Source organism: Heterodontus francisci, unplaced genomic scaffold (genome assembly GCF_036365525.1).
Source record: "Heterodontus francisci isolate sHetFra1 unplaced genomic scaffold, sHetFra1.hap1 HAP1_SCAFFOLD_188, whole genome shotgun sequence".
NCBI lineage: Eukaryota > Metazoa > Chordata > Chondrichthyes > Heterodontiformes > Heterodontidae > Heterodontus > Heterodontus francisci.
Window position 1 is genome coordinate 2,932,344 of NW_027140635.1, and position 72,089 is coordinate 3,004,432.

Below are 72,089 nucleotides of genomic sequence, written 5' to 3' on the forward strand. Positions count from 1 at the left end.
AATATCCAGCTCTCCCTCACCACCACCTCTCTCAACCCTTGCAATGTCTCTAAATTATCCGAGTGCTTATTTGACATCCAGTACTGGATGAACATAAATGTCTTTCTTTTAAGCACTCGGAAGACTAAAGCTATGGTTTTCAATACCTGCTTCAAACTCCATTCCCTAGTTACTGACTATATACCCTTCCACAATAACTGTCTGAGGCAGGAACACATCGCTCACATTCTTGTTGTAATAGTTAACCCTGTAATGAGCTACCAGCTACATATTAATACCGTCACAGAAGCCAACTAGCTTACATCTGTTACATTGCCTGAATTTGCCCCTGTCTCTGCCAATCTGCTCCTGAAAAACTCATCAATGCGTTTGTTATCTCTAGAGTGGTCTGTTGCAACACTTTCTTGGCCAGTCTCTGACATTCCACTTACTGTAAACCTGAGGTCATCTAACACTCTGTATCCCATGTCTTAACTCACACCAAGCTCTGCTCAAACATCACCGCTATGTTCACTGACTTACATTGATATGCATCAAATAATGACTTGATATTAAAAATCTCATGTTTATTTTCAATCCCTCAATAACCTTGTCTGTACCTATCTGTATGCTCTTCCCCAGCCCCACAACCCACCAAGATTTCTGCACTCCTCTAATTCATTAAATGTCAGAACAGGATTAAGGGGCTTCATGGCCTTCTCCTGTTCCTATGTCCTATCATAAATATCCTTATTTCATTGTCAGTCTCTCAGTCACCCTTTCGATCTGTGTATCTCTCTTTCTGCCCCTTTCATTCCGTCTCCTTTCTTTCTTCTCTCTCAGAACATCTGTAAAATTCCACAAACATCAGCCATCCATTTGACGTTTGTTCATGGTGACAATATTTTGCTACCATAGCAATGGGACATTTATTAAAGACCGACTACCCACTACGTGGAGTATTGTACATCTTCAATGAGCCCACAAAGAGGGAGAGTAAACGAGAAGGGGAAATGAAGAGAGGCAATGGGGGAATAATGGGGAGGGGTAATAGGTTTGTAGTAATCGGAAAGGGGACTCTTTTAATGAAAATGGGAGAGTTGAAATTTGGATTGGGAATGAGGTCGGGCACTGGGGAGGGTAAATGATGGGGTGGGGAAATGGTGGAGTGGTAATGAGACGGTGGCTGCTGTTACTCTCCTGTTTAATAGGGGACACTGTGGCGCTTCTCGTGCCCCTTAATGTCCACTCCTCCACAAGTCGCCTCTTGTCCAGGGCCCACTGTATTTTGACGTGTGCGACATGTCATGCCAGTGTACTTCTGGTCCTCAAGCTGTCTGTCACCTCTTGCCTGCTGCTCACAGTTCTTTTGCATGTTTTGCTACTTCTGCCTCAGTCCTTCAGATCATCCAGTGGTCACCTCTTATCTCTTACCCGCTGGATCATACTCCTCTGCCAATCGGAAATAGCGCCCCCTCCCCCTGCAGCAATTCCTGATCTCATTTGGTTGATGAACGTATGATGAAATATTACATTCTTGGATGGAAACACTACTACCCTCCCCTGGGCTGCTCTCAATTGTTTTGTTTATACTTTAATTGAATAATTGATATAACTGGATACTGCACCGCTCTCTTGACCTGCTCTCTAAATTTGGACTGTGTCGCCCCATAAATAAATGTGTTAGTACAGCAACTTAAATTCATTAGCATAATTCCAACTTGTTGAGCGATAAATTCAGAATCATTGTAATCCCCAGGACTTTTTCCTGCAATGCTATAATACAAGAAATTTATAACAAGTAGCAACCACAGAAGTATGAAGCTGGTGGATATGGTGAGTAGTAAAATCATAGACTTTCTTCTGCTCGCCAACTCTCGGTCACTGCAATTTTCTCCCTTGCTGGGAGCCTTCAGTCCCTTACGGACTCGACTGACGACTAAAATGTGTCTCACTGTCAGAACATTGAACAACAGTATTAAAGCGAATGGGAGCAATGGGGTTATTACAGTATCAAACCAGTCAAATCCCACCCATCCGGGCTCAGTATAGTAGCTTAATTTTGGATAACAGCCCCATGGTACATTGTCAATTATCTGTACAGGTTCATATGGAAAGTAGAAGGGGACACTTTTTAAGCAGAGCAGAACGCAGGTTGTTGCTAGAACCACAGCCGCAGTTTTCTCGGTGCAATATTTCGTTTTCAGCTTTGAGCAACAAATGGCCACATATCTATCAAAGGAAAAAGTGATGGTGAACCAGACAGAACAGTTTTTGGATGCACGACTCACAACAGCAGTAACACGACACACGGGGGTGATGTCCAGGAATGATCCTGGGAAATAATAATAACTGATACGATACAGTATGACATCAGTTACAATGACCAGTAAATCTGCCATTGCCATGGCTACCAGGTAGCGAGTGGTGCAGGTGGAGAGTCCACACTTGTCCCGAGACAGAATCACAATCGCCACTAAATTAACTGCAGGAGAGAAAAGAGAAAATGAACTGGATATTACTGATCAAACATTTTTCATGTATGACAGAGACTGTGAGGTCAGGAAATTAACAGCAAAAGAACAATCTGCTTACAACCACCCACATCCAGCTTAACGGAGTTGGGACAGGGGGCAGGCAGACAATGACTCCCAGAGGCTGGTTGGTAACTTGAATATTCTAATTTGGCTGGAATTCTCCAATTAAATCTGTTTTCCAGGTTTAGCTCCGGCCATCTGTGTTTCCGCATGAACCCCACTACTCAAACAACGACACCCAGGGTTGGAGATCGGGCCCGTATGATCAGACGTCCTCGTACTGGGCTTAGACACTGCCTGGGATCATACAAAGCCCATTAGGATTTGGAACGTTTGGGGATGAAACCCCATGATCAGCCTCTCCCCAAAGATAATGTTCTCCCAGGGATGAGACCCTCCCGGGATCAGAAACTCCTTCTGAATGGACTACCTGCCTGCATCAAACGCCCAGAGATCCGTTCCCCTATCCTGTATTGTATTAGACAGACCCAATCCTCTTCCATTCAGCTGCCTTGGACCACGCTCCAGGATAGAAGATCCATCCAAACGTTTGGGGACCAGAACTATCCCACCCCCTCCCCATACCATCCTCCAACACGGTATATGCTCTAGGATAGGAGACCACTTTCCAGAGTTAAGAATCTGACACCCTCCCATCCCCCTCCTCCTTTTCCTCCTCCCCTCTCTTGAACTGCACTCCAGGCTAAGAGACCTATCACTGGGGTTACGGATCAGCAGCATAGATATCAGAGATGTCACCACTATCTCTGTCTAAGGATCTGGGGATTTTACACCATGGTATCAGACAGCAGTCCATACTTCGTGCTCTTGGGATCTGCTCCACAGTTCTCTTTTCCCAACTGGAAGCTGAGCCTCTGAGTCAGGCTGACTTCAGGCGGGATCCAATCAAAGATAAATAGGAAGTGTATGGAGTTAAAATACCAAAACACCGCCGCCCGCCTGTGCCACTCGTCACTTTTAATACCCACAACTAACCTGCAGATCAAAAACAAAATACTGATAACTGCTGAAAATCTAATAAAGTAGGAGAATGTTGAAAACACTCAGTGGGCTATGTAGCACCTGTGGAGAGACACAGGATTAATATTCCAGGTTTATAGCCTTTCATCAGACCGGGCAGATATTAGTGATTAACAGTTTTAAAGCATTAACAGAACCAGTAAAAAGCGGGAAATAAGGGAACAAAAGAACAAAGGCTGTGATAGGGAGGAGGGAAGGAGCAATTCAATGACAAAAGGGATGATGGTGCAAGATGAATGGGACAATTTAAGGAACAGAGGATTTATCCAGAGATTGTAAATTGTTATAGCAGAATAACAGAGGGTGCGGTGAGCACGGAAATTCTGGCAAAAAGGGGTTTCCAGTGGCCCAGAAAACTGATAGCTGTGAACCAAATTGTGAATCCCCACCCATGCACCATCCCACACCCCCTTCACTCCCAGTGACCCTGGTGTATCAGTCCTCCATTGCCAGCACAAGTTATCCGGGAAAATGGGAGCAAAGATTAGAATATTTTAACCTCAGTGTTGAGACTAACGGAGAATAAAATGCCGAATTGAAGCATGCAGTGCTGTTCCCTAATGGAGCTTCAGTGGAAAAGTGTAGGAGGTCGAAGATAGAGATGGCAGAGTTGGAATGAGATGTAGAACTAAAGTGACAAGGTAACAGAGGCTTGCGGTCACACTGCAGACTGAATGGATAACTTCAGCAAAGCAATCAACCAACCTGTATTTGCTCCTCTCCACCATACAAGAGACTCCTTCATGTGCAGCGAATACTGTTAAGAAATTATTTGAAGTACAAGCAAATCGATGTTTCACCCGGGAACAGTTTTTGGGGCCTTGGACAGTGGGAAGCGAAGAAGTAATTGAGAAAGTGCTACATCTACTGCACTTGCACGGAAAGATGCTCTGTTGAATGAAGCGAATGTTGGGGGTAATTGAGGAGTGGACCAGGGTTTCGAAATGAACAAGGTTCGGGAGGGGAGCAGAATGTATAATTGGTGTTGGACCTAGCTGGATGTGGCAGAAATGTTGGAGGATGTTGCATTGAATACAATATAGCTGGGATGGTGAGGACAAGGGGTATATTATCGTAGCTCTTGCAGGGAGGCGAGTAGATGAAAGTGGCAATGGACGTAATTAGATGGATGCTCGAGGCTCTGTTAACCACAGTGGAGGAAAATCCTTGGCTGAGGAATAATGACAGCATTTTCAGAAGGGCTGGTATGGAAGGTAGCATCATTGGGACAGATGCAACCGAGTTGGAAACACTGGAAGAATGAAACATAACCTATCCAGGAATCGGGGTGGGACGAAGTATAATCAAGGTAGCTGTGGGAGTCGGTGGGATTATAGCAGATATTGGTGGGCAGCCAATCCCCTGAAATGGAGGTAACGAAGCCAAGGAAGTGAAGTACCAAAGACGGACCATGTGAAGATGAGAGAGGGCGGAAAGTACAAGCAATGTTAATAACATTTTCCTGTTCAAGGCAAAATAAGGAAATGGCCCCAGTCAACAAAGAACTAGATAAATGTAGAAAGGAGGGGAACCTGAATTTGATTGGAAAAAATATTGATCCAAGTATCTGTAAGATCTCACATTGCAGATCTGCTATTGTAAATCAATGGAAGAAACAAACGGCTTTACCTCTGGATGGCGACTGTAAAACAGAACATTTTAATGGAGCGTCCTCTAAGTGCACACTGTGCATGCTACACCAAGCGTGTATGTTCAGCTCAAATAAACAATACACTACAAATCAAATGGACAATACACAACAGTATCCAACACGAAGACAACTTAGCTGGGACTCAGACAGCCTCTCAGAGCCATACAATCTGAGTGTGGTATATCCCATCGCTTCCACCAGAGATCCATACAGCTGTACTTTACAAGAGGATCCCTGCACATGGGTCTAGATAAAGAAATAGCGAATATTTGCATTCTAAATACGGGCGGCACAGTGGCGCAGTGGTTAGCACCGCAGCCTCACAGCTCCAGTGATCCGGGTTCAATTCTGGGTACTGCCTGTGTGGAGTTTGCAAGTTCTCCCTGTGTCTGCGTGGGTTTTCTCCGGGTGCTCCGGTTTCCTCCCACATGCCAAAGACTTGCAGGTTGACAGGTAAATTGGCCGTTATAAATTGTCACTAGTATAGGTAGGTGGTAGGGAAATATAGGGACAGGTGGGGATGTGGTAGGAATATGGAATTTGTGTCGGATTAGTATAAATGGGTGGTTGATGGTCTTCACAGATTCGGTGGGCCGAAGGGCCTGTTTCAGTGCTGTATCACTAAACTAAACTAAAGCAGAACCAACGAGGAAGGGAAGAGTTCCGGCAGAATGGAGAGTGAATGAAACAAAATAAATCAATTCCAAAAGGGGCCCTTGGAATGCATCAGCAGGAGATGGTGGAGGAAAACTGTCCGGCCTACAACCTCCTGGTATCTGTCAGGCGAGATCCCATCCAATGTGAGTCTATGGACAACTCTGGATTATTGAATGTTGGAGCACATTGGGGAAGACTGACATGGAAAGAAATGTAAATGAGCTTCTGGAGCACCGCTCAGAGAAGGAATTGCGTCTCGTATGTTGTGGGATAGTTGCGGCAAAACGAACCAATGGAGGAGTATTCAGAATCTGAAGAAGGGAGAAAAATCTTTGAGTGTTGGGGCAGGGGTTTGGCTGTGGTTGTTACTAAACTATCAAATAAACGTCAACGAAAAACTTCGCAGCATTTAAGGTGGAAATGGGGGGGGGGAATATTTAATAAAATAATCAGAGAGAGAGTCAACTCTTTTGTTTCGATGGATTGTATCCACACATACTAAAAAAGATAGGGAAGAGATCGCAGAGGCACAATTATCAATTCATTAATTATCATCAGAGTGAGGAATACTGCAGAGGTCTGTCGGACAGCGAATGTGTTTCTTGTATTTAAAACAGAAGTTGATGAAGACCAACGATCTACAGCCCAGTTAGTATAACGTCAGTGTTAGAAAGGATAATGCAATACGTTTTCAAAGCTAGAATAGAAAATCATGTAGAAACACAAAATATATAGTCATAGAGTCATAGAGAGATACAGCACTGAAACATGCCCTTCGGCCCACCGAGTCTGTGCCGACCAACAACGACCCATTTATACTAATCCTACATTAATCCCATATTCCCTACCACATCCCCACCATTCTCCTGCCACCTACCTATACTAGGGGCAATTTATAATGGCCAATTTACCTATCAACCTGCAAGTCTTTGGCTGTGGGAGGAAACCAGAGTACCAGGTGGAAACCCACGCGGTCACAGGGAGGACTTGCAAACTCCGCACAGGCAGTACCCAGAATCAAACCCGGGTCGCTGGAGCTGTGAGGCTCCGTATAATAGCGTATTCCTCTCATATTTCAAAAGGGAAGCCATTTTGACCAGACTAACTGAATTATTTGAAAAACAAAATAAGGAAGACTAGATAGGACTGATGCAGTAGGTGCAATATACTTTAATTATTTGAAGGCCTTTGACAAAGCAGCAGACAACAACCCCATCTCAGAGCAAGTAAAGTGAATGGACAAGTAGAAAGATGGTCAGCAAGCTGGCTACAAAAACTGAAAACAGGAAGTCGTGGATAGAGATATTTATTCAGATGTATAAATCAGAGGTGGAAAATGGTATTCCAAAGGGATCAGCATAGGTAAAACTGTCGCTCACCATTTCATTAAATTATATGGAATCTGGAAGCAGAAACAAAATTTCAAAATTTGCTGACTAATCCAAATTCAGAGCACAGATAATATAGGGGAGTAATTCAACAAATTAGCAAAGATAATAATAATAATTACACTGCACATTATGAATTTCAGTTGCAAATTAAGTTGAAGAGACCTAAGTGTGAGGTGATGCATTTTGATCAGATGAATAAAGTTTCCCTACACTCATTCGAAATATAAGTATCTGAATTGGGTCGAGGATGGAAAATAGGATTCGTGGGTATAGATTCAAAAATCATTTCAAAAGTAGCAACACAGGTTTATGGAGGAAAGTAGCGCTGATATTTGTTTCTGGAGGAATGGAATTGAAAAGAAAACAAAGAGTTGATATTAAACTAAAAGAGAACCTACGTGATACAACACTTAGCATACTGTGTAGAGCTCTCCTCTCCATATCACAAAGATAGTAATGCACTAGAGCAGGCGCAATGATATTAACCAGGATGATTCCAGAACTGAAGGTCGTGCCCTATTTATTTCATCATTAGGAGTTTGCTCGTGTTATTACAGACTGCACCGTACTGATCTCTTTATTATGAAAACACAATAGATATTTTCCTCAGCTATTCGTGTCCCTCTTCATAGGAACACACATCATTGTACCAAGGAAGAGATTAATCGAGGTTACATATGTACAGACTCCGAGTGATAGATAACAGCTGATCTGTTAAACCTTAATCAGTTGCACAACTGGAAGATTCAATATCAACAGCCGAACATCCATCCAGTGTGATATCAAGATAATGAAATTCAGCAATTAAAGACCCACAGATTCACAGGACAGTGATGGAGCAGAGGAAGCAGTTGCAGTACTTGGAAGCTACAACACAGGCATCGTACCGACAATGTGAAAATTTGCCCTGGTATGTCCGATCCATGAAAAGCAGGGTAAATGCAATAGTACCAATTACCGCTGCATCAGTTCATTGGTAGATGCGGGCACGATGGCCTCTTTTAAGATGTTTCTGGACAGATACATGAATGGGCAGGAAGAAAAGAGAAGCAGACCCTTAGAATATAGGCGACATGTTTAGATAGAGGATCTGGATCGGCGCAGGCTTGGAGGGCCGAAGGGCCTGTTCCTGTGCTGTAATTTTCTTTGTTCTTTGTTCTTTGTTCACTTTCGGTAATTATCAAAGTCACTTGAAGAGCCGCTGCCAATGCTATTAAGCGCCACTTAAACAACAACAACACTGATGTCCAATTTGAATTCCAAATGGACCAGACCTCATTACAAAAATGGACAAAAGAGCTTGACTCAAGAGGTGAGGTGGGAGTGACTGCCTTCGATATCAAGGCAATATTTGACCAAATTAAAGTCAATGGGAATCAAAGGGAAATCTCCACTTTTTGCATTCATACCTAGCACACAAAAAAAGTTCAGATTATTAGAGGTCAATCATCTCAGTACCAGAAAATTAATTCAGGAAATCTTTACGGTAGAGTCCTAGGCTCAACCATCTTCAGCTGCTTCATCAATGGCCTTGCCTCCATCAGAAGATCAAAAGTAGGGATGTTCGCTGATTATTGCACGATGTTTAGTACCATTCACAACTCCTCATATACTGAAACAGTCGGTGTCCAGTTGCAGCAACACGCAGACAACCATCGGCCTTGGGCTAATAAGTGGCAAGTAACATTCGCACCATGCAACTGTCCAACAATGACCATCTCCAACAAAACTGGGCTAATGGGAAGATTCTTGGTAGTGTAGATGAGCAGAGAGATCTTGGTGTCCAGGTACATAAATCCCTTAAAGTTGCCACCCAGGTTAATAGGGCTGTTAAGAAGGCATATGGTGTGTTAGCTTTTATTCGTAGGGGGATCGAGTTTCGGAGCCACGAGGTCATGCTGCAGCTGTACAAAACTCTGGTGCGGCCTCACCTGGAGTATTGCGTGCAGTTCTGGTCACCGCATTATAGGAAGGATGTGGAAGCTTTGGAAAGGGTGCCGAGGAGATTTACTAGGATGTTGCCTGGTATGGAGGGAAGGTCTTAAGAGGAAAGGCTGAGGGACTTGAGGTTGTTTTCGTTAGAGAGAAGGAGGGGGAGAGGTGACTTAATAGAGACATATAAGATAATCAGAGGGTTAGATAGGGTGGCTAGTGAGAGTCCTTTTCCTTGGATGGTGATGGCAAACACGAGGGGACATAGCTTTAAGTTGAGGGGTGATAGATATAGGACAGATGTCAGAGGTAATTTCTTTACTCAGAGAGCAGCAGGGGCGTGGAACGCCCTGCCTGCAACAGTAGTAGACTCGCCAACTTTAAGGGCATTTAGGTGGCCATTGGATAGACATATGGATGAAAATGGAATAGTGTAGGTCAGATGGTTTCACAGGTCGGCGCAAGATCGAGGGCCTGTACTGCGCTGTAATGTTCTATGTTCTATGTAACAGAGAAACTAGCCATCTCTCCTTGACATTAATGCCATTCCCTTCACTGAATCCCCCAATATAAGTAGCCTGGATTTGCCATTTACCAGAAACTGAATTGCAGCAGCCAAATAAATGCTTTAGCCACAGCAATGAGTCAGAGGCTGGGAGTTCTGCGGTGTGTACCCCACCTTCTGACCCCAATTCTGGCCTCCAGCTGCAAGGCACAAGTCAGGAGTTTCGTGGAATACCTTCCACTTGCCTGGATGAGTGCAGCATCAACAAATCTAAGGAAACCCGAGACCATCCAAACTAGAGCAGCTAGATTAATTGGCATCGCATCCACCACCTTAAACATTCACTTCTTCCACTACTGGCACACAGTAGCAGCAGTGTTTTCCGTTTGCAAAATACACTGCATTAACTCAAAGAACAAAGAACAAAGAACAAAGAACAGTACAGCACAGGAACAGGCCATTCGGCCCTCCAATCCTGCGCCGATCTTGATGCCTGCCGAAACTAACACCTTCTGCACTTCCGGGGCCCATATCCCTCCATTCCCTTCCTATTCATATATTTGTCAAGATGTCTCTTAAACATCTCTATGGTACCTGCTTCCACCACCTCCCCTGGCAGCACGTTCCAGGCACTCATCACCCTCTGTGTAAAAACCTTGCCTCGCACTTCCCCTCTAAACTTTGCCTCTCGCACCTTAAACCTATGTCCCCTAGTAACTGACTCTTCCACCTTGGGAAAAAGCTTCTGACTATCCACTATGTCCATGCTGCTCATAACTTTGTAAACCACTATCATGTCACCCCTCCACCTCCGTCTTTCCAGTGAAAACAATCCGGGTTTTTCCAACCTCTCCTCATAGCTAATGCCCTCCAGACCAGGCAACATCCTGGTAAACCTCCTCTGTACCCTCTCCAAAGCCTCCACGTCCTTCTGGGAGTGCGGCGACCAGAATTGTACACAATATTCTAAGTGTGGCCTAACTAAGGTTCTGTACAGCTGCAACATGACTTGCCAATTCTTATACTCTATGCCCCGACCAATGAAGGGAAGCATGCCTCGCTAATGTTCATTCAACAGCACTTTCCAAACCCTCACACACTTGCATCTAGCAGGTCGAGAGCGTGGAAACACAGAAGCTGTAACTTAACCTCCAAGCCACTCACCATCCTGACTTAGAAATATATTGCCATTGCCATATTTTGCCACTAAATTAGATTCCTGGCACTCCATCCCTTCCAGCACTCTCGGCCTACCCGCTCCACGTAGACTGCAGCGGTTCAGGAAGACAGATGAGCACCACCTTCTCAATAGATGGGCAAGAAATTCTGTCCTTTCCAGAGATGCCCACATCACATGAAACCGATAAAAAGGAAATTACACGTTGGTGTGTGACCCACACTCGGTGCAACTCTACAGTGACAGATACTTCATGCAATAAATGGACACTGGGATCAGCGTTCTACTGTGGTTAGTGACTAACTTTCATTGCAGTTCCTCCGTGATAGATAATTCCAGTAAGACATTCACTCAGAGAGCAGTTTTCACTGAGGTCTGATTCAGCATTACACAATATTCCACGAAAAGCAATAACAATTCAGTGAGGTTGTGCATTACAACCGGCGCTGTATTGCAGTTTAATCAAAAGAATAAACCCATAGAGATAACTCAACATATTTGACTTAACAGAATGATATCACTTATTAGCTGTCTGTCCAGTGGTGACCTCTAAATCAGCATGTAATATTATCAGCCAAAAAGTAATACCAGAGACCTGCTGGCACACAGACTTCCACAACTTCAATTATTATAGTATCTTACCAGGAACACCAATGATGGCAAGGATCAGGTAATATATTTTCTCAATACCGAATAAGGTTTGATACATCTTCTATATAAATGGATGTGTCCCTCCGTGCTGCAGGCACTCTGTCTGTATTGAACTGTGAGTTGATGCATTCCGAGATCCTTTAAATTATACCCTGTGGTTTCGCCACAGGGAAATTGAAGTTGCAACATCGTTCACATTGTTTTTTTTTAAAGTCGAGCAACAGATTACGACATTGTGTTAATGAGAGAACATATTTAGTTCTGAGATTGTCTTGGAAAACGCCAAAGACTGGACAATTCTTTTCAAATTAATTAACTAATGGATATTAGAAGTCGTATTCTCCCAGCAAGACTCTTTCAAACGCCATTGTTCTAAACACCAGATCTCCTATTGTCTCAGTTATACCCTTATCTCGATTGTGACTATTCAATACTTAAACTCCAAATGTCAGTTTCTGTCTAAGGGCTGCTGTTCTGTCCTCTGGGACGTGGATGCCCTCTTTATCTGTGGACATTCTGTTAAATAGTTAAATTGGGTTATTTGTGGCTATGCATTGCAGAATTCAAGTAATACAGCGTCTGAAACTATTTCAAGACCATAAACTAATAGAGCATTTCAAATCAATACAGCAGCTCAAACTAATAAAAGTTTTGAATCAGTTGACTTTAAGTCCAACTCAAGTAATAAAGACCCTTCAATGCACACAGACAATTCAACAGTTACAGACGCTCCAACCATTACAGACTCTCAACCAATTCAGTCCCGACAATCGGTACAGCCCCTGCAACCGATGCAGCTCCTGCACCAGAGGCATTGTAAACAACCATTCAAAACTAAACAGCACATTCAACAGATACAGACCCTCCAAACGATGTAGCCCCTCCATCCAATACAGGCCTCAAACCGAAACAACACCTCCAACCCATTCAGATTCTCCAAATAGTACAACGCATGCAATCAACACAGCCCATCCAACTGATAGAATCATTAAAACAGATGCAGCCCTTCTTACCGAATCAACATCTTAAATTATTGTAACTCAATATAATAGGTTATTGGGAACTGATACAGTCCTCAGACTAGCCACCAAATTAATAGAGCCCCTCACACGAAGAAAGTATCTCAAACTAATGCCAACCTCAAGCTCATGTATCACTTCCAGTTAAAACCGTTTCTCAAGCAAATAACTCAAAGTAATACAATTCATCAAACTAATACAGGACACCCAACTAATGCAGCAGTGAATTATGGAACCATTGAAATGTAGTGCACAGAAAGAGGCCCAGCAAAAATGTAGCTACTTAACCTCATCCCGCTTTCCAGCTCTTGGTCCATTGTCCTGAAGTTTCTGGCACCTCAAGTGCATATTAAAGAGTTTTTTTTAATGTGATGACGTTTCTCCATCTGTCAGGCTTTTAGCCAGTGAGGTCCAGACCCCACCATCCTCTGCGTGAATATATTTCTCCTGAACTCCCCTCTCATCTTTCCACCAATATCTTTAAATCCATGTCTCCACGTTATTGACCTCTCTGTTCAAGGTAATACATCCTTCTTATCCAATCTATCTAGATCTTCATAATTTTTAACACATCAATTAAGTCTACCCTTAACCCGCTCTATTCCAAAGTGATATGCACTTGAGGTGCCATAACCTGCAGGATCATGGACCAAGAGCTAGAAAGCAGGATGAAGTTAAGTAACTTCTTTTATGGTTGGTACAAGAATGATAGGTCGTATAGCTTCATTCTGCGCCATAAATGTCAGTGATCCCGTAAATCAATGCTGCATTAGTTTAGTGTACTGTATTAGTCTATTCCATCACTAAATGTTTCAGCCCCAGGTCACTGGGATATGGAAGCTTGTCAGGTTGGAAGGGGTTGCAGAGAGATGGGGATTGCAAGAGATGGAGGAGGATACAGAGATAGATAATATTCTAATGGCTGAAGGAGGGTAGAGGAATATGGAGAATTGTAAGGCTAAAGGACCTGACAGACGCAGGGAGGGTTATGGCAGCCGGAGTAAATTTTCAATATACGAAGGTTTGTAGGGATAGAAGAGTCTGCAGAAATGGGAAGGGTTGTAGATCTGGAGTAGATTGAAATAATAGGAGGCTTGTAGGGGCTGAGGACGATACACAGTTAAGGAGTGTTGTATAGTCTGGAGGAACATACTTAGAAAGGAAGGGTTTTGGGGCCCAGAGTATGTTCCCAAGGTAGAGAGGAACATAACCATGCGAAGACAAGGAGCATAAGTTTTCAATTGAAGAGCATTATGAATACAGATGTTTTCCATGACTGGACCATCAAACGGAGGAGGGGAGTGATCATTGCATCAAATTCTTGTGCACTCTTCTGTGCATGCCAGGGTATGGCAACTTTATCTCTGATGCCCAAAGGTGAAGAGCTCACACAAGCATGATTGCCATTCCATCACCACTGCCCGCCAAAGATCATTAGAGTTACGGTTCCCTGGCTAATGCTGGAAGGTTCAGTCCTGATAGTGAGTTTCCCCACTTCCACCATTGTTGGCTTTGTAAGATTATGCTAGTTAGGAGCAGGTGGAGGCCATTCAGGCCCTCGAGCCTGCTCCAAAATTTAATCAGATCATGGCTGATCTTCACTTTCCTGCCCTTCCTCATGCCCCTTGATTTCTTCAGGGCCAAAACTCAATCCATCTCCTTCTTAATTTTGCCTAACGACTGAGCATCCACAGCTCTCTTGGACGGAGAATTCCAAAGGTTCACAAACTTCTGAGTGAAGAAATTCTCCTTATCTCACTCCGCAATGGCTGACTCTATATCCTGAGACTGTTACACTGTTTTCTCGACACTCCTACCTGTGCAACAGCCTCCCAGCAGCTCCCATGTCAAGCCGTATACATCTATATAGTTCAATGCGATCACCTCTCATTCTCCGAAACGTCAGAGAGTATCGACTACAAGCGATCGAAGGAATTGACAACGTTGGTTGTTTGCTGTTTTATTGATACATGACAAGTAAGTTCAATGCAATTTCTTGAGCAATAAAGCGAGGAATAACCAAAAATGCCAGGAGCCATTCCTGTTGGTAGAATCCAAACTCTCTGCCCCTTCCTGAACTTCAATTCCCTACCAGGAGTTTTACCCAGTTGCTATCCTGTCTACCTTCCTGCCAATTCCTCTGTTCACCATGGGCGGGGTGGGGTGGGGTGGAATGGATGTGCCTGATATCACCGAGCCCATAATTAGACCTTTCCTCTCATATTTATCATACATTACACAGTAACCTCACTTAATTAATGTGCAAAAAAGTCATTTTGATCACGTGAAAGTCACGATGTGTCCCAATTTAAATTCATCAATAGAGCCCACACTCATTTCGATGGCTCACAGTTCAAATACTTGAAGGGTTTTGATAGAGAAAATAAGGAGAAATTTTCCAGTGACATGACGGCCTGTAACCAGGGGACAAAGAATTAAAATAACCATTAAGAGATCCAGATGGGGAATAAGGTGAAACGTTTTTTTCCCAAGTGAGCTGTTCTGATATAAATGTGCTGTGTGAAAGGATGGTAGAAGCAGATTCAGTAGTACCTTTTAAAAGGGGAATTCGGTAAATACTTGAAAAGGAAAATTTTGCAACTCTGCTAGGGAAAGAGCAGGGGGAATGTGTGACTAACTGCATAGCTATTTTCAAACTCAGCATCGGCACAATAGGCCCTTTTGTGCTGTATCATGCAACGAGTCTGTGAAATGCTTCTCTTAAGAAGACTTTGCAAATCACTTCACATTATTCCTTTTCCCGGAGGTAACTCACCCCATCTTAGCTCCAAGCATTCTTTATAAAGGAAGGTTGAACCATGTACGGAGCTTGCTTCAAGACTGCAGTAGGCCAAAACCTCCACCTCGATGTCCTCACTTCTGCCTCTGTGTTTCTCACAGCTACACTGTCAAACAAGTTAGGGTTACATGATCTCACTAACCTATCTTCAATCGAAAGCTTCACACCAGCTGATGGTTTCACTGTAACATCTCCACTCGAGAGGCTCATGACATCTGTTGGTTCCACTGCCCCATTCCTCTCGACAGCATAACACCAGCTGATAATTCCGACTCTGCTTTCGTAAAACCATATTGTCTTGATCTGATCATGCTCCCATTTCCTAAATACATCGTTAAGACGTCTTTAAGAACAGACCTCAGCATATTCCCAATGTTGATGACAGAATAACTCTCACTCCCTCCTTTCTTGAATGGTGCTGTCACATTTGCTAGCTTCCAATCCATGGGACCTTTCTCGAATCCGGTGAATTTTGAAAAAAATCATTAGCAACGCATTCACTCCATCAGCAGCTACTTTCTTTTAGAACCCCAACATGTAGACCATCAGGCAGTGGTTATCTATCTGATTTTAGTCCCATAAATTTATCCATAACGTTTCTATCTCCACTTAAGATAATTTCCTTTTGTTTACTGCTCTTGTTAGTTCCTTGGTTAGCCTCTCTTTTTGGTGTGCAGCTTGTGCTTTCTACTGTGAGGACAAGTACAAAATATTTCTTCAATATCTCTGCCATTTCCTCATTGTCCGTGATAATTTCTCCTGATTCTGCCTCTAAGGGAACAATGTTTACTTTAGCTACTCTGTATCTTTTTATATATTCGCAAAACTCTTAAAAACTGTTTTATATCCATGGCTATTTTACACTCATTTTGTTTTATCCCTTTTTATCAAGCATTCCGACTTGGCTTTTGCCCTGTTGGGCTACTCTCCCCTGTCATTGAGGATGACTATTTTTGGAGTCTTCACCTCTGTTAAGCTATTTAATTGCCCAGTATCATTCACGACTAGAAGTGTCAGGACTATATAGCTTTGACCTGATTCGTTGGTTGTGAGATCACTTAACTCTGTCAATAGCATGCTTCGTCCACTACTTAGCATTTATCTAATCATGTTTTGTAGCTTCACCAGTTTGTCAACTCATTTTTAGGTGTCCTGGTACTAAAACTGACATGCCCCGTTCCACCCTTCAATGAACCATGGTGGGATTGATGGCAGTGGTAGAATGTGGGAAAAGCCTACCTTGCAGTTAAACATTGTGATTTAATAGAATTCTGTTGCTCACGATGGCCCACAATGCTTCATTTTGTTTTGAGCTGACAGATCTTTCCTGAATCTATCCGATTTAGTACCGTGGTAGAGCCTCATAATACGATGGAAGATATCCACAGTGTGAAGACAGAACTTTGTCTCCAGAATGACTGTGTGGTAGTCACTTCTATCAAGACTGTCGTGCACTGATGTATCTGCAACCGCTAGATTGATGAGAGCAAGGTCAAGTAGCCTCTTATTGGTTCTAACAACAACTATTGCTGGACCAGTCTGGCAGATCTATACTCCAGGAATCAGTCATCTCGGTCAGAATTCATGCTACCGAGACTCTCATGGTGATGGACATTCACGTCGCCCATCCATGGTGCCATTGTTACCATCTGCTTCTTACTAGTTGTGTTCAATGTGCATGAGCACTGATTCATCAGGTGAGGGAGAGCCAAAGGTTTCTTCGCCCATGTTTGTCCTGATGCAACGAAACTTTATGTGATCTGGAGTGAACGTTGAGAAATCCCAGAACAACATCCTCACGAATATACACAATTGTGCCACCACCACTGTTGCCGATGAATCAGGACATACTCATGGATGGTGATGGATGAGTATGGGCCTGTCAGGCATGATTGGTGTGTTTGACTGTTGCTTGCCCAGACTGGGGGTTAGATCTTCGATTTTTGACATCAGTACCCAGTTTTGCATGAATAGAACTCACTGGAACGCAGTGCCTTTGTTGCTTCCTCTGCACAGGCTGATGTCGGTCCACCTGCTTTATCCTTATTCGACTTTTCTGTAGCATTTGGATGCAATTCTGTGTCTTGCTAGGCCATTTCAGAGGTTTTTAGGAGCCAGCCGCATTGCTAGGGGTCTCGAGTCACATGCAGGCCAGACCAGGTAACGACAGCAGATTTCCTTCCATGCAGCGCATTAGGGAACCAGATGGGTGGTTACTACAATCTGGTAGTTTCATGATCATCACTACTAAGACTTGATTTCTGTTTGATTTACTTCATATTCCATTAGCTGCCGTGGTGGAATTTGACTCTGGTCTCCAGATCTGGGCCTCAGGCTGACTAGTCCAGTGTGCTAAACTTCAGGTTCATTATTAAATCTGATCGGATCTGCACTTTGCAAGGGAAGTTTTGCCGTTAATTATTCAGTTCCATGTTTGAAAGACTCAAACTGCTAAAATTGGTAGACTATTTAATTGCTTGTGATAAGGAATCCGTGGGGATATTTTTTTTTGGAGTCATTAAGCAATGCATCCTTTAAACGAGTTTTCAATTAATTAGAAAATAGAAAATTTTAGGAGAAACAAAAGGGAAGATGTCACTGTTAATTAAACTTGAAATAGTAAATACTAGAATGTTGAATAAAGTTAGAGTTAATCATTACATTGGCATTGATAGAGTACCCGTGGGCAAATGCGACATTTAATTGTTAAATTGGTGTTGATAACCGCTACACAGGGGAAATAAGGTCACAGTTAATTGTTTAGTTCGACATGATAACCAATGTATAAAGGTGGAAAGGTACAGTTAATTGTCAAGTTGGAAGTAATAACTAATGCAAAGTGTATAGGGTTGAAGTTAATTGTTCATTGATAAACAATACACAGGGAATAAAATTGCAGTAAATTGTTCTTTTTCTTAGGCCTCCTTCTCTCGAGAGACAATGGGTAAGCGCCTGAATGGGGTCAGTGGTTTGTGGAGCAGCGCCTGGAGTGGCTATAAAGGCCAATTCTTGAGTGACAGACTCTTCCACAGGTGCTGCAGAAACATTTGTTTGTCGGGGCTGTTACACAGTTGGCTCTCCCCTTGCCCTTCTGTCTTTTTTCCTGCCAACTGTTAAGTCTCTTCGACTCGCCACACTTTAGCCCCGCCTTCATGGCTGCCCGCCAGCTCTGGCGATCGCTGGCAACTGACTCCCACAACATGTGATCAATGTCACAGGGCTTCATGTCGCGTTTGCAGACGTCTTTAAAGCGGAGACATGGACGGCCAATGTGTCTGATACTAGTGGCGAGCTCGCTGTACAATGTGTCCTTGGGGATCCTGCCATCTTCCATGCGACTCACATGGCCAAGCTATCTCAATCGCCGCTGACTCAGTAGTTTAGTTTAGTTTAGAGATACAGCACTGAAACAGGCCCTTCGGCCCACCGAATCTATGCCGACCATCAACCACCCATTTATACTAATCCTACACTAATCCCATATTCCTATCACATCCCCACCTGTCCCTATATATTTCCCTACCACCTACCTATACTAGGGGCAATTTATAATGGCCAATTAACCTTTCAACCTGCAAGTCTTTGGCATGTGGGAGGAAACCGGAGCACCCGGAGGAAACCTACGCAGACACAGGGAGAACTTGCAAACTCCGCACAGGCAGTACCCAGAATCGAACCCGGGTCGCTGGAGCTGTGAGGCTGCGGTGCAAACCACTGCGCCACTGTGTATAAGCCGGGGATGTTGGCCACCTCGAGGACTTCTGTGTTGGAGATATGGTCCTGCCGCCTGATGCCAAGGGTTCTCCGGAGGCAGCAAAGATGGAATCAATTGAGACGTCGCTCTTATCTGACATACGTTGTCCAGGCCTCGCTGCCAGAGAGCAAGGTACTGAGGACACAGGCTTGATACACTCGGACTTTTGTGTTCCGTGTCAGTGCGCCATTTTCCCACACTCTCTTTGCCAGTCTGAAAATAGCAGTGGAAGCCGTTCCCATGCGCTTGTTGATTTCTGCATCTAGAGAAAGGTTACTGGTGATAGTTGAGCCTAGGTAGGTGAACTCTTGAACCACTTCCAGAAAGTGGTCGCCAATATTGATGGATGGAGCATTTCTGACGTCCTGCCCCATGATGTTCGTTTTCTTGAGGCTGATGGTTAGGCCAAATTCATTGCAGACAGCCGCAAACCTGTCGATGAGACACTGCAGGCACTTTTCAGTGTGAGATGTTAAAGCAGCATCGTCAGCAAAGAGGAGTTCCCTGATGAGGATTTTCCGTACTTTGGACTTCGCTCTTAGACGGACAAGGTTGAACAACCTGCACCCTGATCTTGTGTGGACGAAAATTCTTTCTTCACAGGACTTGAACGCATGTGAAAGCAGCAGGGAGAAGAAAATCCCAAAAAGTGTGGGTGCGAGAACACAGCCCTGTTTCACGCCATTCAGGATAGGAAAGGGCTCTGATGAGGAGCAACCATGTTGAATTGTGCCTTTCATATTGTCATGGAATGAGGTGATGATACTTAGTAGCTTTGGTGGGCATCCAATCTTTTCTAGTAGTCTGAAGAGACCACGTCTGCTGACGAGGTCAAAGGCTTTGGTGAGATCAATGAAAGCAATGTAGATGGGTATCTGTTGTTCACGGCATTTCTCCTGTATCTGATGAAGGGAGGACAGCAAGTCAACGGTCGATCTCTCTGCACGAAAGCCGCACTGTGCCTCAGGGTAGACGCGCTCGGCCAGCTTCTGGAGCCTGTTTAATGTGACTCGAGCAAAGACTTTCCCCATTATGCTGAGCAGGGCGATTCCACGGTAGTTGTTGCAGTCACCGTGGTCACCTTTGTTTTTATCGAGGGTGATGATATTGGCATCGCGCATGTCCTGTGGTACTGCTCCCTCGTCCCAGCACAGGCATAGCAGTTCATGTCGCGCTGAGAGTATAGTAGGCTTGACACTCTTGATTATTTCAGGGGTAATGCTGTCCTTCCCAGGGGCTTTTGCGCTGGCCAGAAAATCAATGGCATCACTGTGTTCCGATTTTGTTGGCCGTATGTCCAGCTCATCCATGACTGGTGGAGGCTGGGCTGCATTGAGGGCAGTCTCAGTGACAACATTCTTCCTGGAGTACAGTTCTAGGTAGTGCTCAACCCAGCGCTCCATTTGTTTGCGTTGGTCAGTGATTATGTCCCCTGATTTAGATTTGAGGGGGCGATCTTCTTGATGGTTGGCCCAAGAGCTCTCTTAATGCCATCATACATTCCTTTGATGTTTCCGGTGACTGAGGCCAGCTGAATTTGACTGCATAGGTGTTGCCAGTAGCCGTTTGCTCAGCGCCTGGCTGTTCTTTGTGCAGTGCTTCTGGCCGCGTTAAGTGCTGCGGATGTTAAATCGCTGGGGGCTTTCTTGTCGTTCAACAGTACAATGCGGTTAGCGGCTATGACAGGTTCCAGCTCTTCATTATGAGATTGAAACCAGTCTGCATTTCTCTTCGCACTTTTGCCGTAGGTGGTCAAATCTGACTCACAGATGGCGTCTCTGATGTGGGCCCACTTGGTCCCAGCATCCCCTGTGGGGGTGTTTTGAAGGGCTGTTACAAGAGAATTGAGAAATTTTTGTAACAGCTGTGGGTGAGAAATTCTGCTCCTGTTGATGCGTGGGTGGCCCTTCTGCTTGGAATGATGCAACTTCTTTGGTCTGAGTCTAACATTGCTGCACACCAGGGAGTGGTCGGTGTCGCAGTGCGCACTGTGGAAGCTGCGTGTGATTTGAACATTGTTTAAGGAGGCTCGCCTTGTGACAATGAGGTCTAGCTGGTGCCAACGACGCGATCTTGGGTGCCTCCATGAAACCTGGTGACAGGGTTTAGTGTGAAAGAACGAGTTGGTGATGCAGAGGTCATGATAGGTACACAACTCAAGCAGTCTCTGCCCGTTCTCATTCATCCTTCCAACGCCATAGCCCCCAAGGCAGGAGGGCCATGAGTCATGGTCGACCCCAATCCTAGCATTAAAGTCACCCAGCAGGAATAGGTGTTCGGTGTTGGACATGCTGCTAATGATGTTATGGAGTTCCTCGAAGAACTGATCTTTAGCTTCAGGTGGGGAGCAGAATGTTGGAACATCGATGCTGAGTAGATGTACTGGAACAGAGCTGGTGAGCTGTCGGATGGACTGTATGCATTCCGAGCCATTTGAGGGATGCTCTATCATGCTGAGCAAGGAGTTTCTGATGGCGAAGCCCAGTCCATGCTGTCTTGGTTCTTCAGGATCCCTGCCCTGCCAGAAGAAAGTGTAGTCTTGCTCTGCTAGAGATCCACTCGCGGGGAAGCGAGCCTCCTGAAGTGCTGCAATATCTACATTGAGTCTATTGAGCTCGTCCGAGAATCGTTGATCTGTATAAGGCCTTCCGACAGGCCAGGACACATAGTTCTGACGTTACAGCTTGCAAAGCGAAGGGCTGGTGCCTTCTTTCCTTTTTTCGTGTTGTTTGGTGCGGTCTATCAGTCCACCTTTAGGGCAATGCCCCTGAGCTCCAAGCACCCATTGAAGCAAGTAGACTGTGGCGGGGCAGAACCTTATTAACCGGGGGCTGCCCGGTTTGAGGCGGGCGGTAGCTGTCCAGTGAGGTGCAATGACCTCTCCCATCGACAAAGGCAACCCGTGGCGCCCAGTTTCTAAGCCAATTTATCTGTACTTAGAACTCGTAACTGCTGCCTTCCGTGTTGTTTCAGTCGCTGTGAGGCAACTATACAGTGACCTCTCCATGGCGCATGCCTGGGCGAATTTATGGAGGTTGATAGTTGCCCAGTCGTCAAAACCCCCCTCTCGGCCTTTCTGGTGGGGTCCAAAGGAGTGCAGAGCACGACGTTTGGCACCAGTATGGCTGCAGGAACTGCCGGAAACACGCCAAAGGTGACACATGACCGCCTCCGGGGTTCCGCTCCGGATTATCTTTTCGGGTTTACTCCCTTAGCCTTGGTCTCTCCCGAGACGCCCACAAGGCAGTGGGGCTGTTAGGGCCCCGACACAGTTGTAGGATGATGCCGGTGGGAGGAGGGGATGCGAGGGGGTGGGGTGGAGGGAGGGGGGACGAGGGGGACCTGGGAAGGGGGCTGTAAGGGGGTGGGGGTTGCAGGAGAAGGGGGTGCCGGGGGAAGATGGTGCGAGGGGAGCCTGAGATGGGTTTGTGAGGGGTTGAGCTGAGAGGGTGGTGCAGGTAAGGGGACGGGGTGTGGTGAAAGTGGTGGAAAGGAGAGGGGAAGGGAGGAAAAGTGGGGGGAAAGGGGGAAGCGGGGGCAGGTAATAAGTCATTTCCTCAGTGCCCTCCATCGTCGTCCAGATAGCTCACCCACGTCCTCCGGGAGGTGAAGCATCTTCTGGCAGACTTACAGAGGTGATTACATTCGCTAAGGATTTTTTGATGTGTTTTATATAAAGGCATACAGCATTGCCGACAATGCGCTCCAGATGCTGTCCGAGCCATCTCCCACGGGCCCTTTGCGGTTGCGGCCGAGGAGCCGTTCGTGGATTTTTTGTGTGTTCGGGGCACCTTTTCTCAAGACTTCCCTCGAGTCTCGCTGCTCCGTCTTCACCTCAATGGACTTACCACACGCCGTGGCTGCAGACACTGTGGACATTGAAGACAGCAGGATCGGAGATTAAAGTATCGACAGCTGTGCTCGTCAGTTTTGTCCGGATCAATTTCATTGAGAATACAAAGAGCAGGTGTGGCTGGGGGAGGGCAGTGGGACAAGGTAAAATACACTAAACTAACTGTTAGCTTTTAGTTAGGGCTAAAATGAACTGATTTAAAGAGCCAGGGGAGCTTAAACTGTTTTAGAGGGTAGATTGGGGGAGAAAACACTTGGAATGGGAGCAGATGGCCATGGATAGAGTTGAACAGCAAGGGAGCTTCCGAGGAAGCTGACAGCCCAGGAGCCATCTTGGGTTTTATAATTGGCCATTATAAATTGTCCCTAGTATAAGTAGGTGGTAGGGACAGGTGGGGATGTAGTAGGAATGTGGAGTTAATGTAGGATTAGTATAAATGTGTGGTTGATGGTCGGCACAGACTCGGTGGGCCGAAGGGCCTGTTTCAGTGCTGTATCTCTAAAACTAAAAACTAAAACTAAATGGAGCAGAGGCTGCCGAGAGGGGAAGCTCTGTCAAGAGGGAGGAAGATGGGGCTCTGCCTTACCTACCCCGGATTTTCCAAGCGCACCCATCCTTTTTCCACCTCAGTAACATCGCCCGACTTCAACTCTGTCTCAGCCCATCTGCTGCTGAAACCTCATTCCTGCCTTCGCCACCTCTAGATGTGATTACTCCAACTCACCCCTCTGATCTCTCACATTCTGCTCTCTGTAACCTTGAGGTCATCAAACCTCTGTTGCCCATGTCTTAGTTCACACCAAGTCCCGTTCATCTAACACTGACCGACATTGGCTCCCAGTCAAGCAATGTCTTGATTTTAAAATTCTCATCCTTGTTTTCAGATTATGTTCACAACACCATGTTCTCACCCCTACCTATCTCTGTAATCTCCTACAGTCCCACAACCCACCGAGGTATCTGTGCTCCTCTAATTCTGGCCTCTTGTGCATCCTTGATTTTATTCACTGCACCGCTGGCGGCCGTGCCTTCAGCTGCCGGTGCCCCTCAACTCTGTAATATCCTCCCTACACCTCTCCACCTTGCTTTCCTCCTTTAAGACACTCCTTGACATCTAGCACGTTGACCAAACTGTTGGTTATCTGACCGAATACCTCCAGTTGTGTCTCATTGTCATACTTTGCTTCATAATACTCCTGTGAAGCACCTTGGGGTGTTTTGTAGCGTTAAAGGCACTATATAAATATAAATTGTTGTTGTTGTTGCAGTTTGCCAGTCATCATTTGTCATTAGCATATCCAAATTGCTAAGTAGTTACTATCCTCTGTTTCTCTCAGCAACAAATATTTTTTTCTCCTCGTAATTTCCCCAGTCGTGACACTCGTCTGACTGATCAATAATTACAGGGTCTCTCCTTTTTTAAACAGGGTGCAACATTTATAATTCTCCAGTCCTCTGTCATCACACCCACATTCAAGGAGGATTGGAAAATTCTGGCCAGTGTGTCTGCTACTTCTACCATCCCTTCCTTCAGAAACCCCCATCCTGACTGGGTAACATTTCCAGTTTATTGCAGCACAATAAGTGTTGGACTGGAAGGGGTTAACTGAACCTGTTTGTTCAGTGACTAATTAATGCCAGTCTCCATGGACCCTAATTGTGTCACTGGAGCGTTTCCCTCTTCTATTAATAAGGGACTCCTTTCAATGTGTTATTCGATAGTGTCAGCGGGAGCATCACGCCAGGCAATAGCAGGGATCAGCAGCTCCAGAGAGAGGGAGGGGATAGATCAGAATCTGAGAACAATGAGTCAGCATCTGAGAAGAATAGATTGGAATGTTACAGCAATGGACAGGAGTTTATCCTCGGATCTTCACGATCTTTCTGCATATTACGATTGGTTCTCGTTGGACTATCGCATCTATCTCGCACTTCTGATTGCTCAATACATTTATTATCCCATCCTCGCTCTTATTGGTGTTCCTGGTAAGTATCTGTTTACAGCTATTTATTAAACAAACCATGTTTAACTGCATTACTGCTCCTGTAACTTACTCTGCCCTCCTTGCTGCTGTTGTTATTCCTGGTGAATATCTCCAACAATTACCTTGATAAACCATGTTTAAATGCATGACGGTTCCTTTCTTTTACTCTACTCTCCTTGCTGCTGTTGTTATTCCTGGTGAATATCTCCAGCTATTAGCTCTATAAACCATTGCTAATGGTATTGCTGTTCTTGTCATTTACTCTCTCATCTTTGCTGCTGGTAATGTCTCGATTTCCAGCTAGGAGATCAGTAAACCCTCTTTCACTGAAATACTGTTCTGTAATGTAAATTGTGGGAAGAGTGAAGCCAGAGACGTTTGTCATTGGTCTCCATCACAAACTCCATCATCTATCACAAAAACACATGCCCCACCTTGGCCAATATCTGAGTCTGAACCAGTTAGTTTACAACCTCTGTGTTCTATTTAAACCTGCGCTGGGTTCATATCCATATTCTCACCATTACTAACCCTGCCTACTATCACCAAAGTAATATCACCCGTCTCCGCCTCTGCCTCAACCCATCTACTGCACAAATCCTCATCTGTGCCTTTGTTAAATCAACACTTGACTATTCCACTCAGCAGGTCTGGCAGCATCTGTGGAAAGAGAAGCAGAGTTAACGTTTCGGGTCAGTGACCCTTCTTCGGAACTATAAATGTTCAGCATAACTTCCCTGCTTTTGTACTCAGTGTCTCTGTTTTAAAGCCAAATCCCATATGCTTTGCTGACCATTCTCAATATGTCTTGGTACCTTCACAGATCAATCCACCCGCAGGTTTCTCTGCTCCTGCACACACTTTACAGCACGTGGTGAGTCACAGTATCCAAGGATTGTTACAACACAGAAGGAGGCCATTCGCCCCTTTATGTCCATGCTGGATCTCTGTGAATGTCATTCAGCTTGTCCCACTCCCCTGCCTTTTCCCACAGACCTGATTTTTTTTTATCTTCAGATAATTATCCAATTCCCTTTTGAAAATTACGATTGAATTTGCCTCCATCACACTCTCAGGCAATTCATTCCAGATTCCAACCGCTCACTGTGTTTATCCTAATGTGGCCTTTAGTTTTTTTACCAATCAATTTAAAATAGTGTCTTCTGGTCTTCATCCATCCGCCAATAGGAACAGTTTCTCCCTGTCCATCCTGTCCAGATTCCTCATAATTTTGAACAATTTTTCAAACCTCTTCTTCACCCTTTCTTCAAGAACAGTCGTAGCTTCTCCAATCTATCTATATAATAGAATTCCTCATCCCTGGATCCATTCCCATAAACCTTTGCTGCACTCTCTCTAATGCCTTCACAACCTTCCTGAACTGTGGTGCCCAGGACTGGACACAATACTCCAGTTGAGACGGAGGCAGTGTTTTATAAAGCTTCATCATAACGTCCTTGCAATTGAACTCTCTCTCTCTCTTTATAAAACCCAGAATTGTGCATGCCTTACTAACTGCTTTCTCAACTTGCCCTGCCACCTCCAACAATATGATCACATACCCCTCCCCCCCAACCCCCCCAAGTCTCTATGCTCCTCTATACCCTTTTGAATTGTATCCTTTATTTTCTATTGCTTCTTCGCGGTCTCGCTACCAAATGAATTATTTCACACGTGTCCATATTAAATTTCATCTGCCACGTGTCCACCCATTCCATCTGCCTGTCTCTGTCCTCTCTACGTCTATCACTATCCTCCTCTCTGTTCACAAAAATGCCAAGTTTTCTGTCATCTCCAAAAACCCTGTCGACCAAAGTACAGGTCATTAATATAGATCAAGAAAAACAGTGGCCCTATCACTGACCCCTGGGGAACCCCACTATAAACCTTCCTACAATCTGAGAAATAACTGTTCACCACTACTCTCTGTTCCCTGTTACTTTGGCTGTTACTCTTACTCAGTTTAGTTAGAAAAGGAAAGACTGCTCCTATTAAAAAATGATACAAAGATTCGGGGACACAAATTGAAGGTTTTGGTCAGAAGATGAAGGGGGGATATGAGGAAGAACTTTTTTACACAGTTGGTATTAATGACCTGAAACTCGCTGCCCACGAGGATGGTGGAAGAGGAAACAAAAACAAATAACTTCAAGAGGAGATTGATTGACCACCTGAGATATATGGATTTGCAGAGCTACGTGGATTGGCGGGGGCTGTGGAACCCACTGGACACCAACATGAAAAGCCAGCATGGATACGATGTGCCGAATGGCCTCCTTCCGTGCTCTAAATGACTTTCTGACTTTATGACTCTATGATTGTCTGCAGCTTGTCCATCATTCCAAACAGCTGGATGAGGGGGAGGTAGGAGTAAGAAGGGACATAAGGCAGGAACATAGCATTCTCTTGAATGCTCTCGGTGATGTGGAATGCTACAGGCTTTGTCATAGCCATTCCCATGATCTGGAGAACAATCCTCTCCCTCAGGCTCAGGGGATGAAGGTATGTCTGGTCCCCGACGGTTCACTGCTGCTCACTGTGATGATGGGCTACGGTGTCCGATAAGAGAGAGGACATAATATCAGTGGTTGTGTTGCACTGTGTTTGGCTGATGCCCCTGCCATAGTTGGATAGCTGGAGGTATGTGGAGGCAGTGAGATGTGGGTGTGAGGCTGGTATCAGTGGACGGTATGTGAAGGTGAGGTGAAGTATATGAATGTTCAGTGTGAAGTCCTGAATGTTAGGGACGGCTGATGGGTAAGTGATGGGGATGTGGTACATTGAACAGTGTGAGATGTTGGTGATGTTGGGGGTAGGAGATGCCATGTAGAGATGGATTCACTGACATTGACCACCCGTGTCAGCTCACTAAACGTCTTCTGGCTCTGCTGCCAGGTCCTCGGGGCCAGACTTCTTGCGATGACCTCCCTGGCTACCTGCTCCCATTCCCTTCAGAGGGCGTTTCTTGAGGGTCTCCACCACGTAAACATGGCGTCTCTCCTCCTGTCAACCTCATGACTAAGGCCTCCAGCACCACATCTGTGAACAGCAGAGCCCTCTCCCTGTCCTAGTACTCCATTTACTATGTCGCCAATTGCAAAATTCGCAGCCAGGAGCAGCAGCCTCCTCTGACTCAGTGCTGCTTCCCTTGAAGAGGGATAGACTCCCTTTAAGAGCTGAATCCTGGCTGAAACACGAGACAGAGTCTCACACAGTTCGGCCCCTGTTAAGCGTGCAGACAGACAGCAGCACGAGTCGCCTGGGATGTACGTAGAAATGATGAAAATGAGCAGGCAGCAGGAGGTTTGTGTCGCCTACCTCAACAGGAATGGGTTCGGGCAGAACATGACTCCTCTTCCCAAAAAGGAATTAAAACCTGCTTTTCTCCCTCTTTCTATTGACCTTTCGCTGTATCACGCCGTCACTCTCTCTCTCTCTCTCTCTCTCTCTCTCTCTCTCTCTTTCCCCCTCTCTTCACTCTATGTCTCTTGCTCATAGAATCAGAGATTGGTGCAGCACAGAAGGAGCCTTTTCGGCCCATTGTGTCAGTGCTTTCTCTTTCAATGTGCTTTCTAATTTGTACCTGTCTACTCCACGTTCCCGAGATTCCTACAATTCATTTCCCCCTTTCAAGTATTTGTTAATTGTCCTTTTTGAAAGATATCATTGAATTTGCTTCCACTATGTTTTCAGGCAGTGAATTCCAGATCCCAATAACTCACTGTGTACGAAGGTTCTCCCCATTTCACCTCTGGTTCTTTGTCAATTGCCAACAATCTGTTTCTTCTTAATACTGAACTTTATATCACTGGAAACAGTTTCACATTAATTACCCCATCAAAACCCTTCAAGATTTTGAATTCTATATTAAATCTCCCCTTACCCTTCACTGCTCTAAAGATAACAATCCCAGCTTTTCCAATATCTCCACGTAACTGAATTCCCAGATCCCTGGTACCATTCTAGTAAATCACCTCCGTATCTTCACTAAGTCCTTGACATCCTTACCAAAGTGTGGTGTTCAGAATTGGACACAATTCTCCATCTGGGACCTAACCAATGATGTATACAAATCAGCTTCTCTCTCTCGTCTCTAACACCAAGGACACGACATGTTACCTTCAAAGATCTATGTGTGTACACCCCCGGTCTCTCTAATCCTGCACCCACTTTATAATGACACCATTTAGTTTACATTGTTTCTCCACATAATTCCTACCCAAATATCTCACTTCACACTTCATTGTGTTAAATTGCATCTGCCATGTTCCTGCCCATTTCACCAGCCAGTCTCTGTCCTCCTGAAGTCTGTTACTATCCTTCTCACTGTTTATTAACATTTCTGAGTTTCCTACCAACATAAAAAATTGACATTATCCCCTCTGTACACAAGCCCATTGCATCAACATACAGCAACAGTGATCCCAACAATGACACTGGGGAACCCCGCAGTGCACTTCCCTCCAGACTGAACAATAACCATTCTCCACTACTCTCTGCTTTCTGTCCCATATCTCTGTCGGATCTCGGTTATATTTCCCTGCGCTAAAGAGAACAATCTCAGCTACATAACTGTAATCCCTCATCCCTGGAAAAGTTCCAGTAAAACTCTTCTGTCCCCTATACGATGTTTTCATGTACTTTCTTAAGTGTAGTTTTCCAGGTGGAGCCGAACTAGTCTTCTATTGGTGTAACGCAACATCCTGTTTATTATACTCTGCGTATTTAGAACTAAAGCCTAGGAATGGAAGTGCTTTGTTAACTGTGTGTGAACATGTCCAGCTAACTTCAAAAGTGCACACAAAAATCCTAGGTCTCTCTGCTATTCTCACCATCTTGAAAGTTGTGCCATTTAGCTTGTATTATCTCTCTTTCATCCACATGCAGCTCACCGTCACCTTCTCAAGGGCAATTCGGAATGGGCAATACATGCTGGCCTAGCCAGCGACACACACATCACATGAACACACATCGCAGAATTATCAGTGAGTAGGGGACAAACATTTCAAGTGAATGGTAGAAAGATCAGAGGGGATATGAGGAAAAACTTGTTCACCCTGAAATACAAAATTTGCTCCGTGGCAGGAAACAAAGGGTAGTTGTTGACGGGTGTTTTAGTGACTGGAGGACTGTTTCCAGTGACGTTCCAGAGGGCTCAATACTGGTTCCCCTGATTTTCGTGATGGTCTGGAAGTCACTGCCAGAAATGATGGTTGAGGGAGGAATCCTCTACTCATTCAAAAGGAGTCTGCATGTGCACCTCAAGTTCCATAATCTGCAGGGCAATGGATCAAATGCTGGAAGGTGGTTTTAGAATAGGTAGATAATTTTTCGGCTGGCACAGACACGATGGGCCAAGTGGCCTCTTTCTGTGCCTTAAACATTGTACGAGTTTATGATTCTATCACACGAAAGACGCTATCCTCATTAACACTCACAGTTATGTCACAAACTCTGTCAAGATTATCAGAAATGATTTCACTTTAACCTATCCGTGCTGCTTATCATTTATTAAGACACGATTTTACAAGCAAGATACACTTTTGTGCTGGGTTCTGGCCTCCAGAATTTTCCAAGCACCAACATTAGACTGACAGTTACATGGTTTGTCCCACTTCCCCTTTTGTGAACAGGGTGTAACATTGATAGCCCTCCAGTCCTCTGGTATCAATTTTTTTATTCATTCATGGGATGTGGACATAAATGCTAGGCCAGCATTTATTGCCCATCCCTAGTTGCCCTTGACAAGGCGGTGGTGAGCTGCCTTCTTCAACCTCTGCAGTCCACTTGGGGTCGGTACACCGACAGTGCTTTTAGGAGGGGAGTTCTGGTATTTTGACCCAGCAACAGTGAAGGAACGGCAAGATAGTTTCAAATCAGCATGGTGTGGGGCTGGGAGGGAAACTTGCAGGTGGTGGTGTTTCCTTCTATGTGGTAGAGGTCGTGGGATTGGAAGGCGCTGTCTAAGGAGCCTTGGTGCGTTGCTGCAGTGCATCTTGGACATTCAATGGCATTACCATCGCTGATTCCCCCACTATCAACATCTTGGGGTTTTGCTAATGATCAGCAACTGAACTGGAGTACCCATATAAATACCGTGGACACAAGAGCAGGTCAGATCCCAGGAATCCTGTGGCGAATAACTCACCTCCTGACTCCCCAAAGCCAGTCCACCATCTGCGAGGCACAAGTCAGGAGTGTGATTGAATACTCTCCACTTGCCTGGATGGGTGCAGCTCAAACAACACTCAGGAAGCTCAACTACATCCAGGACAAAGCAGCCCGCTTGATTGGCACACCATCCACAAACATTCACCACCGGTGCACAGTGGCAGCACTGTCATGGGGAGGTCGTTATATTCTATCTTGTCGGAGATATTCATTGCCTGGCAGTAATGCAGTGCAAATGATACTTGCCAATTATCTTTCCAAGCCTGGATGTTGTCCAGCTCTTGTTGCATTTCTGCACAGACTGCTTCAGTACCTGAGGAGTTGCGAATGGTGCTGAACATTGTGCAATCATCAGCGAACATCCCCAATTCTGACCTTATGATTGAAGGAAGGTCATTGATAAAGCAGCTGAAGGTGGTTGGGCCGAGGACACTACATTGATGAACTCCTGCAGTGATGTCCTGGAGATCAGATGATTGACCTCCAACAACCACAACCATCTTCCTTTGCAATTGGTGTGACTCCAGCCTGCTGAAGGTATTCCCCCAATTCCCATTGACCTCAGATTTACTAGGGCTCCTTGATGCCATACACGGTCAAATGCTGCCATGATGTCAAGGGCAGTCACTCTCACTTCACCTCTTGAGTTCAGCTCTTTTGTCCATGTTTGAACCAAGGCTGTAATGAGGTCAGGAGCTGAGTGGCCCCTGGCGGAACCCAAACTGAACGTCACTGAGCAGTTTTTTGCTGAGCAATTGCTGCTTGATAGCACTGTCGATGACACCTTCCATCACTGTACTGATGAATGAGAGCGGTAATGGGGCGGTAATTAGCCGGGTTGGACTTGTCCTGCTTTTTGTGTACAGGACATACCTGGGCAATTTTCCACATTGCAGGGTAGATGTCAGTGTTGTAGCTGCACCAGAACAGATTGGCTAGGAGCACGGCAAGGTCTGGAGCAGCAGTCTTCAGTACTATTGCTGGAATATTGTCAGGGCCCATAGCCTTTGCAGTATCCAGTGCCTTCAGTCGTTTCTTGATAGCACGCAGAGGGCATTGAACCCTGAGAAACGGCACTGCATACTCCCCACCACTCCAGTCTGAACAATGACTGTTCACCACTTCACTCTGCTTTCTGTCCCTGAGTCACTCTCATATCCACAGCATCACTGTTACATTAATCCATGTCTTCCATTTTTCATAACAAGTCTATGACATGTCGTTTGATCTCAGGCCTTTTGAAAGTCCATATACATAAGTGGATATACATGAGTAGGCACGGAAGATGTTGGTATGGTTCTTAATGAATACTTTGCGTCTGTCTTAACAAAAGAGGTGGACGATGCAGATATAGTGGGTAAGGAGGAGGAGTGTAAATTATTGGATGGGATATACATAGGGAGAGAGGAAGTAATAATTTGATTAGCATCCTTGAAAGTTGATACATCACCAGGGCCAGTTGAAATGTATCCTAGGTTGTCAAAAGAGATGAGAGAGGAAATAGCAGAGGGTCTGACCATCATTTTCCAGTCCTCACTGGATACAGATGCAGTGCCAGAGGATTGGGGTACTGTTAACATTGTACCTCTTTAAAAAGGGAGCAAGGGATAGACCGAATAATTACAGACCAGTCCTTCTAACCTCAGTAGTGGACAAATTATTGGAATCTATTCTGAGAGACAGGATAAAGTGTCATTTAGAAAGGCACAGTTTAATCAAGGATAGTCAGCATGGATTTGATAGGGAAGACATTGCTTAATTAACTTGATAGAATTTTACGAAGAAGTAGCAAGGATGATAGATGAGGGGAGTGCAATTGATATTTAAGAGCCGTGAGGTGATGATGCAGCTGTACAGGACCTTGGTAAGGCCTCATTTGGAGTACTGTGTGCAGTTCTGGTCGCCTCATTTTAGGAAGGATGTGGAAGCCTTGGAGAGGGTGCAGAGGAGATTTACCAGGATGTTGCCTGGAATGGAGAATAAGTCTTACGAGGAAAGGCTGAACATTCTAGGCCTCTTCTCGTTAGAACGGAGAAGGATGAGGGGTGACATGATAGAGGTTTATAAGATGATCAGGGGAATAGATAGGGTAGACAGTCAGAAACTTTTTCCCCGGGTGGAGCAAAGCGTTACAAGGGGTCATAAATTTAAGGTGAAGGGTGGGAGATATAGGGGGGATGTCAGGGGAAGGTTCTTTACCCAGAGAGTGGTCGGGGCATGGAATGCCTTGCCTGGGGAAGTTGTTGAGTCAGAAACTTTAGGGACTTTCAAACGGCTTTTAGATAGGTATATGGATAAAGGAGAATGATGGGGTATAGATTAAATTGTCCTTGACAGAGGACAAAGGATCGGCACAACATCGTGGGCCGAAGGGCCTGTTCTGTGCTGTATTTTCTATGTTCTATGTTCTATGATATGGTCTACATGGATTTGGCAAGGCTTTTGTCACGGTTCCATGTGGCATACTGGTTAAACAAAATCCCATGGAATCCAGGGAAATGCAGCAAGGTGGATACAAAATTGGCTCAGTGGCAGGAAACAAAGGGTGACTGTTGACTGTTGTTTTTCTGACTTGAGGTCTATTTCCAGTGGCGTTCCACAGGGCTCAGCACTGGGTACCCTGCTTTTTGTAGTATATATTAACGATTTGAACGTAAATGTAGGGGGGCATGATGTAGGGCGGCACCGTGGCTGTGGTTAGTACCGCAGCTTCACAGCTCTAGCGACCCGGGTTCAATTCTGGGTAATGCCTGTGTGGAGTTGACAAGTTCGTTCCTGTGTTGGCGTGGGTTTTCGCCGGGTGCTTCGGTTTCCTCCCACAGCCAAAAACCTGCAGGTTGATAGGAAAATTGGCCGTTATAAATTGCCCCGAGTATATGTAGGTGGTCGGGGAATACAGGGACTGGTGGGGATGTGGTAGGGATATGGGATTATTGTAGGGTGAGTATAAGTGGGTGGTTGATGGTCGGCACAGAATTGGTGGGCCGAAGGGCCTGTTTCAGTGCTGCATCTCTAAAAAAAATGTGTGCAGATGGTACACAGATTAGCTGTGCGGCAGATAGCGAGGATAGCTGTCGGCTGCAGGAAAATATTGATGGCAGGAAAATGGCAAATGGAATTCAACCTGGTTAATTATGAGACGGTGCAATTGAATAGGTCAAACCAGGCAAAGGGATAGACGATTAATAGGAAAATAGTGAGACGTGTAGAGGAAGTGAAGGATCTTGGAGTCAAAGTCCACTGATCTCTGAAGGTGGTTCGGAAGGCATATGGAATCCTTTCCTTTATTAGCTGAGGTACAGAATACAAGAGCAGGGAGGTCATGTTGGAACTGTATACATCATTGGTTAGACCACAACCTGAGTACTATGTGCAGTTCTGGTCACCTCTTTACACGGAGGATGTAATTGCACGAGAGAGGGTACAGAGGAGATTTACAAGGATGTCGCCAGGACTGGAAAAATGCAGCTATGAGGAAAGATTGGATCGGCTGGGGTTGTTCTACCTGGAACAGAGATCTGATCTGTGTGGAGATCTGATTGAAATGGACATAATTTTGAAGGGCTTGGATAGAGTGGAGGTGAAGAGTCTATTCAACCTAACAAAGAGATCAGTGACGAGGGGGCAGTGCTTGGTTGAAGAATTAGCGGGGAGTTGAGGAGAAACTTGTTAACCTAAAAATACAAAATTGGCTCAGCGACAAGGAACAAAGGGTAATTGTTGCAATAAAAGCAAAATACTGCCGATGCTGGAAATCTGAAGTAAAAACATGAAATGCTGGAAATACTCAGCAGGTCTGGCAGCATCTGTGGAGAGAGAAGCAGAGTTAAGGTTTCAGGTCAGTGAAGAATGGTCACTGACCTGAAATGTTACTTTTGCTTCTCTCTCCACTGATGCTCTCAGACCTGCTGAGTATTTCCAGCATTTCTTGTTTTTATTAAGGGGTAGTTGTTGATGGGTACTTTAGTGACTGGAGGACTGTTTCCACTGGCGTTCCACATGGTTTAGTACTGGGTCCCTTGTTTTTAGTGAGGTTGTAGAACTTACTGCCTGAAAGGATAGTTGAGGCAGAATCCCTCCACTCATTCAAAAGGAGTCTGGATGTTCACCTCAAGTGCCATAATCTGCAGGGCTGGAAGGTGGGATTAGTATAGGTGTATCATTTTTCGGCCAGCACAGACACAATGTGCCAAGCGGCCTCTTCCTGTGTCTGAAGTTTCCAACCACCAATATTTAACTGATAGTTACAGGATTTATCCAACCTCCTTTTTTTAAAGCAGGATGTAACATTTACAGTCCTCCAGTCCTCTAACATCACTGTCATATCCAAGGAGGATTGAAACATTCTGTCCAGTGCCCTTGTTATTTCCACCATTACTTCCCTCAGTCACCCTCATATATCCCATCCAGACCGGGTAAATGTTCTGCATTATTGTGGTACAAAAGGGGTTGAATTGAAAGGTGTTAACTGAATCTGTTTGTTCAGTGACTGTAATTAATGTCAGTCTCCATGGACCCTAATTGTGTCACTGGAGGGTTTTTCACTTCTATTAATACAGGACTCCTTTCAATGTGTTATCCTATAGTGTCAGCGGGAACATCAACCCCGGCACTAACAGGGATCCATGTGGCTTTAGAGAGAGGGAGAGGATAGATCAGAATCTGAGAACAATAGATTGGAATGTAACAACAATGGACAGGAGTTTATCTGATTGTTTTGACCGTCGTACTGCAGATTATAATTGTATAACATTAGAATGGCGAACTATTATGCTCTGAAGATGATTCAACTTATTTACTATCCCATCCTCGCTATTATTGTTGTCCCTGGTAAGTCTCTGTATCCAACTTTAAGATTCATAAACCATATTTCACTGATTTAGTGTTCTTGTCATTTAAATCGTGAGTAGACTGAAACCTTTGTCTTCAGTTTCTGTCACACACTCCATTCCCTGTCCATGATCTGCATCCCCCTCGCTGGCCATTGTCTGATGATGAACCAGGAAGTTTACAACCTCTGCTATCTATTTAATGCTGAGCTGAGTTCCTCCCCATATTCTCTCCATCCCCAACCCAGCCAATTGTTATGGCAATGTGAGGAGGGATCACAGTTGCTCCTCTTTATTTGACTGCAACAGTGTTTGTTGTTTCTAAACAGTGAATATGCTTAACGTCTCAGTAAATGTTTTACATCTTACCTTTGGTGTGATGGTGAAGGAACCGATTGGACAGGCTGTCTTGAGATTAAACACAAAAGAGGTAAGTTTATTATACTTAACAATATAAACCCTATCTAAATAAAATTACAAAAAAACAGAACGCACAGTTACGCACACACTCACACGAGAATCACACACACACAAATCGATTGCAGAGTGAGAAGTAAATCTGTGTTTCGATTGGAGTCGAGAATAAATTTTTAAAAAAGCTCATTCTGTGATGTTGGACGATTCAATGGTCTTCTGGCTGAGGTTGTATTCCTGAAGGCTTTTTCTGGCCAAAGTGCAGTTTGTGGCTGTTCCACATGGCTCAAGGTTTTCTTTGAGGCAGACTTGTAGGTGGCTTTCTTCCCCTGGTGTCTCGTTCTGTAACAATCTGTCGGCTTGCGGGGCGCACAGTTGCATGTGTTTTTCAAACTTGTGATGTCATCTGGCGAGAGAGACGGAGGGAGTTAAGGACGGGGACACAGCCGTTCTACTTCTGCAGAGTTTGAATCCCAGCTTTCACAGAGATGAGCAGACAGTCTCCTGGCTACTTCAGTGTATTCGATGGACTCTTCTAATCAGATTCAAGGTTAGGAACTTCCAACTCCCCAGGGCTCAGGATCCCATTATTTACACTTGAAGAAAAAAAAAAGTTGGAGGAGTTTGCTCTTTCAAAGTCAATGTGTCAGGATGGCCTTTTATGCCGTGTTAATGAATATAATCTTAGTTAGTTCATTCACAAGAGCAAGCCAATGATTTGGGTCCAGGATCATCAGACATGTGTCTCCTATTGTAGGCCTTGCAATGTGAAAAGGTGTTTCAGAAGCAAATTGCGGTGGCCATCATGGCTGCCCGTTTTTTCAAGTTTAACTGTCGGAATTTTTCAATTAAAAGTTTATTGTAAGTTTGCAAGCGATGCATTAAATTTCCTCATTTGGCATATGGTGTTATCTTGACACTGGCGCAGCACTTGAGGAAAGAAATGTCGTAATAGGAACATTTCATTTCCGAATTGTGGGCGTAAAACGAAGGAAGCACAGATTCGTTCTCAATAATCACTTCTCAAATTCACACATTAATCTTAGAATTGTCTGTTACAGTTGTGCTGATTTAATTTTTTTGGAGTTTTGTCTGGGATGGTTATGTGTTGGGTGCGACCCTGAACGATGCATCAGCGATTACATTGTTTTTTTGTTTCTTCTTTCTCTCCTGCAATGAAGCTTTAAACATTCAGGTTCCTGCACCTTGATAATCTTTCCCCCTAAACCGACAGTGTGCAATAAACTTTTTTTTAGCCCCGATGAGGTGTCTGAGATTTCCTCTGGGCCTTTGTTCTTGCTGAGTTCTGCTTTGAAATTGTTGGGTTTGATTAGCTTTGGATTTGGGACCTGATCATTGGGTTCCTCAGTGGGTAGATCCACACTGGCCTTACTTTTAGCTTTCTGGTGAGGGACACAAGTGCTATTTACTTTAGGGTATTTTACCTTCCCTTTTTCCTTTACTTAGGGAGGATCTTTTTTTGTGATCTGCCCTATGTTCTCTGGGATATTAGCGAACGCAGGTGTCTGTCCAGCTTTCAGTGCACGCTCCTGCGGCATTTCGACAAGGTGAGGCATCTCCCTCGCCAGCGGCTTAACTTTTTGGCAACTTTCCTTGTCCTTGCAGCTTTCTGCAAATGCTGTTATCAGCATTTTTAGGGTGCCTCTTTGGCCTGAATTTAAGGAGGAGAATATATGGTCTAATTTATCAAACATTTCAGGCTTGGCTAATTGGAGAGTAGGAGGTTCCAGTTGAGAATCCTCATGGCCCTCCTCTAACCTGTCCTCACTGTCCTTTTCAATTCTTCCCTCCTGAATGTCTGATAGATATGTGCTTGTCTGCCCCTTCCACAACATTTAACTTTTTCCTTTGGTCTGGATGTCTAGTAAATAATTTACCTCACTATTCCTTTTGCCACTGGATATGGACCACTGAACCGCCTTTAAGGGGTTAACGCTGCATTTGGAGTAGTAACAATACATGGTCTCTGGGCCGAAATATCCTGGCCTTGGCATTTTTGTCTGCTTGCCTTTGTATAGCTGCGTGGGAGGTCTTTAGGTGTTCCTGAGCCACTGCACAGGCTCTCGTGAGCCGCTCACAGAGCATGGAAATATTGTCTAACATGGAAGACTCATCCATGTGTCCCAAAACATCTCCTTGATTAGTTTAAGAGGACTCTCACCTCGTATCCATAAACTAATTCAAAGAGACTAAAGCCAGTGTAATCATTGGATAAATCCCTGGTAACCAACAGGAGAAATTCCAGCCTTTTGTCCCAGTCATGGGGTTACTCATAGCAGTATGGACTGATCATTGTCTTTAGGGTCTGATGGCACCGCTCCAAAGCCCCTTGTGACTGTGTGAGGTCGGCTGAGGACTTCCGTTGGGTTATGTCCAGATTACCCATGACCTTTTTAAAAATACTGGACATACTATGTGTGCCCTGGTCCATCCGGATCTCAGCAGTCAGCCCATATCGGATAAAGAATTGGGTTAGCCCCTCCACCACTACCATGGCAGAGATAGTTCTTCGGGAGAATGGCCTCTGGGAATCGGGTCAACACATCCATGATGGTGAAAAGGTACTGGTAGTATACTTTAGCAGGTGTCCCACACAATCCACCAGTATTCTGCTGAAGGGTTTTCCACAAGCTGGGATGGTAATTAGGGGTGTAGGTTTTATTGCAGGGTGCGGCTTCCCCACAACATGGCACAAGTTACCAGTTTTATAGAACTCCGCCACATCTTTGTGGTGTTGTAGCCAGTCAAAATGCTGTCCTATGCGGGCTTTAATTTTTCCTTCACCGACATGTCCAGTCATTGGAAGTTCGTGGGCCATTCGTAATATTTATTTCAGGGACCTCAGCGACACCACTATCTGGTGAACCACTGTCCAATCTTCATCCGCACGTCTGTGAGGACGTCTCCACTTCCTCATCAGCACCTCATTCTTTAAATAATGGCACTCTGCAACTCCCTCTGCTTCAGTGTTGGTTTGGACAGTCTTTTTTTGGACAGTGCTTTTTTAACAGCTGGGTCAGGTTGTTGAGCCTCAGCGAAGGAATATCTTTTTAACACATTCTTTGGGCCCTCTAACTTCCCAAAGAAGGTTGCAGACAATCACATAGTCGGGTCTTCCGTCTGCAGTGTCAGTTCAGGGGTTTATTTGGTCATGGACTGAGTCACCGCACAATCATTAAAAATGTTGGGGACATTCTCCTGCAACTGCTCTGTCCCCCTGACCTCTTTTGGTCTCTCTCGAACTACTGAAGAAGCTGCAAACGTTCCCCCTGTCAGATCATTACCCAGGAGCAGGTCGACCCATCCACTGGTAAACTAGGTACAATCCACATGGTTACCGGTCCGCAAAATAGGTCGCATTCCAAGGGCAGCCGATATTAAGGTATGGACATATACTGTCTTCCGATATCATTCACTTACACTCCAGAATGCACTGCACTCTCTGGAGGAAAGGTCATGCCTTTTTCCAGCAGAACGGATTGGCTGGCCCCTGTATCACTGAGTATGACTATGGGCTTGCTTGCCTCACTGGAGGGGTATGGGGTCACTTTTCCTTGGGATATAAAATCCTGGTAAATTTCAGGGATTTTGTTCAGTTTTCCTGCACTCACTATGGTAGGTCTACAAGGGTCTGACTGCCACAGTGAAAGGCACAGCCCAATCTGCTGTGCTTTCCAGCACGTCCCGTTTTGCTGCACTGATCTGGTGGACCCTGAGTAATCCTACAGTGTTTCCCCATCACTGTCAACATTCAGCTCGATGGTGACCTGCCTTATTACAGTGGAAACACACAAGCCTTCAGTCATTACTCCTGCTCTAAGTACCGTCCTATTTGGCCTGAGGATGGGCCCCTGTACGTCCAGCTTTTCCTCCTTGCCCATGGCTGTTGTAGCTCCGATCACCCTCCCACCTTTTATTCTGTGGACTTTGGGATGACGAGGGACGTGTTTCCCTGTGAGATTAAGGCCTTGTGTACAAGAGAAAATGCATCAGCCAGAATTGCAACCTGTCTGGCTCTTCAAACCTTTTGTCCCTCTTTGTGGGTTTTAATGAGAGGGGGAGCGAGTTTTTGAACTCCACGTGAAGGATCACCGCTCTAAGGTTTTCATATGTGGGTTCCATCTTGAGCGGCCATATCCATTAGTCAAAAGGAAACGCAAAAACAGACTGCAAAATCTTCTATCGGTATATAAAAAAGAAACGTTTAGCTAAGACAACTGTGGGTCCATTAGAGGCAGAGTCAGGAGAAGGTTTTTCTTTATTCATTCATGGGATGTGGGCGTCACTGGCCATGCCTGCATTTATTGCCCATCCCTAATTTCCCTTGAGAAGGTGTTGGTGAGCTGCCTTCTTGAACCGCTGCAGTCCACTTGGGGTAGGTATACCCGGAGTGCTGTTAGGAAGGGAGTTCCAGGATTTTGACCCAGTGACAATGAAAAAAAGGTGATATAATTCCAAGTCAGGATAGTGTGTGACTTGGAGGGGAACTTGCAGGTGGTGGTGCTCCCATGTATTTGCTGCTCTTGTCCTTCTAGTTGGTAGAAGTCGCGGGTTGGACAGCGCTGCCTAAGGTGCATTGCTGCAGTGCATCTTGTAGATGCCACTGTGTATCGGTGGTGGAGGGTGTGAATGTTTGTAGATGGGGTGCAAAGCAAGTGGGCTGATTTGTCCTGGATGGTGCCGAGCTTCTTGAGTGTTGTTGGAGCTGCACCCATCCAGGCAAGTGGAGAGCATTCTATCACACTCCTGACTTGTGCCTTGTAGATGGTGGACAGGCTTTGGTTAGTCAGGAGGTGAGTTACTCGCCTCAGGATTCCTTGCCTTTGACCTGCTCTTGTAGCCACGGTATTTATATGGCACTGCAGTTCAGTTTCTGGTCAACGGTAACCCCCAGGATGTTGGTAGTGGGGGATTCAGCGCTGTTAATGCCGTTGAATGTCAAGGGGAGATGGTTAGTTTCTCTCTCGTTGGCGATGGTCATTGCCTAGCACTTGTGTGGCGCAAATATTGCTTGCCATCTATCAACCCAAGCCTGGATACTGTCCAGGTCATGCTGCATTTCTGCACAGACTGCTTCAGTATCTGAGGGGTTCCCAATGGTACTGAAGCATTAGCAAACATCCCGACTTCTGACCTTATGATTGAAGGAAGGTCACTGATGAAGCATTTGAAGATGATTGGGCCTAGGACACTACCCAGAGGAACTCCAGCAGTGATGTCCTGGAGCTCAGAGGATTGACCTCCAACAACCACAACCATCTTCCTTTGCGCTAGGTATGGCTTCAGCCAGTGAAGGGTTTTCCCCCTGATTCCCATTGACCTCAGTTTTGCTGGAAATCCTTGATGCCATACTCAGTCAAATGCTGCCATGTTATCAAGAGCAGTCACTCTCACCTCACCTCTTGAGTTCAGCTCATTTGTCCATGTTTGAACCAAGGCTGTAATGAGGTCAGGAGCTGAGTGACCCTGGCAGAACCAAAACGTAGCGTCACTGAGCAGGTTATTGCTGAGCAAGTGCTGCTTTATGCAACTGTTGATGACACCTTCCATCACTTTACTGATGATTGAGAGTAGGCTGATAGGGCGGTAATTTTCCGGGTTGGACTTGTCCTGCTTTTTGTGTACAGGACACACCTGGGCAATTTTTCACATTGCAGGGTACATGCCAGTGTTGTAGTTGTACAGATTGGCGAGAGGCGCAACAAGTTCTGGAGCACAGGTCTTCAGTACTATTGCCGGAATATTTTCAGGGCCCATAGCTCTTGCAGTATCCAGTGCCTTCAGTCATTTCTTGATATCCCGTGGAGTGACTCGAATTGGCTGAAGTATGGCATCTGATGCTGGGGACTTCAAGAGGAGGCCGAGATGGATCATCACTCGGCACTTCTGGTTGACGATTGTTGCAAATGCTTCTGCCTTATCTTTCACACTGGTGTGCTGGGCTCCACCATCATTGAGGATGGGCATATTTGTGGAGCCACCTCCTCCAGTTAGTTGTTTACTTGTCCACCACCATTCACGGATGGATGTGGCAGGACTGCAGAGCTTACATCTGATCCGTTGGTTATGGGATCGCTTAGCTCTGACTATCGCATGCTGCTTATGCAGTTTGGCATGCAAGCACTCCTGTGCTGTAGCTTCACCAGGTTGTCACCTCATTTTGAGGTATGCCTGGTGCTGCTCCAGACATGCCCTCCTGCACTCTTCATTGAACCAGGGCGGTCTCCTGGTGAAGGTAGAGTGGGGGATATGCCGGGCCACGAGGTTACAGATAGTGGTTGAGTACAATTCTGCTGCTGTTGATGGCCCACAGCGCCTCATGGATGCCCAGTTCCGCATTGCTAGATCTTTCTGAAATCTAACCCATTTAGCATGGTGATAGTGCCACACAACACGATGGACGGTATCCTTAATGTGAAGGCGGGACTTCGTCTCTACAAGGACTGTGCGGTTGACACTCCTACCAATACTGTCATGGACAGAAACATCTACGGCAGGCGGATTGGTGAGGACGAGATCAAGCATGTTTTTCCCTCGTGTTGGTTCCCCCACCACCTGCCGCAGAACCAGTCTAGCAGCTTTGCCATTTAGGACTCGGCCAGCTCGGTCAGTTTTGGTGGTACCTTGCCACTCTTGGTGATGGATATTGAAGTCCCGCACCCAGAGTACATTTTGTGCCCTTGCCACCCTCAGTGCTTCCTCCAAGTGGTGTTCATGATGGAGGGGTACTGAGTCATCAGCTAAGGAAGTGCGGTTGGTGGTAATCAGTCGAAGGTTGACTTGCCCATGGTTGACCTGATGCCATGAGACTTCATGGGGTTCGGAGTCGATGCTGAGGACACCCATGGTATCTCCCTCCCTACTGTATACCACTGTGCCACCACTTCTGCTGGGTCTGTCCTGGCTGTGGGACAGGACATACCCAGGGATAGTGATTGCAGTGTCAGGGGCATTATCTGTAAGGTATGATACCGTGAGTTTGACTATGTCAGGCTGTTGCTTGACTAGTCTGTGGGACAGCTCTCCAAACTTTGGCACAAGACCCCAGATGTTAGTAAGGAGGACTTTGCAGGGTCGACAGGGCTGGGTTTGCCGTTGTCGTTTCTGGTGCCCAGTTCGATGGTGCATTGTCCGTCCGGTTTCATTCCTTTTTATTGACTTCGTAGCAGTTAGGTACAACTGAGTGGCTTGCTAGGCCATTTCAGAGGGCATGTAAGAGTTAACCACATTGCTGTGGGTCTGGAGTCACATGTAGGCCAGACCAGGCAAGGACAGCAGATTTCCTTCCCTAAAGGACATGAGTGAACCAGATCGGTTTTTAGAACAATCGACAATGGTTTCCTGGCCCTCATTAGACTAGCTTTTAATTCTAGATTTATTAATTAAATTCAAATTCCACCTTCTGCTATGATGGGGTTCAAACACATGTCCCCAGAAAAATACCCTGGCTCTCTGGGTTAATAGTCCAGTGATAATACCACTACGCCACCGCCTACCCGAGTTATATTGGGGAATAGAGAAATGGAAGTGAAGTTAAATGATTACTTTGTGTCTGCCTTCACTGAACAAGGCACAAGAAATCTCCCAGAATTAGCGATCCAAGGGACTCGGGAGATTGAAGAAGTGAAGGAAATTAATATTAGTAAGAAGGTTGTATTGGAAAAAGTAATGGAGCTGAAGGTTGATTAGTCCACAGGACCTGATATTCTACGTCTCAGATTCTTGAAAGAGGTAGCTGTGGAATTATTGGATGCATTGATGATCATTTAAAAAATTCTATAGATTCTGCAATGGTTCCTGCAGATTGGTAGACAGCAAATGTCACCCCACTGTTTAAGAAGGGAGGGAGAGAGGAAGCAGGGAATTATAGACCTACTTTCGTACATCAGTGGTTGTTAAAATGTAGGGAATCTATTCTAAAGGATGTGATAAATGGACAGTTGGATAATAATGACCTGATTGGGCATAGTAAACATGGATTTATGAATGAGTAATCATGTTTGACGAACCTGTTGGAGCTTTTATTCAGGATGTCACTAACAGAATTGATAAAGGGGAGTCGGCGGATGTGGTATACTTGGATTTTCAGAAGGCTTTTGATCAAGTCCGCCACAAGAGGTTGGTTAGCAAAATTAAAGAGGAGTTACTATACTGGCATGGATTAATGATTGGTTAACAGACAGAAAGCAGAGATAGGAATAAGCAGGTCATTCTCACTTTGGCAGGCTGTGACTAGTTGGGTACCACAAGGATCAGTACTTGGGCCCCAGCTGAGATCAATATATATCAATGATTTTGATGTGGGGACCAAATGCAATATTTCCAAGTTCGCAGATGCCACAAAGCTAGGTGGGAATGTGTCTTGTGAGGAAGATGCAAAGCGGTTTCAAAGGGATTTGGACAGACATACGGACTGGGCAAGAGCATGGAAGGTGGAATACAATATTGGCAAATATGAGGTTATCCACTTTGGTAGAAGGAACAGATGTGCAGAGTATTTTTTAAATAGTAAGAGATTAGAAAGTGCAGATGTACAAAGGGACCTGGGTGTCAGTAAGTCACTGAAAACTAACATGCAGGTGCAGCAAGCAATTAGAAGGTTAATGGTATGTTAGCCTTTATCACAAGATGATTTGAGTACATGAGTAATGAAGTCTTGCTTCAATTGTATTGAACCTCGGTTAGACCACAGCTGGAATATTGTGTGCAGTTTTGGTCCCATTACCTTAGAAAGGCTATTATTGCCAGAGAGGGAGTGCAATGAAGGTTCACCAGACTTGCTCCCGGGTTGGCGGGACTGTCCGATGAAGAGAGATTGGGGAAACTGGGCCTGTATTCTCCAGAGTTTCGAAGAATGAGATTTGATCTGATTGAAACCGACAAAATACTTAAAGGGATAGACAGGGTATATGCACGTACGATATTTCCCCTGGTTACGGAGTCGAGAACCAATGGATACAATTTCAAAATTAGTGGGATGCCACTTAGGACTGAGATGAGGAGAAATTTCATTACTCAGAGGGTTGTGAATCATTGGAATTCTCCACTCCAGAGAGCTGTGGAATCTCAGCCATTGAGTCTGTTTAACTGATAGATCCATAGATTTCTAAATACAAATGACATAAGGGAAAAGAGGACAGTGCGTGAAAAAGGCACTGAAGTGGATGATCAGCCATCGTCATATTGAATAGTGGAGCAGCATCGATGGGCTGAATGGCCTACTCCTGCTCCCATGTCCCTATATTCAGAAGCTGCTTAACTCTTTCAAACTCGAGGTCAGTTTAGTCAGGCTGCTTTCGGAGGGTTTGGAATTTTTTGCTGGTACACCTCCAGTACTGTCTAATATGCTCCCAGGAAAGCAATTTTTATTCATCTCATAATCTGATGAACTTTCGTCTGGCAACAGTGAATAAACCTCATTGGCTTTTCATGTTACTTTGCTTTGTAAAAACAGTGTCCAGCTCTCTGCCGGCCATTTCAGCTGCTTTACAAGCTTTTCAAAGGTGACACAAATACTGCCACATCTTCCTCATTGAACTTTGGAATGAACTGGGAGAACTTTAAGAGCTCAACACATGATCCCTCACTAGCTGTGACTTCTCTGGGTGTACTGGGTTTTCCTCTAGTTGTTTGAACCGCCTTAACTCCCTTTCCTCCTTCTCTTTCTGGAGCACTCTTACTTTTTTTCCTTTATTGACACTCATTCTGCTCTTTCTCTCTCTCTCAGGAATTCTAATTCTAGTCTCTTCTGTTCTATTTTTACCTTAGCTGATATTACTCTATCTGTTAGTGATTCTAACCCTGTGTGGGTCTTCAGCTTCAAGTGAAAAATGGTTGGTCACAAGGCTTAGGATTTCCAGTTTCCTAGCTTTTGGACAGAGAGTAATCCCAAACTGCCCAGCTGCATTGCTCAACTTTTTAACAGATAAGGATTTTAACTTCACTCTGTACGTAACTCCTTTATTGGGAATGTAGCGCCTTTAGTCATAAAGGGAGGGAGACAGAAATCAGGAAACTACAGGCCAGTTAGCTTAATATCTGTCTTGGGGAAAAGTTGAGAAGCTATTATTCAAGATGTTATAGCAGCGCACTTAGAAAAAATCAAGGTGACAAATCAAATTCAACATGGTTTTGCGAAAAGGAAATCACATTTAACCAATTTATTGGCGTTTGAAGAAATAACATGTACTGTGGAGAAAGGGGAACTGGTGGATGTACCGTCCATAGATTTCCAGAAGGCATTTGATAACGTGCCAACTCAAAGGTTACTGCGGAAAATGAAGCCTCATGGTGTAGGGGGTAACATATTGGCTTGGACACAAGATTGACTAGCTAACAGGAAACGGGGAGCAGGCAATATGGGTCATTTTCTGGTTGGCAAGATGTAACGAGTAGTGTGCCACAGGGATCAATGCTGGGGCCTAAACATTTTACAATTTACATAAATGACTTGCATGAAGGGACCGGAGGTATGGTTGCTAAAATTGTTGATGACACAAAGATAGATAGCACAATAAGTTAGGAAGAGGGCATCAGGAGGTTACAAAGGGATATAGATATGTGAAGTGAGTGGGAAAGATCTGCCAACCGGAGTACAGTGTGGGAAAATGTGAAATTGTCCAATTTGGCAGGAAGAATAAAAAAGAACAATATTATCTCAATGGTGAGAGATAGCCGAGCTCTGAGGTGCAGAGGGATATGGGTGTCCTCGTGCATGAATTACAAAAGGTCAGCATGCAGGTACAGCATGTTATTAGGAAAACTAATAGAATGTTATCGTTTATCATGAGGGGAATTGAATACAAAGAACAACGAAAAGTACGGCACAGGAACAGGCCATTCGGCCCTCCAAGACTGCGCCGATCTTGATGCCTGCCTAAACTAAAAACTTCTGGACTTCCGGGGACCGTATCTCTCTATTCACATCCTATTCATGTATTTGTCAAGATGCCTCTTAAACGTTGCAATCGCACCTGCTTCCACCACCTCCCCTGGATGTGGCAACTCCAGGCACTCACCTCCCTCTGTGTGAAGAAATTGCCTCGCACATACCCTCTAAACTTTGCCCCTCTCACCTTAAAACTATGTCCCCCAGTGACTGACTCTTCCACCCTGGGAAAAAGCTTCTGACTATCCACTCTGTCCATGCCGCTTATAACTTTGTAAACCTCTATCATGTCGCCCCTCCACCTCCGTATTTCCAGCAAAAACAATCCAAGTTTATCCAACCTCTCCTCATAGCTAATGCCCTCCAGACCAGGCATCATCCTGGTAAACCTCTTCTGTACTCTCTCCAAAGCCTCCACGTCCTTCTGGTAGTGTGGCAACAAGAATTGCACGCAGTATTCGAAGTGTGGCCTAACTAAAGTTCTGTGCAGCTGCAGCGTGACTTGTCGATTTTTATACACTATGCCCCGACCGATGAAGGCAAGCATGCCGTATGCCTTCTTGACTACCTTATCCACCTGCGTTGCCACTTTCAGTGACCTGTGGACCTGTACGCCCAAATCTCTCTGCCTGTCAATACTCCTAAGGGTTCTGCCATTTACTGTATACTTCCCACCTGCATTAGATATTCCAAAATGTATTACCTCACATTTGTCTGGATTAAACTCTATCTGCCATTTCTCCGCCCAAGTCTCCAACCAATCTATATCATGCTGCATCCTCTGACAATCCTCATCATGATCCGCAACTTCACCAACCTTTGTGTCGTCCACAAACTTACTAATCAGACCAGATACATTTTCCTCCAAATCATTTATATGTACGACTAAGACCAAAGGTCCCAGCACTGATCCCTGCAGAACACCATTAGTCACATCACTCCATTCAGAAAAGCACCCTTTCACTGTTACCCTCTGTCTTCTATGACAGAGCCAGTTCTGCATCCATCTTGCCAGCTCACCTCTGATCCCGTGTGACTTCACCTTTTGTACCAGTCTGCCATGAGGGACCTTGTCAAAGGCAATACAAAAGTAGGGTGGTTATTCTTCCGGTATACAGGGCATTGGTGAGACCGCATCTGGAGTACTGTGTACATTATCGGTCTCCTTATTTAAAGAAGGATGTAAATGCATTGGAAGCAATTCAGAAAATGTTTACGAGACTAATACCTGGAATGGGAGGGTTTATTATGAGGAATGTTTGGACAGGCTAGGCTTGTATCCGTTGGAATTTAGAAGCATAAGAGGTGACTTGATTGAAACCTACAAAATTCTGAGGGGCCTTGACAGGGTGGATGTAGAAAGGACGTTACCCCTGGTGGGAGAATCTAACATTCGGCATCACTATTTAAAAATACGTGGTCGCCCATTTAAAACAGAAATTAGTAGAATTGCTTTTTGTCAGAGGGCCGTGAGGATTTTGAACTCACTTCCTCAAAAAGTAGTGGAAGCAGAGTATTGAAATATTTTTAAGGCAGAAGTAGATAGATTCTTGATAAGGAAAGGGGTGAAAGTTTAGTGGGGGTAGGTGGGAATGTTACAATCGGATTAGCCATGATCTTACTGAATGGCAGAGCAGGTTTGAGGAGCCGCGTGGCCTACTCCTGGTCCAAATTCGTATGTTCATATCTTTGTATGCTCCAGCTTAGGAAGGTATTGGCTTAGAAAGTGGACATTTTTTTTATTCATTCACGGGATGTGGGCGCCGCTGGCCAGGCCAGCATTTATTGCCCATACCTAATTGCCCTTGAGATGGTGGTGGTGAGATGCCTTCTTGAACCGCTGCAGTCCATGTGGGGTAGGTACACCCACAGTGCTGCTTGGAAGGGAGTTTCAGAATTTTGACCCAGCGACAGTGAAGGAACGGCGATAATAGTTCCAAGTCAGGATGGTGTGTGACTTGCAGGTGATGGTGTTCCCATGTATTTGCTGCCCTTGTACTTCCAGTTGGTAGAGGTCGCGGGTTTGGGAGGTGCTGTCTAAGGAGCCTTGGTGCATTGCTGCAGTGCATCTTGTAGATGCTAAACACTGATGCCACTGTGCGTCGGTGATGGAAGGAGTGAATGTTTGTAGATGGGGTGCCAATCAAGCGAGCTGCTTTGTCCTGGATGGTGTCGAGCTTCTTGAGTGTTGTTGGAGCTGCACCCATCCAGGCAAGTGGAGAGTATTCCATCACACTCCTGACTTGTGCCTTGTAGATTGTGGACATGCTCTGGGGAGTCAGGAGGTGAGTTACTCGCCTCAGGATTCCTAGCCTCTGACCTGCTCTTGTAGCCACGGTATTTATATGGCTACTCCAGTTCAGTTTTCGGTCAATGGTAGCACCTAGGATGTTGATAGTGGGGGAATCAGCGATGGTAATGCCGTTGAATGTCAAGGGGAGATGGTTAGATTCTCTTTTGTTGGCGATGGTCATTGCCTGGCACTTATGTGGCGCGAATGTTACTTGCCACTTATCAGCCCAAGACTGGATATTGTCCAGGTCTTGCTGTATTTCTACACAGACAGCTTCAGTATCTGAGGAGTCGCGAATGGTGATGAACATTGTGCAATCATCAGCGAACATCCCGACTTCTGACCTTATGATTGAAGGAAGGTCATTGATGAAGCCACTGAAGATGGTTGGACCTAGGACACTATCCTGAGGTACTCCTGCAGTGATGTCCTGGAGCTCATTCTAGTGTTCCAGCAGTGAAAAGCACAATAAAACCTGTATTAACATTTTTTTCCCTCAGGGTCAAATGTTTTTACCACTTCTCTGGCCACAGGAGAGGTACCAGAGGATTGGCGGACAGCGAATGTAGTACCATTATTCAAGAAGGGTAGCAGGGATAAACCAGGTAATTTCAGATCCGTGAGTCTAACATCAGTGGTAGGGAACCTATTGGGAAAATTTCTGATGGACAGGATTAATCTCCACTTGAGGAGGCAGGGATTTATCAAGGATAGTCAGCATGGCTTCGTCAGGGGGAGATCATGTTTCTAAATTTGATTGCATTTTTCAAGGAGGTGACTAGATGTGTAGATGAAGGTAAACAATTGATGTAGTCTATATGGACTTCAGTAAGGCTTTTGATAAGTTCCCGCATGGGAGATTGGTTAAGAAGGTAAGAGACCATTGGTTCCAGGGCAATTTGGCAAATTGCAACCAAAATTGCCTTAGTGGCAGGACGCAAAGGTCGAGGGTTGTTTTTGTGAGTGGAAGCCTGTGACCAGTGGTGTACCACAGGGATGGGTGCAGAAGCATTTGCTGTTTGTAGAGCAGATTAATGATTTAGACATGAAGATAGGAGGCATGATCAGTACGTTCACAGATGACACAGAAATTGGTGGTGTCATAAATACTGAAGAGAAAAGCCTTCGATTACAGGGCGATATAGATGGGCTGGTAAAATGGGCAGAGTAGTGGCAAATGGAATTTAATCCTGAGAAGTGTGAGGTGATGCATTTTGGGAGGACTAGCAAGGCAAGGGAATATACAATGGATGGTAGGTCCCTCGGAAGTAGGGAGGGTCAGAGGGACCTTGGTGTACTTGCCCATAGATCACTGAAGGCAGCAGCACAGGTAGACAAGGTGGTTAGGGAGGCATATGGGATACTTGCCTTTATTAGCGGCGGCAAAGAATGTAAGAGCTGCGAGGTTATGATGGAGGTGTATAAAACTCTAGTTAGATTACAGATGGAGAACTGTGTACAATTCGCGGCACCACACGATAGGAAGGATGTGATTTCACTGAAGAGGGTGCAGAGGAGATTCACCAGGATTTTGCCTGGGCTGGAGCATTTCAGGCATGAAGAGAGGCTGGATAGGCTAGGGTTATTTTGTTTAGAGCAGAGAAGGCTGATGGGTGACGTGATTGAGGTGTGCAATAGTATGTCGGGCATAGATAGGAAGAAACCTTTTTCCTTTGCGGAGGTGACAATAACCAGGGCACATTGATTTAAAGTAAGGGACAGGAGGATTTGTTTTTCACCCAGAGGGTGGTTGGAATCTGGAAGCACGGCCTGAAGAGGTGGTAGAGGCAGGAACACTCACAACATTTAAGAAGTATTTAGACGAGCACTTGAAACGCCATAGCATACAAGGCCTTGGGCCAAGTGGTGGAAAATGGGATTGGAATAGATAGGTGCTTGATGGACGGCACAGACACGATAGGTTGAAGGGCCTGTTTCTGTGCAGTATAACTCTATGACTCTATAGCTCAGTGAGTATTTTACCTTTTACCTTTGTTGTGATCGTGGAAGAACCAATCGGCCAGGTCTTCGTGAGTTTAAACAAGAGGTGAGTTTATTTTACGTAACAAACTGAATCTAAATAAAATCATAAAAATATACGCAGCGCATTCAAGCACATACTTACATGAAAGTCACTCACATAAAAGTTACAGAGTGAGAAATAAATTTGTGTTGGATTAGAGTGAAGGATAAGTAAAACAAGGTCTGTGAGGTTGGATAATCCTGTGGTCTGCAGCTTTGCCACCTTTATTTCTGAGTTTCATGTCATCTGCAAGAGTTGAAATGACTTTTTTTTACATATTCGCCTGTGTCGTTTGTATATCTATCTATATGTCAGGAACAGCACTGGTTCTGATACTGACCCATGAGAAACAGCACTGTATACTCCCCCTCCCCCAGTCTGAACAATGACTGTTCACCACTTCTCTCTGCTTTCTGTCCCTGAGTCAGTGTCATATCCACACTATCACTGTCACATTAATCCACGTGCTCCATATTTCATAACAAGTCTATGAAATGTCATTTGATCACAGGCCTTTTGAAAGTCCATATACATAACAGGAAGCACACTACTCTCATTAACACTGACAGTTATGTCATCAACAAACTTGATCAAGATTATCAGACATGATTTTCCCTTAACCTATCCATGCTGTTTGTCATATATTATCCAATGTTTTTCCAAGAATTATAGATTTTTGAACTGGGTTACAGCCTCTCGAAATTTCCAACCACCGACAGATGACTGACAGGTCAGTAGTTACAGGATTTATCTAATGTCTCATTTTGTAAACAGGATGCAACATTTACAGCCCTCCAGTCCTCTGATAACACTCACACACCCAAGGCGGATTGAAAGATTCTGGCCAGTGCCTGTGCTATTTCCACCATGCCTTCCCCTCAGCAACATTCATGCAGCCCTCCCAGACGGGGTAAATCTTCTACTTTATTGTGGTACAAAAAGGATTGAAAGGGGTGAACTGAAACTGTTTGTTCAGTGACTGTAATTAATGTCAGTCATCATGGACTCTAATTGTATCAATGCAGAGTTTTGCCTTCCGTTAAAATGGAACTCCCGGTATTTACAAATATCCATGGGTGCAGGGATTTGTAGAGGATAGATCATAATCTGAGAACAATAGATCGGGATGCAACAACAATGGGTTAGAATCTGAGAACACTAGATTGGAATGTTACAACAATGGGTCAGAATCTGAGAACAATCGATTGGAATGTTACAATGGGTCATAATCTGAGAACACTAGATTGGAATGCTGCAACAATGGGTCATAATCTGAGAACAATAGATAGGAATGTAACAACAATGGGTCAGAATCTGAGAACAATCGATTGGAATGTTACAATGGGTCATAATCTGAGAACAATAGATTGGAATGCTGCAACAATGGGTCATAATCTGAGAACAATAGATAGGAATGTAACAACAATGGACAGGAGTTTATCCGATTGCCTTAGCCTGGTTACTGCAGATTATTTTTGGATAACATTGAAATGGCGGATCTATCATGCACTGAAGATGATTCAAACGATTTACTATCCAATCCTCGCCATTACTGATGTCCCTGGTAAGTCTCTGTTTTCCAACTATTAGATCTATAAACCAGATTTCACTGATTTAGTGTTCTTTTCATGTAAATCTTGGAAAGACTTAAGCCTTTATCTTCTGTCTCTGTCACACATACCACTCCCAATCCACTGTCTGCATTCCCCTCCTTGCCCAATGTCTGAGGCTGGAGTAAACTGTTTGCAACCGCTGTGTTAAATTTACACCAGAGCTGAGTTCACCTCCATATTCTGTTCATCAAAAACCCTGCCTACTACCACCTCTGTAGTATCACCTGTCTCCACCTTTGCGTCAGCCCATGTGCTGCACTAAATCCCTCATCTGTGCCTCGAGTAAATCCACCCTTGACTATTCCAACTCTATCTTGGTCACCCTCCCAGTTATAAACATCCATAAACCACAGACCATCCTGAACTCTGCTGCCTGTATCCTAACTCACACCAAATCCCGATCACCCATCACCCCTGGGCTCACTGAACTGCACTGGCTCTCGGTCTGGCAGCACCTTAATTTTAAGATTCTCATTCTTGTGTTTGAATCCCTCCATGGCCTTACCGCTCCAATCAGTCCCATTCCCCAGTCCATTTCACATATTCTTGAAAATCTTATGCTTTCAAATCTTTTTCCAATTCCCCTTTCAAAGTGAGTTGCTTTCTCTCTCGATCTCCCCCGGCTGTGTTTTTCACGCTGCTGCCAACGTTACAGAAACCTTGATTCATAAAATGATGCGATCTGCACAGCCAGCCACTTATAGAGTGGCCAACACAACGCCCCATGCTGGGCAGGGGTCTTGACCGGGCATGCCATGTATGTGCAGTTAGCGTAAGTAGGGGTTCAAAAGGACGTCAGTGCACTAGCCCGACAGTGTTGATGTACTTCTTTGAATGTTGGTCTGTGCATGTCCACTGACCACCTGTGTTAGTCACTCTCAGCTGAACATACATTCAGCAGCACGAGGAACCCCTTCCAGTGTTATTTAAAAGGACCAGGCATCCAACTGACTGGTGAGGGGCTTTTGACTTACTTCTGCTATTGTATAGTTAGTAGAGGTGCTGTGGATGGTTTACTGGAGGTTGTGCTGTGAGCTGCTGCAGACATTCAGGGAGGACAGAGGATTTGTTTACCCAACTCTGCACGAGGTATGGCGTCTGTAGTTACAGTGTCTCTGGGTCAGTACCATGAGCAACAAATGCAGCAGAGGCTGCAGAAAGGGAAGCTCTGTAAAGAGGGAGGAAGAGGGACTCTGCCCCACCGACCCCGGGTTTTACAAAATGCACTTTTAATACCTACACCAATCCTGGAGCAGTGTGTGAGGTGAGTCTGATTCAATAAGGAGGTGGTCACAGTGCTGTGTCATCTCCTGGAACATGACCTGGAGTCTCACACCAGGGTGAGGACGGAGCTCTCAGTGGCCGCGAAGGTAAAAGTTTCATTGAGACTCCATGTATCTGGATCTTTCCAGACAGGAGTCGGAGACATTTCCAACATTGAGTCACAGAGAGTGACAGAGTCATTTACGGCACAGAAGTAGGTCATTCGGTCCATCATGCCAATGCTGGCTCCACATGGAGCAATCCAGTCAGTCACACTGCCCCACTCAATCCCTGTAACAAATCCATTTCCTTCACGTGCCCATCAGCTTTCGTTTGAAGTCACTGATTGTCTCTGCTTCCACCACACTTGTGGGCAGTGAGTTCCAGATCATTAACACCCGCTGCATGAAAACATTTTTCCACATATCCCCCCTGCATTTCTTGTCCAAAACATTCAACCGGGCACCCTTGTCCTTCTTCCATCCTCTGAACCATTTCAAGGACCTTCACAATAGTCCAGCTGAGACATAAGCAGAGATTTTTAAACGTTCATCATAACTTGTCGGCTTGTGTACTCAATACCTCTCTTTCTGTAATGTAAGATTATATGTGTTTTGCTAACCACTCTTTCAATATGTCCTGTCACCTTTAAAGATGGATACACATGCACCCACAGGTCTCTATGTTCCTGCACACTGTTTACAACAGTGCTATTAATTCTATATTGCTTTCCTATCCTTTCTGTCAAAATGCATCAACTCACACTTGTCTCACACTTCTATCTGCCACTTGTCTGCCCATTCTACTCACTATCTATGTCCTGTCACAGATGGTTCTGGACATACTCACTGTTTGTCACAGCTTAATGTTTGGTATCGGAGACAGATTTTGAAATTCTGCTCTGTATTCCAAGATCCAATTCATTTATACACAGTAAAATAGAACGGTGACCCTAGCACTGATCCTGGGAGAACGCCCCTGCCTAACATCCTCCAGTCTGAACAACAGCCATTTACTCTGACACACTGTTTTCTGTACATTATCCATCTGTTTTAGCCAATTGGAAACTGACCCTCCCATGCCATGAGACTCAATGTTGGTAATTAACCTTTTATGTGGTACTTTATCAAACACATTCTTCAAACCAATGTAGACAACTTTCATCATATTCCCTTCATCAACTTTCTCTGTTATATCATCAAAAAATTCAATTAGATTAGTCAAGTATGACCTTCCTTTTGTAAATCTATGCTGGCTATCCTGAATTAACTCAAACTTCTCCAAGTGTGTATTGCCATTTTTCCCTGATTATTGTTTGCAAAATCTTACTCATCACTGATGTTAAACTAACTGACCAGTAGTTACTACGCCTGTGTGCTGTCCATTGGTAATTCTTGGAGGTGAGGGTGAACATCTATTTCATCATTTTCTCCTTCAGCAGGGAGAAGCAAATTCTGTTGTTCCATGTGTCATGTACTGGGATGTGTTTTATATAGATTTAACATAACTTCCAAGTTTTATTTTCTATGCCTCTATTTCTAAAGCCCAGGATGTCATATGCTTTATTGACTGCTTTGTTAACCCCTCCTGTGACCTTCAACGATTTACACATAAACTCCCCAGGTCTCTCTGTTCTTGCACTCCCTTTACAGTTGTAACATGTAGCTTGTGTTGTCTATCCACATACATCCTTCTAAAATGTATTACCTCACACATTTGCTGCGGCAATTCAAATTTGAGAAGATTGAAGACATTGTTTTCAGTCCCCGCTCCAAACTTCCTTCCCTAACCACCGACTCCATTCCTCTCCCTGGCAACTCTGTGAGACTAAACCAGACTGTTCAAACCTTGGTGTCATATTTTACCCCGAGATGACCTTCTGACCACATCTACACACCTTCACTAAAAGAGCCTATCACTACCTAGAAAATCATTGAAAACTCATAGAAAATCATAGAATGATTTTAACACAGAAAGAGGCCATTTGGCCCATTGTGTCTCTGTCGGCCAAATAACAATCCCACAAGCCGAATCCCACCTTCCAGTATTTGGTCCGTAGCCCTGCAGATTACGGCACTTGAGGTGCATGAAGACTCCTTTAAACTGAGTTCAGGTTTTCAGCCTCAACTACCCTTTCAGACAGTGAGTTCCAGACCCCCACCACACTCTGGGTGATTTTTCGCCTCATCTCCCCTCTAATTCTTTGTTTTACCAATCATTTTAAATCTATGTCCCACAGTCACTGAACTCTCTGCTAAGGTGAATAGACCCTTCACCTCCACTCTACCCAAGCCCCTCATAATTTTGCACATTTCAATCAGATTTCGCCTCAGTCTTCTCTGTTCCAAGGGGAACAACATCAGCTTATCCAATCTTTCCTCATGGCTGCATTTTTCCAGTCCTGGCAACATCTTCATAAATCTCCTCTGTACCCTTCTTAGTGCAATTATATCTTTTCTGTAATGAAGTGACCAGAACTGCACACAGTACTTAAGTTGTGGCCTGACTGTTGATTTATACAGTTCCAGCATACCCTCATTGCTCCTAAATTCTATATCTCAGCTAATAAAGGAAAGGATTCCATATGCCTTCTGAACCACCTTATCGACCTGTATTCTTACCTTTAGGGTAGGTGGACATTCGCTCCAAGGTCCCTCATTTCCTCTACACATCTCAGTATTTCCCCATTAATCATGTATTCCTTTGCCTTGTTTGACCCCCCCAAATGCATTACCTCACACTTCTCCAAGTTGAATTCCATTTGCCACTTTCTACCCATCTGACCAGAACATCAATATCTTCCTGCAGCCTGCAGCTATCCTCCTCGCTATTTACCACATGACCAATCTTTCTGTCGTCTGCAAATGTCTTGATCATGCCCCCTATATCTACGTCCAAATCGTTAATATATACCACAAAAAGCAGGGAACCAGTAATGGCACTGGAAACAGCCCTCCAGTCGCAAAAATATACGTTAACAATTACTATTTGCTTCCTGCCACTTAGCCAATTTTGTATCCACCTTGCTGCATTTCACTTGATCCTATGGGATTTGATTTTGTTAACCAGCCTTCTCGATGGGACCTTGTCAAAAGCCTTACTAAAATCTATGCAGACCATATCAACTGCGCGACCCTGATCTATCTTCCTTGTTACTTGTTGAAAACATTCATGCAAGTTGGTCAGACACGATCTTCCCTGAACAAATCCATGCAGACTATCCTTACTTAATCCATGACTATCTAAGTGACAGTTTATCCTGCCTCTCAGAATAGATTCCAGTAATTTTCCCACTCTGAGGTTAAACTGACTGGCCTGTAATTATTCGGTCTATCCTTCGCTCCCTTTGTAAACAGTGGTACAATGCTAGCAGTTCTACAATCTGCCAGAACCACAGCTGTATCCCGTGAGGACTGGAAAATGATGGTCAGACCCTTTGCTATTTCCTCTCTTGCTACTTTTAACAACCTGGGGTATATTTCATCCGGATCTGGTGATTTATCAACTTTCAGGGTACTAATCCCATTAATACTTCCTCTCTCCCTATGTTTACCACATCCAATACTTCACACTCTTCCTCCCTAGCTACAATATCTGCATCGTCCCCCTCTTTTGTTAAGTTCGTCACAAATTATTCATTGAGAACCATACCAATATCTTCCTCCCCTACACATAGGTTACCTTGTTGGTCTATTATGGGCCCTACTCTCCCCTTAGTTATCCTTTTACTCTTAATGTATTGAAAAAGCTTCCTTGGGTTCACCTTGATTTTGCTTGCTAATGTTCTTCCATGCTCTCTCTTTGATTTCCTAATTTACTTTTAGATTACACCCGTCCACTTTCGATACTCTCTGTTTTCTGTAGTATTGAGCCTCAGTGTCGGATATAAGCTTTCCTTTTCTGCCTTATCTTACCCTGTAGGCTCATTGTCATCCGTGGAGCTGTCGATTTGGCCGCCTCACCCTTATTTTCTTTCTTTTTCGTAATACCCTGAAGCTCTTGAATCTTCCCCTTGAATGCCTCCCACTGCTCTGACACTGATTTACCTTCAAGCAGCTGTTTCCAGTCCATTTCCACTAAATCAATCCTCAGTTTAGTAAAATTGGCCTTGCCCCAAGTGAGAACTCCATAATTATGTTAAAACTGACTGAATTATGATCAATATCACCGAAATGCTTTCCCACTGTCACTCCTTCCACCTGCCCATCTTCATTTCCTAAAACTAATTCTAAAACTGCACCTTCTGTTGTTGGATCTGCTACATACTGGCCAAAGAAGTTCTCCTGAATACCGGACAAAAATGTTCTCGATAACATCGCGTGACGTCACCCTGTCTCAGCTCCCCTGGTCAAAAGCGTCATTCATTCGTTCATTCCCTCTGGACTTCACCATTCCAATGCCCTCCTGCCGATCTCCCACATTCGACTGTCTGCAAACTACAGGTCATCCAAAACTCTTCTGCTGAAGCGTTAACTCACAATAACTACCGTTCACCTATCACTCCTGCCCTCGCTGAACTCCATTGGCTGTCTTTATTTTAATTATCTCATTATTGCTTTCAAATTCCTCCATGGTCTCACCACTACCTGGGCTGGATTTTATGGGGCCCCTGAGTTGAGATTGGAGGCGGGAGGGCCAGAGAATGGAGATGGGTGGTGGGGGCAGAGGGCCTGTCGTAACCTCATCACCAAGTGATCTTGCCGGGATCCGGGATAGGCCGACAAGGACCTCCCTTAAGTACCCACTTCAGGACCTCTTCCCGCCACCACTGTATTTAAGCAGCGGCGGGGGTAACGCCGCCAGGTGGACAGGGCATCTTGAAAAACGTGGTGCCCTCCCTGCGGGCTTGGGCAGTCTCTCTCCTCCATGGGAAATCTGTGGACCACAGAAGGTCGCAGATGCAAACAATGAAGCTCCCAGTATACCCCAAACCCTGGGCTTGATGTCCACACATCCAATCCCCCTCAGCGGGTCCTTCCAGGCCGGCCAATGACCCGAACCACATACACCAATCAGACCCCAGGCACTGAAACATACAGATATACAAACACACACACTAACACAGGTCAGCCCGCAGGCACTGAGGCAGACAGATATGCAAATACACACACATACACACACACATCGATCAGACCCCAGACACTGAGGCAGAGAGATATATAAACACATACAGACACCAATCAGAATCCAGGCACTGAGGCGGAAGATATACAAACACATACAGACACCGAACAGACCCCAGGCAGTGAGGCAGACAGATATACAAACACATACACACCGATCAGAACGCATGCTCTGAGGCAGACAGATTTACAAACGAACACACACCAATAAGACCCCAGGCACTGAGACAGACAGATATACAAACACAGAAACACACACACCGATAAGACCCCAGGCACTGAGACAGACAGATATACAAACAAACACACACACGCCGCTCAGACCTCAGGCACCGAGGCAGACAGATGTACAAACACAAAAAAGCACCGATCAGATCCAGGCACTGACGCCGACAGATACACCAGTCAGACACAAGGCACTGATGCAGACAGATATACAAACACACGCAGACACACACCGATCAGACTGCAGGCACCGAGGCAAACAGATATACAAACACACGCAGACACACACCGATCAGAACACAGGCACTGATGCAGAGAGATATACAAACACATACACACACCGATTAGACCACAGGCTCTGAGGCATACTGATATACAAACACACACACACACCGATTAGATCGCAGGCTCTGAGGCAGATAGCTATACAAACAGACACACACATCGATCGGACCCCAGGCACTGAGACAGACAGATATATAAACACATGCACACACACACACCGATCAGACCGCCTGTTCTGAGGCAGACAGATTTACAAACATAAGCACAGACAGATCAGACCCCAGGCACTGAGGCAGACAGATGTACAAACACGCACACACACCGATCAGATGCTAGGCACTGAGACAGACAGATATACAAAGACAAACACACACACACACCGATCAGACCCCAGGCACTGAGGCAGACAGATAAACAAAAACACACATACAGTGATCAGACGCAAAGCACTGAGGCAGACAGAGATACAAGCACACACACATACACCGATCAGACACCAGACACTGAGGCAGACAGATATACAAACAGACACACACACACACCGATCAGACCCCAGGCACTGAGAGAGACAGATTTCCAAACACACATACACCGATCAGTCCCCAGGCACAGATGCAGACAGATATACAAGCATTCACACACACCAATTGGACACCAGGCACTGAGACAGACAGATTTCCAAACACACATACACCGATCAGTCCCCAGGCACAGATGCAGACAGATATACAAACACACGCAGACACATACGGACCAGAACACAGGCACTGAGGCAGAGAGATAGACAAACACATGCACACACCGATTAGACCGCAGGCTCTGAGGCATACTGATATACAAACACACACACACACACACACACCGATTAGATCGCAGGCTCTGAGGCAGACAGCTATACAAATAGACACACACATCGATCGGACCCAAGGCACTGAGAAGACAGATATATAAACACATGCACACACCGATCTGACCGCAGGTTCTGAGGCAGACAGATTTACAAACCCACACTCAAACACCGATGAGAACGCAGGCACAGAGGCTGACAGATGTACAAACAAACACACACACACACACACACACACACACACACACACACACACACACACACACACACACACACACAGACACCGAGCAGACACCAGGCACTGTGACAGACATATATGCAAACACAGACACACACCGATCAGATCCCAGAGACTGAGGCAGACAGATATGCAACACACACACACACACACACACACACACACACACACACACACACACACACACACACACACACACACACACACACACACACACACACACACACACACACACACACCAGTCGGACTGCTGGCACTGACAGATAGATATCCAAACACACACACACCCCGGTCAGTTCACAGGCACTGAGGCAGACAGATATACAAACACACACACACCGATCACACACAAGGCACTGAGGCAGACAGATATACAAACACATACACCTTCCGATCAGAACGCAGGCACTGAGGCAGACAGATATACAAACACATACACCTTCCGATCAGAACGCAGGCACGGAGGCAGACAGATAAAGAAAGACACACACACACACCGATCAGACCACAGGTTCCGAGGCAGACATTTTACAAACACACACATACCGATCATACTCCAGGCACTGAGGCAGACTGATATACAAACACATACACACACCGATCACGCCCATGACAATGAGGCAGGCAGATAAAGAAATACACACACACACACACACACACCGATCAGACCCCAGTCCCTGAGGCAGACAGATATACAAACACGCACACACACGATCAGACCACAGGCACTGAGGCAGTCCGGTATAAAAATACACACACACCGATCAGACACCAGGCACTGAGGCAGACAGATATACAAACACACACACACACCGATCAGACCCCAGGCACTGAGGCAGACAGATATACAAACACGCACACACACCGATCAGACCCCAGGCACTGAGACAGTCAGATGTACAAACACATACCGATCAGACACCAGGCACTATGGCAGACAGATAGACATATACATACCGATCAGACCCCAGGCACTGAGGCAGACAGATATACAAACACACACACACACCGATCAGACCCCAAGCACTGAGGCAGACAGATATACAAACAGATACACACACCGATCAGAACGCAGGCACTGAGGCAGACAGATATACAAACACACACACACCAATCAGAACGCAGGCACTGAAACAGACAGATATACAAACACGCACGCACACGCCGATCAGACCACAGGTTCTGAGACAGACAGATATACAAACACATGCACACACCAATCAGAACGCAGGCACTGAGGCAGACAGATATACAAACACGCACACACACCGATCAGACCACAGGCACTGAGGCAGGCTGATATGCAAACACACACACACACACACCAGTCAGACTGCTGGCACTGACACAGACAGATATAAAAACCACACACACCCCCTGGTCAGTTCGCAGGCACTGAGACAGACAGATATACAATCACACACACCCCCCGGTCAGTTCGCAGGCACTTAGACAGACAAATATACAAACACACACACACACACACGCACACCGATCAGACCCCAGACACCGAGGCAGACAGATATACAAACACACACACACACACAGGGGATTCGATTGTAAGGGAAGTCGATAGGCGGTTCTGTGGTCGAAAATGAGACTCCCGAATGGTATGTTGCCTCCCAGGTGCACGGGTCAGGGATGTGTCAGATCGGCTGCAGAACATTCTGAAGGGGGAGGGTGAACAGCCAGTTGTCATTGTGCACATAGGCACCAATGATATAGTTAAAAAACGGGATGAGGTCCTACAAGCAGAATTTAGGGAGTTAGGAGCCAAGTTAAAAGGTAGGACCTCAGAGGTAGTAATCTCATGATTGCTACCACTGCCACGTGATAGTCAGAGCAGAAATGAAATAATAGTCAGGGCGAATGTGTGGCTTGAGAGATGGTGCAGGAGGGAGGGGTTCAGATTTTTGGGACATTGGGACCGGTTCTGGGGGAGGTGGGACGATTAAAAATTGGACGGTCGACACCTGGGCCGGACTGGAACCAATGTCATTGGGGGTGCTTTTGCTAACGCTGTTGGTGAGGGTTTAAACTAATGTGGCAGGGTGATGGGAACCAAATGAGGAGGTCACTGGACAGTAAGGAGGTAGTAACTAAAGCCTGTAAGGAACTAGATAATGAAGTCAGCGTGACTAAGGGAAAGAGCAGGCAGGGAGCAGATGATGTACGCAAAGGGCCTGCTGGTCTGAGGTGCATTTGTTTTAATGCAAGAAGTGTAGTTGGTAAGGCAGATGAACTGAGGGCTTGGATTAGTACCTGGGAGTATGATGTTATTGCTATTACTGAGACTTGGTTGAGGGAAGGGCATGATTGGCAACTAAATATCCCAGGATATCGATGCTTCAGGTGGGATAGAGAGGGAGGTAAAAGGGGTGGAGGAGTTGCATTACTGGTCAAAGAGGATATCACAGCTGTGATGTAGGAGGGCACTATGGAGGACCCGAGCAGTGAGGCAATATGAGCAGAACTCAGAAATAGGAAATGTGCGGTAACAATGTTGGGGCTGTACGACAGGCCTCCCAACGGAGAGCGTGAGATAGAGGTACAAATATGTAAACAGATTATGGAAAGATGTCGGAGCAACAGGGTGGTGGTGATTGGAGATTTTAATTTTCCCAACATTGACTGGGATTTACTTAGTGTTAGAGGTCTAGGTGGAGCAGAATTTGTAAGGAGCATCCAGGAGGGGTTTCTAGAGCAGTATGTAATGAGTCCAACTCGGGAAGGGGCCATACTGGACCTGGTGTTGGGGAATGAGCCCGGCCAGGTGGCTGAAGTTTCAGTAGGGGACTACTTTGGGACTATGGATCACAATTCCGTAAGATTTCGAATACTCATGGACAAAGACAAGAGTGGTCCTAAAGGAAGAGTGATAAATTGGGGGAAGGCCAACAATACGAAAATGCGGCAGGAGCTGGGGAATGTAGACTGGGAGCAGCTGTTTGAAGGTAAATCCACATTTGATATGTGGGAGGCTTTTAAAGAGAGGTTGATTAGCGTGCAGGAGAGACATGTTCCTGTGAAAATGAGGGATAGAAATGGCAAGATTAGGGAACCATGGATGACAGGTGAAATTGTGAGACTAGCTAAGAGGAAAAAGGAAGCATACATAAGGTCCAGGAGGCTGAAGAAAGACGAAGCTTTGAAAGAATATCGGGATTGTAGGACCAATCTGAAACGAGGAATTAAGAGGGCAAAAGGGGTCATGAAATATCTTTAGTAAACAGGGTTAAGGAAAATCCCAAAGCCTTTTATTCATATATAAGGAGCAAGAGGGTAACTAGAGAAAGGATTGGCCCACTCAAGGACAAAGGAGGAAAGTTATGCATGGAGTCAGAGAAAATGGGTGAGATTTTAAATGAGTACTTTGCATCGGTATTCACCGAGGAGAGGGACATGACGGATGTTGAGGTGAGGGACAGACGTTTGATTACTCTAGGTTATGTCGGCAAAAGGAGGGAGGTAGCGTTGGGTATTCTAAAAGGCATTAAGGTGGACAAGTCCCCAGGTCCGGATGGCACCTATCCCAGGTTGGTGTGGGAAGTCAGAGAGGAAATAGCTGGGGCCTTAACAGATATCTTTGCAGCATCCTTAAACACGGGTGAGGTCCCGGAGGACTGGAGAATAGCTAATGTTGTCCCCTTGTTTAAGAAGGGTAGCAGGGATAATCCAGGTAATTATAGACCGGTGAGCCTGAAGTCAGTGGTAGGGAATCGGCTGGAGAAGATATTGAGTGATAGGATCTATTCCCATTTGGAAGAAAATGAGCTTATCAGTGATAGGCAACATGGTTGTGTGCAGGGAAGGTCATGTCTTACCAACTTAATATAATTCTTTGAGGAAGTGACAAAGTTTATTGCTGAGGGAAGGGCTGTAGATGTCATATACATGGACTTCAGTAAGGCGTTTGATAAGGTCCCCCATGGTAGGCTGATGGAGAAAGTTAGTTCGCATGGGGTCCATGGTGTACTAGCTAGATGGATAAAGAACTGGCTGGGCAACAGGAGACAGAGAGTAGTAGTGAAACGAGTTTCTCAAAATGGAGACATGTGACCAGTGGTGTTCCAGAGGGATCCGTGCTGGGACAACTGTTGTTTGTGATATACATAAATGATTTGGATGAAAGTATAGGTGGTCTGATTAGCAAGTTTGCAGACGACACTAAGATTGGTGGAGTAACAGATAGTGAAGGGGACTGTCAGAGAATACAGCAGAATATAGATAGATTGGAGAGTTGGGCAGAGAAATGGCAGATGGAGTTCAATCAGGGCAAATGCGAGGTGATGAATTTTGGAAGATCCAATTCAAGAGTGAACTATACAGTAAATGGAAAAGTCCTGGGGAAAATTAATATACAGAGAGATTTGGGTGTTCAGGTCCATTGTTCCCTGAAGTTGGCAACGCAGGTAAATAGAGTGGTCAAGAAGGCATACGGCATGCTTTCCTTCATCGGACGGGGTATTGAGTACAAGAGTTGGCAGGTCATGTTACAGTTGTATAGGACTTTAGGTCGGCCACATTTGGAAAACTGCGTGCAGTTCTGGTCGCCACATTACCAAAAGGATGTAGATGCTTTGGAGAGGGTGCAGAGGAGATTCACCAGGATGTTGCCTGGTATGGGGGGCGCTAGCTATGAAGAGAGGTTGAGTAGATTAGGATTATTTTCATTAGAAAGACGGAGGTTGAGGGGGGACCTGATCGAGGTACAAAATCATGAGAGGCATAGACAGGGTGGATAGCAAAGAAGCTTTTTCCCAGAGTTGGGGATTCAATTACTAGGGGTCACAAGTTCAAATTGAGAGGGGAAATGTTTAGGGGGGATATGCGTGGAAAGTTCTTTACGCAGAGGGTGGTGGGTGCCTGGAACGCGTTGCCAGCGGAGGTGGTAGACGCGGGCACGATAGCGTCTTTTAAGATGTATCTAGACAGATACATGAATGGGCAGGAAGCAAGGAGATACAGACCCTCAGAAAATAGGCGACATGTTTAGATAGAGGATCTAGATCGGCGCAGGCTTGGAGGGCCGAAGGGCCTGTTCCTGTGCTGTAATTTTCTTTGTTCTTTTGATCAGTCCGCAGGCACTGAGGCAAACAAATATAAAAACACACACAGCGATCGGACTCCTGGCACTGAGACAGATGGATATACAAAGACACACAGATCAGACCCCAGGCACTGGGGCAGAGAGATAGACAAACACAACACACAGACCGATCGGACCCCAGGCTCTGAGGCAGAGAGATGTACAAACACTTTCACACACCGATCCGACCCCAGGAACTGAGGCAGACAGATATACCAATAGTCACAGACACTGACCGATCAGACCCCAGGCACTGAGGCACACAGATGCACAAAGACATAAACATTCCGATCAGATCGCAGACACTGATGCAGACAGATATACAAGCACTCACACACGCACACCAGTCCGACAACACGCACTGAGGCAGACAGATGAAAAACACATAAACAAATCGGTCAGACCACAGGCCCTGAGGCAGAGAGATATACAAACACAGAAACAGACACACCGATCAGTTCCCAGGCTCTGAGGCAGACAAATATACAAACACCCACATACAGACTGATCAGACTCCAGGCACTGAGGCAGACAGATTATGCAAACACACACACACCGATCAAACTCCAGGCACTGAGGCAGACAGATATACAAACACACACACACGCACTCCGATCAGACCCGAGGCACTGAGGCACACAGATGCACAAAGACATAAACATTCCGATCAGATCGCAGACACTGATGCAGACAGATATACAAGCACTCACACACGCACACCAGTCCGACAACACGCACTGAGGCAGACAGATGAAAAACACATAAACAAATCGGTCAGACCACAGGCCCTGAGGCAGAGAGATATACAAACACAGAAACAGACACACCGATCAGTTCCCAGGCTCTGAGGCAGACAAATATACAAACACCCACACACAGACAGATCAGACTCCAGGCACTGAGGCAGACAGATTATGCAAACACACACACACCGATCAAACTCCAGGCACTGAGGCAGACAGATATACAAACACACACACACACGCACTCCGATCAGACCCGAGGCACTGAGGCACACAGATGCACAAAGACATAAACATTCCGATCAGATTGCAGACACTGATGCAGACAGATATACAAGCACTCACACACGCACACCAGTCCGACAACACGCACTGAGGCAGACAGATGAAAAGCACATAAACAAATCGGTCAGACCACAGGCCCTGAGGCAGAGAGATATACAAACACAGAAACAGACACACCGATCAGTTCCCAGGCTCTGAGGCAGACAAATATACAAACACCCACACACAGACTGATCAGACTCCAGGCACTGAGGCAGACAGATTATGCAAACATACACACACCGATCAAACTCCAGGCACTGAGGCAGATAGATATACAAACACACACACACGCACACACCGATCAGAACGCAGGCACTGAGGTAGACAGATATACAAACACAGACACACACCGATCAGACCCCAGGCTCTGAGGCAGGCAGACAGAGAAATACACACAGACAGACCAATCAGACCCCAGACACTGAAGCAGACAGATGTACAAATACATACGTACACCATTCAGACCACAGGCACTGAGGCAGACAGATATACAAACACACACACACCGCTGAGAATGCATGCTCTGAGGCAGACAGATATACAAACACACATACCGATCAGATAACAGGCACTGAGCAAACAGATATACAAACACACGCACACACGCCGATCAGACTGCAGGTTCTGAGGCAGACAGATATGCAAGCAGACACACACGCCGATCTGACCCCAGGCAGTGTGACAGACAGATATACAAATGCACACCGATCAAGCACCAGTCACTGAGGTTGACAGATGTACAAACACTTACACACAGCGATCAGATCTCAGGCACTGAGGCAGACCGATATACAAACGCACACACAGACACATACCGATCAGTCCCCAGGCACTAATGACAGACAGATGCACAAACACATTCACACACTGATCGCGCACCAGGCACTGAGGCAGACAGATATACAAACGCTCACGCACACCAGTCAAACCCCAGGCACTCAGGCAGACAGATATACCATCACACACACAGACACACACACTCACTGATCATACCGCAGCCACTGAGACAGACAGATATACAAACACATACACACACCGATCAGACCCCAGCCACTGAGGCAGACAGATATACAAACACATACACAGACACACACACTCACTGATCATACCGCAGCCACTGAGACAGACAGATATACAAACACATACACACACCGATCAGACCCCAGGCACTTATGGCAGAAAAAGTACAAACACATTCACACACCGATCAGACCACAGGCACTGAGGCAGACAGATGTCCAAACACAGACACACACCGATCAGACCCCAGGCACTAATGGCAGACAGATATACAAGCACATAGACAAACCGATCAGACCAAGGCTCTGAAGCAGACAGATATACAAACACACACACACACACCGATCAAACCGCAGGCACTGAGGCAGACAGATATACAAACACACACACACACTCACACACACTCACACACACACACACACACACACACACACACACATAACGATCAGACCCCAGGCACTGAGGCAGACAGATATACAGACACAGAAACACACCGATCAGACCGCAGGCTCTCATTCGGACAGATATACAAACACAAACACACACACACGTACAAGCACAGACACATACACACACACTCATACACACACACACTAAATCCCACAGCGCAATACAGGTCTGAAACACAGAAATGTGCATACACAGACAAACACACACACTCATACACACATACGCACACACGTGCACATGCAAAATACAATCCGGGCCCGGAGACTCACAACCACGCTCACACAGACACATCTGCACAGACCATTACAAACACACACAGGCACGAAGACACAAAGCAGAACCCAGGCCATGAGACACACATACACTTACACAAACACATAGAGCACAACCCAGCCCCTGAGACAACCATCCCACCCCCCACCCACACACACACAGACACGCAAATTGGCACACACAAGCACAGATACAAACACACACAAACACACCTACACAGGCACAAACCCACAACCCAGGCCCTGAGACGAAAACACCCACTTACACACACACTCAGCCACACCCACCCACACACAGATACAGATACAGGCACAAACAAGCACACTCACATAGACGCGCACAGAGAGACACACACAGCACAGACCATTCCCTGGACAAACACAGTCCCTGAGACAATCCCAAATACAGATACAAACACACCCAAACACACCCACACGGGTACTCATACACACACACACACACACACACATACACACGCACACACACCGATCAGACCCCAGTTACTGAGCCAGCCAGAGACACAAACACATATGCAATCACACTTTCACACACAGACACACACTCAGTCCACACCCAGGCTAAGATCCAGAGTCACAGACACGTAAACACACACCAAAACACACATATTACTATCCAGGAACGCATGCGGGCGCACACATACCCAAACACAGAAATAATCCAGGCACTGAGCCATGCACACACACACACAGATTACAAAGCAGGTACTGAGGAACACACGTGCACACATACACACAAACACACAAACACACCACAGCTCGATACAGGTCTGAGACACAGACATACACGCGCACGTGCACACACACACACACACACACACACACACAAGACAGATATACACACACACAAAAATAAAAATACAAACACACACGCATACTCACGCACACATAGCCAAGGCCCTGAGACACATGCACAGACACTCACACAAACACTCCTTACATGTCAGTCACTGAGTCATATACAAGCAGACACACACACGCATACACACACGCACTCTTTACACGCCAGTCAGAGAGCCAAATACAAACAGACAAACAGACACTCATACACATACTATTTACACGCCAGTAACTTAGTGAGGTACAGCAGACACACACATCACACCCCAGGCACTGAGCCAGAAATGCAGACGCACACATGAAGAAGCAAAGCACTGCTCCGCCCCTGACACACACACACACACACACATAGATGCAAACACACGGAAACATACCCACACAGGCAAACACACACAGCACAGCACCCAGAACCTGAGACACATGCACATTGACATATGCACACACATATCAAAACACAGGCCCCACGAGACACACACACCCGCACGTGTAAAAATACAAACACACACACACAAATACATACACATCAACACACACATGCACACACACATGAAGATACAAAGCACAACTCAGGCCTGGGATTCACACACACTAACACATTTACATGCACATGCGCACACACATACAGACTATAAATTAGGCATGCAGGCACACACACACACTCACAGTCTCTCTCTCTCTCTCACACGCACACACACACTCACACATACGCACGCACACACACAGATCGCACCCCAGGCATTGAGACAGACATACAAATAAACACATGCACACACGCCACAGCCCAGGCCCTGAAATACACAGACAAACAAACTGCGCAACAGAATGACTGAGATGCACACATACACACACACAGACGCACACACACAGCACAACCCAAGCCCTGAGACAAACCCTCACGCAGACACACACACGCCTGTGCACACACGCACGCACACATATATATACACACACACACACGCATAGACACGCACATACAAGCAGCACACAACACAACCCAGCCATGATAAACACACACATGCACATGGGCATATACAAACGCGCACACGCAGAGCATACATCACACCCCAGGCACTGAGCATGGCACACACACACACCAACTCGCACACAGACAACACACCCAGAGCTCATACCCCAGGCCCTAAGCCAGACACACACGCACACACACAGAGCCCAGGACGAGCGCCATATACACACAAACACAGACAAACATGAGAGAGATTCACGGTTGGTGTGTTGTCTCCCAGCTGCCAGGGTTCGTGATGTCTCGGATCGTCTTTTTGGTATCCTTAAGGGGGAGGGGGAGCAGCCCCAAGTCGTGGACAACACAGGCACCAACGACATAGGTAGGAAGAGAGATGGGGATTAAAGGGAGCGAGGGTGGAAGCTTAGAGCGAGAACAAACAGAGTTGTTATCTCTGGGTTGTGGCCCGTGCTACGTGCTAGCGAAGGGAGGAATAGGGAGAGAGCGGAGTTGAACACGTGGCTGCAGGGATGGTGTAGGAGGGAGGGTTTTGGTTTCCTGGATAATTGGGGCTCCTTCTGGGGTAGGTGGGACCTCTACAAACAGGATGGTCTTCACCTGAACCAGAGGGGTACCAATATCCTGAGAGGGGAGATTTGCTAGTGCTCTTTGGAGGGGTTTAAACTAATTCAGCAGGGGGATGGGAACCTAAATTGTAGTTCCAGTGTACAGGATGTTGAGAGTAGTGAGGTCAGGGATAAGGTTACAAGGACGCAAGAGGGCACTGGCAAGCAAGAACGTGGCGAAAGTGTGTCTACTTCAACGCCAGGAACATCCGGAATAAGGTGGGTGAGCTTGCAGCATGGGTTGGTACCTGGGATCTCGATGCAGTGGCCATTTCGGAGACATAGGTAGAGCAGGGACAGGAACGGATGTTGCAGGTTCCCGGATTTAGATGTTTCAGTAAGAACAGAGAAGATGGTAAAAGAGGGGTGGTGGGGGGGGGGGGGGTGGTGTGGCATTGTTAATCAAGGAGAGCATTACGGCGGCAGAAAGGACGTTTGAGGACTCGTCTACTGAGGTAGTATGGGCCGAGGTTAGAAACAGGAGAGGAGAGGTCACCCTGTTGGGAGTTTTCTATAGACCTCCGAATAGTTCCAGAGATGTAGAGGAAAGGATAGCGAAGATAATTCTCGACAGGAGC